The 60,948-nt window shown below is 35.2% G+C and overlaps 5 protein-coding genes and 1 long non-coding RNA gene across 8 annotated transcripts; 4 read left to right on the forward strand and 2 right to left on the reverse strand.

Moving 5' to 3' along the window:
- The first annotated feature begins 16,612 nt into the window (after positions 1 to 16,612).
- On the forward strand, positions 16,613 to 21,897 carry LOC140043517 (28S rRNA (cytosine-C(5))-methyltransferase-like). Its single transcript, XM_072088041.1, has 6 exons — positions 16,613 to 16,741; positions 18,047 to 18,341; positions 18,546 to 18,690; positions 19,184 to 19,331; positions 19,427 to 19,542; positions 20,189 to 21,897. Exons 1-6 carry the CDS (start codon positions 16,652 to 16,654, stop codon positions 20,898 to 20,900), a joined length of 1,506 nt encoding a protein of 501 aa, XP_071944142.1. The 5' UTR covers positions 16,613 to 16,651; the 3' UTR covers positions 20,901 to 21,897.
- Positions 21,898 to 23,474, reverse strand: LOC140043518 (uncharacterized). Its single transcript, XR_011844308.1, has 3 exons — positions 23,423 to 23,474; positions 23,067 to 23,096; positions 21,898 to 22,364 (listed from the first exon to the last, which is right to left on the reverse strand). It is a non-coding gene; the product is annotated as an uncharacterized lncRNA (long non-coding RNA).
- A 4,858-nt stretch (positions 23,475 to 28,332) lies between these two features.
- On the forward strand, positions 28,333 to 40,951 carry LOC140044760 (adaptin ear-binding coat-associated protein 2-like). Its single transcript, XM_072089407.1, has 8 exons — positions 28,333 to 28,452; positions 32,414 to 32,514; positions 33,829 to 33,933; positions 34,503 to 34,584; positions 35,971 to 36,094; positions 36,906 to 37,086; positions 37,655 to 37,781; positions 38,563 to 40,951. Exons 1-8 carry the CDS (start codon positions 28,367 to 28,369, stop codon positions 38,603 to 38,605), a joined length of 849 nt encoding a protein of 282 aa, XP_071945508.1. The 5' UTR covers positions 28,333 to 28,366; the 3' UTR covers positions 38,606 to 40,951.
- A 106-nt stretch (positions 40,952 to 41,057) lies between these two features.
- On the reverse strand, positions 41,058 to 44,770 carry LOC140044759 (uncharacterized). The gene is made up of 3 exons (XM_072089406.1): positions 44,419 to 44,770; positions 43,712 to 43,913; positions 41,058 to 42,724 (listed from the first exon to the last, which is right to left on the reverse strand). The coding sequence occupies exons 1-3, from the start codon at positions 44,682 to 44,684 to the stop codon at positions 42,203 to 42,205; spliced, it is 990 nt and encodes a 329-aa protein (XP_071945507.1). The 5' UTR covers positions 44,685 to 44,770; the 3' UTR covers positions 41,058 to 42,202.
- Positions 44,771 to 45,601: 831 nt separating this feature from the next.
- LOC140044761 (dolichyl-diphosphooligosaccharide--protein glycosyltransferase 48 kDa subunit-like) lies at positions 45,602 to 52,186 on the forward strand. Its single transcript, XM_072089408.1, has 10 exons — positions 45,602 to 45,752; positions 46,264 to 46,374; positions 46,790 to 46,876; positions 47,234 to 47,337; positions 47,862 to 47,956; positions 48,580 to 48,822; positions 49,224 to 49,371; positions 50,123 to 50,243; positions 50,756 to 50,862; positions 51,659 to 52,186. Exons 1-10 carry the CDS (start codon positions 45,614 to 45,616, stop codon positions 51,812 to 51,814), a joined length of 1,311 nt encoding a protein of 436 aa, XP_071945509.1. The 5' UTR covers positions 45,602 to 45,613; the 3' UTR covers positions 51,815 to 52,186.
- Positions 52,187 to 55,041: 2,855 nt separating this feature from the next.
- LOC140043519 (kelch-like protein 7) lies at positions 55,042 to 59,973 on the forward strand. Of its 3 annotated transcripts, none has more exons than XM_072088042.1 (4): positions 55,042 to 55,204; positions 55,723 to 55,842; positions 57,144 to 57,266; positions 57,971 to 59,973. In XM_072088042.1, exons 2-4 carry the CDS (start codon positions 55,744 to 55,746, stop codon positions 58,847 to 58,849), a joined length of 1,101 nt encoding a protein of 366 aa, XP_071944143.1. In that variant the 5' UTR covers positions 55,042 to 55,204; positions 55,723 to 55,743; the 3' UTR covers positions 58,850 to 59,973. The 3 variants fall into 3 exon arrangements, with proteins under 3 accessions (XP_071944143.1, XP_071944144.1, XP_071944145.1); XM_072088043.1 differs by lacking the exon at positions 55,042 to 55,204 and adding an exon at positions 55,396 to 55,464; XM_072088044.1 differs by lacking the exons at positions 55,042 to 55,204; positions 55,723 to 55,842 and adding an exon at positions 56,074 to 56,640.
- Positions 59,974 to 60,948: the final 975 nt, after the last annotated feature.

The raw sequence follows: 60,948 nt of genomic DNA on the forward strand, positions 1-60,948 counted from the left end.
GGTTGAGAGAGGAGAAGAGGGTACCCAGGCTTAAGAGGTTAAGAAAAAAAATCGCGAGCGGGAATGACATACGCCGCCAATAGTTTGACTTTTCAAATTCAATACAACATTTTTCATTCAAAACATTCGTTCAAAACATTTCATTCAAAACATTCAATTCAAAACATTCAATTCAAAACATTTCATTCAAAACATTTCATTTAAAACATTTCATTTAAAACATTTCATTCAAAACATTCATTTCAAAACATCTCATTCAAAACATTCTATTCAAGGCATTCAATTCAAAGAATTTCATTAAAAATATTTCAGTCAAAACATTTCATTCACAACTTTCATTTCAAACATTTCATTTCAAACATTTCATTCAAAACATTTCATTCAAAACATTTCATTCAAAACATTTCGTTGAAAAGAAAACATTCAATTCAAAGCATTTCATTCAAAAAATTGCATTCATATCGATGCAATCAAATGCGAAGCATCCTCGTATCATTGACTGCGGGTATTTTTTAAGATGGACATCCATTAGACAGTGTATACCAGGATCGGAAAACAATCCTATATGCATGGGAAAATCGTTGAACCTAAATTCGTTTTAATTGTAAATAAATAATTATCTAACTCAATTTAATTAGTAAACAGGGTTACAGCAGGTGGTTAAAATCAGTACCGAAGGTATAAACCAACTTTATAATACCATCGAGTAAACATTCTAGAAATAACGCGCGATTTGCCGAATTTTGCCCTTACGTAAATTTATATATAAAAGATGATGTGTTTATGTCTAACTTAAACATTTGTATACTTAGTAGTATTCCAATTCATATTCTACAGCAAAGAACTTCCTAATTTTACTTTAGATTTTTAAAAAGCCTACACTATTTATTTATTAACTGATTACATTATACGATTTTGAAATCAATCTCTCCCCACCCCCCCCCCCCCCCCACACCCACTCTTTCTATCCTCCGTTTGACAGGTTCATACAATTCTTAGTCTTCCCTATTATGAAAACATATATAGTTAACTGTGCTAATTTAGCAAATCATTTTAATTTTTTGCCATAGAAGTTTTAAAAAAATATATACAGTTATTACAAAATAGACTACACATTTTCAGTACATACGTCGATATAAGACCGGAGAATATTGTAAAATGTACCGCCCATCTAGTCCCCTCCTCACACACAATTTGATTTACAATACAATTGACACCAAAAGAAGCAGCTTGTTAATTTGATTACCAATCACAGTTGTCTAAAGCTGTAGTTGTCCTAAGGAGTAGTTGTAGGCCTACGTTGGGCAGTTGTCTCAGGGGATAGTTGTCCTAATGGGTAGCTAGAGGGTTTTTGTCCTATGGAGTAATGGTCCTAGGGGATAGTTGTCCTGAGAGGGGGGTTGTTGTCCTAGAAGGGTGATTGTTCAGGAGGTAATTGTCCGGGTGGTAGTTGTCCAGGGAGTAGTTGTCCTAGACCCGTCTTCAATATTTGTGTGTATAATGACTAAAAGAACCATAAAGTCATTTGAGGTGTCTAAAAAACTCAGATCTAGAAAATTCAGATCTCAGATATATCTGAGTTTTCTAGACCGTGATTCATTGCATTAATAATACTGTGGTAAATCTGCCTAAAAACCTTATATATTTCAGGTAATCATGATTGTGAGCACTATTTGTTTAATCATCCTAATTTTGCTCATAATTAAACAAGGCTTACTCACAAACGCTAGAGTGTATTTTGTTTTATTCATTAACTCTCCTTAGTTTTATATATTTTTTTATTATTTGTATTGTCTTAAAACTAACTAGACCACGATTAAATGTGTGATTGTGTAACATGTATTTCATGTTATTTATTTTTAAAATGCAAAGGAAAAACTAGCCTGAAACAGTTAAGAAAAATCTGCGATTTTTGATATTATTATTTAATAAAGTAATATATGTGGTATTTTGATTATGCAATACAATAATTGTTATTCGCTTTCATTCATCCAATTTTATTCCTAATCCCAGCTTGGTTGTTAACGATAACAAACAATTTTATCGCACAGATACACATTATTTTTAGATATCCATCGCAAATTCTATTTAAGATATCAATTTGTTGATACAGTAATATAATTTAAAAAGGCAGAGGAAAACTCTAAAATAAATTGTATTATTGAATTTGTATTCAAAGTTGTAGCTTGTAAATAAATAATTATTATATCATTACCATCATCTTGAATGCAAATATTATGAGTCTAAAAATTACTTTGATTGTTGAAACTGCATTCCTCTAAGTTGTAAAGTGAATACAATTATGTTTCATTATCTCGAGTATAAATGGCCCTTCCCATCAAATTCCCATATAAAACATTAACTAATTATGTTAATTTTGTTGTCAGGCTGATGACTCTCATCGTCGCCGCCGTCGGCGTTGTGATGGTATCGTAAAAACGAAACGGAAACAAGTTGACTATTTAAACATGAAGGCGTCTTTCTCAAGACATATTACATCAACTACAGATATTACAAGTGCGAGCAGTGAGTCAGTATGGGGTACAATTTTAAAAGAAATAAAATGGTTTAATACTCAAAACAACAGAAAGTACTTGAAAGTAATATGGCGATCAAACAGAGGCGGTGTACGCGAATACACGGAGCGAAATTGGGAAAATCCTGAAACCAATAGTGCACTATATCAACTAGATGTCCAAGAAGAAGAACAGGAATATCAGCAAAATGGAGAAATAGAAGTCCAAACACCTTTGCAGACAGAATTTCGTCGAAGCAAAAGAAATAGGAAGGTTAAACGATTTTCTGAATGTTGGGAGACCGACACGTTTTGCATATGCCGGCGGGCTTGGAGAGGAGATGCAATTCGTCCAGCTATACAATGTGACCAGTGCTTGAAATGGTATCATTTCGATTGCATAAACATGCCAGAATATGCTACTGTAGATTTGCTGCATTGCAGATTCTATTGTGGATTTACAGGGTGCAGTAGCAGACAAAAGATGATCATAAGTGATGTAATTTCTACCTCAAAAAAATCAGAAAGTGACGTAGATGAACACTTAAGTAGACCATCTCGCAACACCGATGTCGACAGGGATGAAGTCGAAAATGAATACATGACGTCATTCATGAATGTCCCATTAAAAAGTAAAGAAGAGAGCGATGCCGATGAACACTTAAGTAGAGCATCTCGCTATACCGATGGCGACAGGGATAAGGTAGAAAATGAAAGCAAGACGTCATTCATGAATGTCCCATTAAAAAGTGAAGAAGAGAGCGACGCAGATGAACATTTAAGTACAGCATCTCGCAATACGGATGTCGACAGGGATGAGGTAGAAAATGAGGGAAAGACGTCATTCATGAATGTCCCATTAAAAAGTGAAGAAGAGAGCGACGCAGATGAACATTTAAGTACAGCATCTCGAAATACGGATGTCGACAGGGATGAAGTCGAAAATGAAGGCAAGACGTCATTCATGAATTTCCCATTAAAAAGTAAAGAAGAGAGCGACGCAGATGAACACTTCAGTACAGCATCTCGCTATACCGATGTCGACAGGGATGAAATCGAAAATGAAGGCAAGACGTCATTCATGAATGTCCCATTAAAAAGTAAAGAAGAGAGCGACGCAGATGAACACTTAAGTAGAGCATCTCGCAATACGGATGTCGACAGGGATGAGGTAGAAAATGAAGGAAAGACGTCATTCATGAATTTCCCATTAAAAAGTGAAGAAGAGAGCGACGCAGATGAACATTTAAGTATAGCATATCGATATACCGATGGCGACAGGGATGAAATCGAAAATGAAGGCAAGACGTCATTCATGAATGTCCCATTAAAAAGTGAAGAAGAGAGCGACGCAGATGAACACGTCAGTACAGCATCTCGCTATACCGATGTCGACAGGGATGAAATCGAAAATGAAGGCAAGACGTCATTCATGAATGTCCCATTAAAAAGTAAAGAAGAGAGTGACGCAGATGAGCACTTCAGTACAGCATCTCGCTATACCGATGTCGACAGGGATGAAATCGAAAATGAAGACAAGACGTCATTCATGAATGTCCCATTAAAAAGTAAAGAAGAGAGCGACGCAGATGAACACTTCAGTACAGCATCTTGCAATACCGATGTCGACAGGGATGAAGTCGAAAATGAAGACATGACGTCATTCATGAGGAATGTACCAATAGAAAAGGCTACTATAGGCAAATGTCTTGGCGAAGAAATCGGAGAACAAGTAATCAAAGAATTCCAAATTCCAAGAACTGCACATTTTAAGATAACAAAAGAAAAATGGAGCGAAATATGTAAACACCTAAGAGGAAAGTACTTTGAAAAGGGGCAATGGCACGAACAATTTATTAAAGGTTTAAAAACATCCAACCCGTACTGCGTCCTTATGATAAGACGACATCGTGTAAGCATACGTAAACGAAGAGCAACTAGTAAACCACTTCTCACTGTAGATCTGTACTGCAAGTTTGACCACTGCCCCATCACTGCCAAACTGGAACTGGATACGAATTTTAAGGCAAATGTGAGGTACAGTCATGAAATAGTAATGCATCATTTAGGGGAGCAACATGCTAGACCTATCCGTGGTAGCGAAAGAGAAACATTAAAAGAAGCATTCAGACATGGCATAACTCCTTTAAACGAATACCTAAAAAGACTTGGTGAAAAAGACGCGACTCACGTAGTTTTGGCAGGCAATGCTGATGATCTTGGTACTAGTAAGCAAACACTTCGACAGGTATCTCATGAGGCAAATACTTCATGCATACTTCACAGTGACGAGCTTACAAGCCTACACCAAATGAAAAAAAAAATGGAGTCAGAGAGTCCAAACAAAAAAGTGAAAGGCTTTATACAGTTCATATCTTTATCCCCTACTGTTGTATTTTACTGGACCGAGGCCGGTATTCGCCTATGGCATGATTTGTCCCAGAAAGATGCGGCAGTAATAGATGCGACAGGCAATGTTGTCCGTTTGTCAGAAGAAAGAAAGAAGTTTTTGTACTATGAGGTATGCATGAGGAGCCCGATAGAAGGAGAATCTCCGATACCAATAATGGGTATGCTAAGTACAACTCATACAGCTACAATAATACGTTTCTGGATATCAGAATTCAGAAGATGCGAAAAGCTACTTTTTGGATATCAGGGTGTTTCTATTCCTCGTCAAATAAATATGGACAGAGCCATGGCCTTTATAATGGCAATCCTATCGGAGTTTAATAACGAGACTGTTAAGGAATTCCTGGATCGTTGTTGGCGGATTGTCACTGGAAATGCATTAGATAATGACATCGAGCGTAAAACTGTCCCTCACGCATGTACTTCACATGTAATGAAAGATGTTAAGAAATCATGCAAGAAGCATTATGCGGGAAATATGGACTATGGATTATACTGCTTTAGCACAATTCTTAATGCTGACAAATTGGTAGAGGCTGAACAAGCTCTGTTTGATATGGCTGTTGTGTTATATGGGAAAAAACTGACAGTGGAGGTAAAAGAGGCAAGTGAAAGGATATTTGACAGGATCAATTCTCTCTCGAAGCAAGTTTCTCAAGAGGTGAACAGAGATGTACGTGGGTCGGCTAATGTGACTGTGGAAGAAGATACAGTATCCGGAGTTAACAAGACAGAAGAAGAGTTTCTTCATTTTGCCACAGGTATTTGTTATTAATTGTAATATACATTCTTAATGTTCTACTGTGGATCCATTGTAAAAGATGGTAAACATCCGTTACAATAACCGATAGTTTTATTTTGTTTTTATTGTGTTCGTTTTCATTACTTATATAATTATTATTATAAACACCATCCCTTGTACTAATTGTACGTTGCGACATTCTTTGCCTTTAATGACATCTAACATCTTTAACAAATGATAAAAGGAAATTATATAAATCTTCCTAAAAATATTGTCTTGATGATGATTATTGCATGATTGCATGTTTTATTTTTATTTACGCAATAGCTATAAAAACAAAAACCTTTTTTTCTGTTGTTTAGGTACTTGCTTTGCAAGGTGGGCAAAGCAGACAATTAAAGGTGCAAGAGAAACTGTAACAGAGGGAGACGAAGCTATTGAAAACAATGCTCGATTTGGACCTAAATTTATGGAGGATATTCAAAAGCTGCTCCTACCAACGCTTCCACTTTGGTCCTGTTTAATGCTTGGAAATCTACAGCGGCATGGAAGTTCAACCCCGTACAAAAAATACAAATTTGTGGAAAAAAGATACCCCAGTAAAACAACAAGTGTACAAGAAGGAAGATTCAATCAATTGAAAACATACATTCTTCAGAACAAATCCCACAGCCGTGTCGATGTGTTCTCGGAAAAATTGAAAGACACAACAAAGGCGCTGCAGACTTTAGCACTAAAAAACGCTTTGAAAAAGAGGACCAGAAAGGTTAGAGGAAAGAAGACAGTCCTCGTGGAAGAGAAATGGAATAAGATGCGCAAACAGCCCGACACATTAAGAGACAAAAAATACGGAAAATATCAACAGCGGCCAACAAAACCTTTCAAAGTTACGAAATCGGACAAGAAAAGGGCAAGTGAAACGGTGATTGAGGGTAAGCAGAAGAAAAATAAACCCAATAAGGACAACACTTCTTACCTAATTCATGATGTGGATGTTGAAGTTGGACCAACAGGAACGAAAAAGAAAGAAGAATGTAGGCCTACATCACGTGTACATCATTCACTGAACCTTGAACCAAAATTCATTCCACTTCTAAACTTGCACAACAACTGCTGGTTCAATGCCAACGTGCAAGCACTGGTATCGACAGCATCTTTAGACATTCTGTTGAAAGTACCTGACAGTACTTGGAAAAAACCCCAAGAAATGAAATTGTTCGAGTTCCTTAAGATCTACAAGACCAACAAATCAATTAAATATAACAATCTTGAACCATTGTTGCGTGTACTTTCGGCTGACGGACTTCAGTATGGACAACAAAATGATGCTCATGAATTTATTTCACGCCACATAGGCGTAATGATGTCCACTATTCGGCTTAACAAAATTGAAATTGAAGAAAATGTAACATGCAACAACTGTGATGACACCAAATCAAATGTTCAAACAATCACGGAGATCTTTGTTCCTGTACTTAACGATTATGATGCAGTCAACATGCAAAACGAAGTTTTGAAACTGACAGATCCTACAGAACATGAAGCAATATGTGAAAATTGTGGATGTTTGGGCATGTTTTTAACATGCAAGAAAATGAAAACTGTTCCAAATGTGTTATTGATTGTAATGCAAAGAAACCAAAGCAGAGGGAAGATGCTGGCGGCTATAGAACCCACAAAAGAGTTATTAATTACACACACGGGTACTGACATTAAGTGTAGGTTCAAATTAAAGTCTGTTATCGTTCACAGAGGTGATACATGTAACACTGGTCACTATGTTACAATGGTACCGGATCACTCCAGTGATATGATTAGTTGGGTACTCTGCGATGACCACATCATTGAAAACGCCCGACCACATGATATAGCTGCAGTTTACGACCAAAGCTACATAATGTACTACGAGAAAGCAGAAGGAATTGATGAAACTGTCGGCTGTCAATCAGACCAAGAAAAGATGAATACTTCTAAAAGTAACACTGAAGTTATGGAAGCAATCAAACGTAACTGTGAAAGTAAACCAAATGAAATAATGCAGAAAATAAACAGAATTGAAATTAGATATGCTGACGTTACAACCCTACTTATCAACAACTGGCTAAACGACGTCATAGTCAATACATATCTCTGGCTTGTACATACAAATTCAAAACAGCCTGGAAGTATAAACAAGGTGTATCCCTTTCCTACACAATGGCACCAAAAAGTCACAGGGAGAGGAGAGACATCACTAAGTTCATGGACGAGAAACACGAATCTGCAAAATTTCGACTGGCTGTTATTTCCAATTAGCCAGAGTGCACATTGGTTTCTCATCGGAATTAACCTCAGGCATCGTACAGTATCGACATTCGATTCATTACAAGGGGTACGAACACGTGAAATGAACTTAGCTCTGAAAGTAGTAAATGAGGTTATGGAAAAAAGGAGTCCGTTTACAATAAAGGTTATATCTACACCACGACAGCACAACATGGACGACTGTGGGGTGTATTTGTGCTATTTTGCAAACTACTTAAGCACGGTAGAGGAAGTCGTAGAAATACCAGATATTGATGCGGAAGAATACAGATACAATATGATTCTTGAACTGTATAAAGGCTGTTAACAATGCCGTACCATCCCTTATAAGTAAGGTTGACAAAGTTTCACTTGATATTCTTGTTGTTTGGAAGAGAATTCAGATGTTCTTTAATATATTTTTATATAAAAGTGATGTGTTAGATGTGACAAATGTAAGCGTATTTCTTAACATACATTTTTCGTTATGCAAACATTCTAATTTTAATTACAAAGTGGTACATATTTAGTTGCAAAATCAAAGAACAATTACTTAATTTTAATCACTTAATGCACATTTACCAAAAATACAAGGCAACCATAATTATTATTTACAAAATGATTTTATAAAGTGTATTTTTGCGATACATTATTATTTTTTTTTTCTTTTAATTCATTACTCTCTTATTTTTGAGAGAGTATTATCGTGTTTCTTCTTATTTGTTTAATAGTTACGTTACCTTTATCTCTTAATTTTGTATTATGTACCGTATGTGATATACTTTTCAAAGTGAAACTAGTTTGTGTACACATTTTTACTCCCGTGTGTTGCATAATACATACAATAACTTAAAGTAGGCCTATTGTATGTGACATGATTTTCCCTTAGTATTAAGTGATAATGAATATAGGGTTTACCTTCTGTTAACTGAAGGTACATGATTTTCGGAAATTATGTAGGCCTAAACTGCTGGTACTAAAAACGATTTTTTTTTCAATATGTTACTTCAATAAAGACATTTACAAAACTTGAAGTAAATAAATGTGTTCAATCTCTTATTTTGTCTCTATCCATCTTAGACCAGTAGTTGGAGTCTATTTATACGGAACGACTAGGTAGTGGACGATAAATGATACATTTTGTTCTACCACTGAAATCGGAGGTTTTCTCACAAATAAAAACGCTCTAACCTATACTGAACGACTAAGTAAACACGCATAGTATAGTATAATCCCACCAAGTGAGTAAACGGGACCAGTGGTCGCACTCTAACTTATACTGGACGACTAAGGAGGTACCCTAGTATAATCCCACCAAGTGACTCTCAGGAACAATCCGCCATTTTCTCACAAATACAGTATCAAATTTCACTATATTTTAAAAATCGTAAATGAGTTACACTCAAATTTTAAAGATGAGGGCTGAGTAAACGGGACCAGTGGTCCCACTCTAACTTATACTGGACAACTAAGGAGGTACCCTTGTATAATCCCACCAAGTGACTCCCAGGAACAATCCGCCATTTTCTTACAAATACAGTATCAAATTTCACTATATTTTTTAAATCGTAAATGAGTTACACTCAAATTTAAAAGATGAGGGCTGAGTAAACGGTACCAGTGGTCTCACTCTAACTTATACTGTACGACTAAGGAGGTACCCTAGTATAATCCCACCAAGTGACTCTCAGGAACAATCCGCCGTTTTCTCACAAATACAGTTTCAAATTTCACTATATTTTAAAAATCGTAAATGAGTTACACTCAAATTTTAAAGATGAGGGCTGAGTAAACGGAACCAGTGGTCCCACTCTAACTTATACTGGACGACTAAGGGGGTACCCTAGTATAATCCCACCAAGTGACTGCCAGGAACAATCTGCCATTTTCTCACAAATACAGTATCAAATTTCACTATATTTTAAAATATTAATCGTAATTGAGTTACACTCAAATTTTAAAGATAAGGGCTGAGTAAACGGGACCAGTAGTCCCACTCTAACTTAAACTGGACAACTAAGGAGGTACCCTAGTATAATCCCACCAAGTGATTCCCGGGAACAATCCGCCATTTTCTCACAAATACAGTATCAAATTTCACTATATTTTAAAATATTAATCGTAATTGAGTTACACTCAAACGTTAAAGATGAGGGCTGAGTAAACGGGACCAGTGGTCTCACTCTAACTTCTACTGGACAACTAAAGAGGTACCCTAGTATAATCCCACCAAGTGACTCCCAGGAACAATCCGCCATTTTCTCACAAATACAGTATCAATTTTCACTATATTTTAAATTTTTTTATCGTAATTGAGTTACACTCAAATTTAAAAGATGAGGGCTGAGTAAACGGAACCAGTGGTCGCACTCTAACTTATACTGGACGACTAAGGACGTACCTTAGTATAATCCCACCATGTGACTCCCAGGAACAATCCGCCGTTTTCTCACAAATACAGTATCTAATTTCACTATATTTTTAAAATCGTAAATGAGTTACACTCAAATTTAAAAGATGAGGGCTGAGTAAACGGGACCAGTGGTCTCACTCTAACTTATACTGGACGACTAAGGAGGTACCCTAGTATAATCCCACCAAGTGACTCCCAGGAACAATCCGCCATTTTCTCACAAATACAGTATCAAATTTTACTATATTTTTTAAATCGTAATTGAGTTACACTCAAATTTAAAAGATGAGGGCTGAGTAAACGGGACAAGTGGTCCCACTCTAACTTATACTGGACGACTAAGGGGGTACCCTAGTATAATCCCACCAAGTGACTCCCAGGAACAATCCGCCATTTTCTCACAAATACAGTATCAAATTTCACTATATTTTAAAATATTAACCGTAATTGAGTTACACTCAAATTTAAAAGATGAGGCCTGAGTAAACGGAACCAGTGGTCGCACTCTAACTTATACTGGACGACTAAGGACGTACCTTAGTATAATCCCACCATGTAACTCCCAGGAACAATCCGCCGTTTTCTCACAAATACAGTATCTAATTTCACTATATTTTTAAAATCGTAAATGAGTTACACTCAAATTTTAAAGATGAGGGCTGAGTAAACGGGACCAGTGGTCCCACTCTAACTTATACTGGACGACTTAGGGTGTACCCTAGTATAATCCCACCAAGTGACTCTCAGGAACAATCCGCCGTTTTCTCACAAATACAGTTTCAAATTTCACTATATTTTAAAAATCGTAAATGAGTTACACTCAAATGTTAAAGATGAGGGCTGAGTAAACGGGACCAGTGGTCCCATTCTAACTTATACTGGACGACTAAGGGGGTACCCTAGTATAATCCCACCAAGTGACTCCCAGAAACAATCCGCCATTTTCTCACAAATACAGTATCAAATTTCACTATATTTTAAAATATTAATCGTAATTGAGTTACACTTAAATTTTAAAGATGAGGGCTGAGTAAACGGGACCAGTGGTCCCACTCTAACTTATACTGGACGACTAAGGGGGTACCCTAGTATAATCCTACCAAGTGACTCCCAGGAACAATCCGCCATTTTCTCACAAATACAGTATCAAATTTCACTATATTTTAAAATATTAATCGTAATTGAGTTACACTCAAACGTTAAAGATGAGGGCTGAGTAAACGGGACCAGTGGTCCCACTCTAACTTATACTGGACAACTAAGGAGGTACCTTAGTATAATCCCACCAAGTGACTCCCAGGAACAATCCGCCATTTTCTCACAAATACAGTATCAATTTTCACTATATTTTAAAAATGTTATCGTAATTGAGTTACACTAAAATTTAAAAGATGAGGGCTTAGTAAACGGGACCAGTGGTCCCACTCTAACTTATACTGGATGATTAAAAAGTTTCCCTAGTATAATCCCACCAAGTGACTCTCAGGAACAATCCGCCCTTTTCTCACAAATACAGTATCAAATTTCACTATATTTTAAAAATCGTAAATGAGATACACTCAAATTTTAAAGATGAGGGCTGAGTAAACGGGACCAGTGGTCCCATTCTAACTTATACTGGACGACTAAGGGGGTACCCTAGTATAATCCCACCAAGTGACTCCCAGGAACAATCCGCCATTTTCTCACAAATACAGTATCAAATTTCACTATATTTTAAATTATTAATCGTAATTGAGTTACACTCAAATTTTAAAGATGAGGGCTGAGTAAACGGGGCAAGTGGTCCCACTCTAACTTATACTGGACGACTAAGGAGGCACCCTAGTATAATCCCACCAAGTGACTCTCAGGAACAATCCGCCGTTTTCTCACAAATACAGTATCAAATTTCACTATATTTTAAAAATCGTAAATGAGTTACACTGAAATTTGAAAGATGATGGCTGAGTAAACGGGACCAGTGGACCCACTCTAACTTATACTGGACGACTAAGGGGGTACCCTAGTATAATCCCACCAAGTGACTCTCATGAACAATCCGCCGTTTTCTCACAAATACAGTATCAAATTTCACTATATTTTAAAAATCGTAAATGAGTTACACTCAAATCTTAAAGATGAGGGCTGAGTAAACGGGACCAGTGGTCCCACTCTAACTTATACTGGACAACTAAGGAGGTACCCTTGTATAATCCCACCAAGTGACTCCCAGGAACAATCCGCCATTTTCTCACAAATACAGTATCAAATTTCACTATATTTTTAAAATCGTAAATGAGTTACACTCAAATTTTAAAGATGAGGGCTGAGTAAACGGTACCAGTGGTCCCACTCTAACTTCTACTGTACGACTAAAGAGGTACCCTAGTATAATCCCACCAAGTGACTCTCAGGAACAATCCGCCGTTTTCTTACAATAACAGTATCAAATTTCACTATATTTTAAAAATCGTAAATGAGTTACACTCAAATTTAAAAGATGAGGGCTGAGTAAACGGGACCAGTGGTCCCACTCTAACTTATACTGGACGACTAAGGAGGTACCCTAGTATAATCCCACCAAGTGACTCCCAGGAACAATCCGCCATTTTTTCACAAATACAGTATCCAATTTCACTATACTTTAAAAATCGTAAATGAGTTACACTCAAATTTTAAAGATGAGGGCTGAGTAAACGGAACCAGTGGTCCCACTCTAACTTATACTGGACGACTAAGGGGGTACCCTAGTATAATCCCACCAAGTGACTGCCAGGAACAATCCGCCATTTTCTCACAAATACAGTATCAAATTTCACTATATTTTAAAATATTAATCGTAATTGAGTTACACTCAAATTTTAAAGATAAGGGCTGAGTAAACGGGACCAGTGGTCCCACTCTAACTTAAACTGGACAACTAAGGAGGTACCCTAGTATAATCCCACCAAGTGACTCCCGGGAACAATCCGCCATTTTCTCACAAATACAGTATCAAATTTCACTATATTTTAAAATATTAATCGTAATTGAGTTACACTCAAACGTTAAAGATGAGGGCTGAGTAAACGGGACCAGTGGTCCCACTCTAAATTTACCTGGACGACTAAGGGGGTACCCTAGTATAATCCCACCAAGTGACTCCCAGGAACAATCCGCCATTTTCTCACAAATACAGTATCAATTTTCACTATATTTTAAATTTTTTTATCGTAATTGAGTTACACTCAAATTTAAAAGATGAGGGCTGAGTAAACGGAACCAGTGATCCCACTCTAACTTATACTGGACAACTAAGGAGGTATCCTAGTATAATCCCACCAAGTGACACTCAGGAACAATCCGCCGTTTTCTCACAATTACAGTATCAATTTTCACTATATTTTAAAAATCGTAAATGAGTTACACTCAAATTTAAAAGATGAGGGCTGAGTAAACGGGACCAGTGGTCCCACTCTAACTTATACTGGACAACTAAGGGGGTACCCTAGTATAATCCCACCAAGTGACTCTAAGGAACAATCCGCCGTTTTCTCACAAATACAGTATCAAATTTCACTATATTTTAAAAATCGTAAATGAGTTACACTCAAATTTTAAAGATGAGGGCTGAGTAAACGGGACCAGTGGTCCCACTCTAACTTATACTGGACAACTAAGGAGGTACCCTAGTATAATCCCACCAAGTGACTCCTCCCAGGAACAATCCGCCATTTTCTCACAAATACAGTATCAAATTTCACTATATTTTTTAAATCGTAAATGAGTTACACTCAAATTTAAAGGATGAGGGCTGAGTAAACGGTACCAGTGGTCCCACTCTAACTTATACTGTACGACTAAGGAGGTACCCTAGTATAATACCACCAAGCGATTCCCAGGAACAATCCGCCATTTTCTCACCAATACAGTTTCAAATTTAACTATATTTTAAAAATTGTAATTGAGTTACACTCAAATTTTAAAGATGAGGGCTGAGTAAACGGGACCAGTGGTCGCACTCTAACTTATACTGGACAACTAAGGGGGTACCCTAGTATAATCCCACCAAGTGAATCCCAGGAACAATCCGCCATTTTCTCACAAATACAGTATCAATTTTCACTATATTTTAAATTTTTTTATCGTAATTGAGTTACACTCAAATTTAAAAGATGAGGGCTGAGTAAACGGAAACAGTGGTCCCACTCTAACTTATACTGGACAACTAAGGAGGTACCCTAGTATAATCCCACCAAGTGACACTCAGGAACAATCCGCCGTTTTCTTACAAATACAGTATCAAATTTCCCTATATTTTAAAAATCGTAAATGAGTTACACTCAAATTTAAAAGATGAGGGCTGAGTAAACGGGACCAGTGGTCCCACTCTAACTTATACTGGACGACTAAGGGGGTACCCTAGTATAATCCCACCAAGTGACTCTAAGGAACAATCCGCCGTTTTCTCACAAATACAGTATCAAATTTCACTATATTTTAAAAATCGTAAATGAGTTACACTCAAATTTTAAAGATGAGGGCTGAGTAAACGGGACCAGTGGTCCCACTCTAACTTATACTGGACAACTAAGGAGGTACCCTAGTATAATCCCACCAAGTGACTCCCAGGAACAATCCGCCATTTTCTCACAAATACAGTATCCAATTTCACTATACTTTAAAAATCGTAAATGAGTTACACTCAAATGTTAAAGATGAGGGCTGAGTAAACGGAACCAGTGGCCCCACTCTAACTTATACTGGACGACTAAGGGGGTACCCTAGTATAATCCCACCAAGTGACTGCCAGGAAAAATCCGCCATTTTCTCACAAATACAGTATCAAATTTCACTATATTTTAAAATATTAATCGTAATTGAGTTACACTCAAATTTTAAAGATAAGGGCTGAGTAAACGGGACCAGTGGTCCCACTCTAACTTAAACTGGACAACTAAGGAGGTACCCTAGTATAATCCCACCAAGTGACTCCCGGGAACAATCCGCCATTTTCTCACAAATACAGTATCAAATTTCACTATATTTTAAAATATTAATCGTAATTGAGTTACACTCAAACGTTAAAGATGAGGGCTGAGTAAACGGGACCAGTGGTCCCACTCTAAATTCTACTGGACAACTAAGGGGGTACCCTAGTATAATCCTACCAAGTGACTCCCAGGAACAATCCGCCATTTTCTCACAAATACAGTATCAATTTTCACTATATTTTAAATTTTTTTATCGTAATTGAGTTACACTCAAATTTAAAAGATGAGGGCTGAGTAAACGGAACCAGTGGTCCCACTCTAACTTATACTGGACAACTAAGGAGGTACCCTAGTATAATCCCACCAAGTGACACTCAGGAACAATCCGCCGTTTTCTCACAAATACAGTATCAAATTTCCCTATATTTTAAAAATCGTAAATGAGTTACACTCAAATTTAAAAGATAAGGGCTGAGTAAACGGGACCAGTGGTCCCACTCTAACTTATACTGGACGACTAAGGGGGTACCCTAGTATAATCCCACCAAGTGACTCTAAGGAACAATCCGCCGTTTTCTCACAAATACAGTATCAAATTTCACTATATTTTAAAAATCGTAAATGAGTTACACTCAAATTTTAAAGATGAGGGCTGAGTAAACGGGACCAGTGGTCCTACTCTAACTTATACTGGACAACTAAGGAGGTACCCTAGTATAATCCCACCAAGTGACTCCCAGGAACAATCCGCCATTTTCTCAAAAATACAGTATAAAATTTCACTATATTTTTTAAATCGTAAATGAGTTACACTCAAATTTAAAAGATGAGGGCTGAGTAAACGGTACCAGTGGTCCCACTCTAACTTATACTGTACGACTAAGGAGGTACCCTAGTATAATACCACCAAGCGATTCCCAGGAACAATCCGCCATTTTCTCACAAATACAGTTTCAAATTTTTAACTATATTTTAAAAATCGTAATTGAGTTACACTCAAATTTTAAAGATGAGGGCTGAGTAAACGGGACCAGTGGTCCCACTCTAACTTATACTGGACGACTAAGGGGGTACCCTAGTATATTCCCACCAAGTGAATCCCAGGAACAATCCGCCGTTTTTCTCACAAATATTTAATTCCTAATACCATAAAAGCCATAAGTAACAATGAAAATGTAAAGAATGCACAAACGGCGTTTCATAGTTATTGTTGGCTGGAAAAAATAAAAGTGGGCTGGCTTATTGTTGGCTGGCTTATTGTTGGCTAGCTTGACACAAGCATGTGCGAGTTCGTCAAATCTTACTGAGAAAACAAAAATTGAAGCATAAAAATGTTGTATAAACAAGCTGCTACCATAATAGAATCAGCGAAGAAGCAAAAGAGAAGTGTAAAATCATTACTGTACGCATGCCAGACAAAGGTACTTTGGAATTAATAGTGTATAAATTGATATTGGGTCAAGTTAGTTTAGTCCTCTCTAGCTAGGCCCTCTGGCTGGCCCAGGGATGGGCCGGGAGAGGAGGCTAGTAAGTAGTAGTGTTATGCGCGATTTGAACGATTTGCGCAATTTGAAATTGCGCAAAAAAAATCCTTGCGCAATTTGAATTGAAACATGTGTTTCAAATTGCGCAAGCAACGTATTAAATTGCGCAAGTAATCTGCAAATTGCGCAAGGTTTTTCGACAGATTGTGAAATCATGCACACCCATATTTTTATAGTAATTTCTAAGAATGATTCAAAATTAAAGATAAATATCGCATTTCCTTATTTTAGTAGTGCAAATATTGTTATAAGTTAGCATACCGTCGAAGAACCGACGAAGGAAAACGAAGCGGTGGTGTTCCACCAGGCGGGCGCGGCGCGGGCGGCCGGCTATACTACTCTAGCCTAGCTAGGGTCTGGACTACTGATACTGACTAGGTTACATGGCCTAGCCTAAACTAATATTAAAAACTTAAAAAGTGAGTATTAAACATTATCTTCATTGAAATGGTCTTATTTATATAATAAAATACTAAATTTTAAACTCCTCTGCCTAGGCCTAGCCTAGCCATGTATGGGAAAATTTACAGTTCGTTTGCGCAAAGGTGTCATATTGCGCAAGAACTATCTTGCGCAATTTACAAATTGTGCAGCGCAATTTAAAATTGCGCAAAGATTTTCTTGCGCAATTTGAAATTGCGCAAGTTGATTGCGCAATTTGAAATTGCGCAAGAAAATCCTTGCGCAATTTAAAATTGCGCAAGAATTCTTTGCGCAATTTCAAATTGCGCAAGGATTTTTTTGCGCAATTTCAAATTGCGCAAATCGTTCAAATCGCGCATAACAGTAGTACTAGTAGGCTAGGCCTAAAGAGTTACACAACGCGGGTGAGAAAAAAAAATCAGAAACAAAGTGGTAGAAAACAGGCTTAGCCCTTGTAGTAGGTCTAGGCTGGCCCTAGCCTAGTACCGTAATATTATTATTTTACTGGCAAAATTTACACAGACATTTTATTTTGGAGATTCAGATAGTTAAGTGCAAATAGGCCTACTACCTAACTAGCTAATACTGTACTTCTACTAGCTATCACCACTTTTGTTTTGTGCTCTATTAACTATTTAATGCTAAATGGTCTTTTATAGTGCACTACTTTGCGCACTATTTTCACTTAGTTTTGTATTGTATGCATTAGTACTGTAAATGAGACATTAAAATATTAATCTTTGGTTGTTTTTTTTTCAGAACTTTAGGCAGTTGTATGCATTAGTAAATGAGACGTTAAAATATTCACTAATTATTGATGACATTTTGAAATCTACAAAATTGCTTCAGCTTGAAAAGAGCTTATCTGAATCATTTGCCCAGGTCTGTCTATATGATTTACTATTTGGTAAAGGGCTGCGTGGCAATGGAAAAGATATAAAAGCAGTACTAAGATATAAGACTACGCTAAGGGCTGCCCTAGCAAGGTTAAAGGTCAAAGCAAAGGTATCTAAGAATGAGGATTTGTTGGTGAAAGAAGTGAAAAATATTGGAGGCAAGTTAAAATGCAAACTACTGTTTATCAAAAGCGCATTTAAAATGTGGTGTATTTTTAAAATATGGACATGATCATCTCATATCACTACCATATTTTGGCATATCACTACCATTTGGGGCAAATCGCACTTTTTTTTTGTCAAACTAGTTAGATAGTGTAGACAGAGTTTAAAAGACAAACAGTGTTTTCTTTACATTATAGTTATTCCAAGGTATGTACGAGTCAACACATTGAGATGCTCAGTTAAAGAAGCTGTTGATCACTTTACTGCGAATGGATACAAGTGTCTTTTAACAGCCAATCAAAGAAAGGAACAATGTAGTGGGATAAATCCAGAAGAACTTCAGTAAGTATAAAGCCATCAAACCTAAATTTTATAGAATAAAGTTAATAAGATCCTAAATGTTTCGGATTTGTTCCTATTTAATTACTAAAAGTCTTTCCATAAATGTCATCATTTTATGCCACCACAAATTACTAAAAGTCTTTCCATAAATGTCATCATTTTATGCCACCACAAAGATCTGGTTTTGGTATTAGACAAGTGTACCACCAAACAGTTTGATTAAATGAATCATGATCTAGTTCCATAATATTATAACTTTTTCTTTTTACTTGGAAAAAATAGAATCTTATATTATAAATAGATAATAAATAGCATCAAGCATGCCCTCTGTATTCTCCTCATAGACCAAAATATCAAGTAGTGAGCCCTCTCTCTCTCTGAATATTTTCCCATATATATTTTGCCAAGTACTTCACTCAGTTTCTGAGTGCTTTCATTAAAATTTTACTACTACAGTGTATGAGTACAGTATTAATTAGATTTTATATTTTAGTGCTTTTCAAAAAGAGCTTTTGTCAAGACTTGATGCTAAATCTTTCTTCATTGATGTTCATCTTCCGTTCCTTCTTGTGTTCTCACATGGATGTGACCTTCACGCTGACCCACTGTATCTCAATGGCTCTGTTATTCTCCAGGATAAGGTAAATTAAATTGAAAATTTGAAACTCTCCCAAATATCCCAAAGTAATTTCTGTGTAAATAGGCCTTATGTTGGAATTGTCTTTCTTTCCTACAGGCAAGTTGTATTCCTGCTTATGTTCTCAACCCACCAGATGATAGTCATGTGATCGATGCATGTGCTGCCCCCGGCAACAAAACAAGCCATCTTGCTTCTATCATGAACAACACAGGGTAAGTGGATATGCTCATTCCAATAAAATGTAAACCTCTCAACTATTGATCTAGTATTATGCCTCAATTCAGCCCATTCGTACATTTAAAGTTACAGTAAAACCTCTATAAAGCTCTGTCTACACTATCAAACTTTATGTGAAAACAAATGTGATGTTCCCATATATGGACATGATGATGTCATATCACTATCATATTTTAGCATATCACTACCATATTTGGGCTCATCACACTTGTTTGTCAAACTAGTTTGATAGTGTAGACAGAGCTTTAAAAGACACGTTCAGGACCCAACGAGTGTCCCTTTAATAGATGTTTCCTGTTTATAAGGGTTGTCCATAGTGTTAAAACATATTGTTCGTTTGTTTCATGAACAAGTGTCACCTTAATAGGTGGTCTTCTGAATAAAGTTGTCCATAGTGTTATAACATATAGCCCCTAAGTCTGGTTTGTTTCATGAAAAATTGTCCCCTTATATAGGGGTGTCCCCTCAATAGAATTGTCCAAGGGGAGGTTTCTACTATGTTGTGTGTATACAGTATTTATTTACAATTTCTGTTGGCTGGGATGGTAAAGTATCTGCTTCACACAATCCAAAATCATATACAGTACTCTGCTCTAATTATTTTATTTAAAATTTTTGCAGGAAAATATTTGCTTTTGATTTGGACTGGAAAAGATTAAAAATTTTGCAAAAGTTAACAAGCAAAGCTGGCGTGAAAAACGTTGAATCCAAAAATTGTAATTTCATCGAAGACGTAAACCCTGGTGAAGATAAATTCAAGACTGTAGAGTATATTCTAGTCGATCCATCATGCAGTGGTTCTGGTATGGTCGCTCGTCTAGATCATGTGACTAATGACGTCCAATCGGAGAGTCGGAAGCGATTAGAATCATTAGCATCTTTTCAGGTGTCAATTCTTAAACACGCACTGTCGTTCCCAGCTGTGAAACGCGTTGTTTATTCAACTTGTTCGCAGCATCGCGTTGAGAACGAAGAGGTTGTGGAGCTCATACTAAAAGCATGCCCGAGTTTTAGAGTTATTAAAAGTCTACCAGATTGGCATAAAAGAGGTATAAAAGATTCGGAAGTAGGAGAGGATTGTCTGCGTGCAGAGCCGTCTGAAACCCGCACAAATGGTTTCTTTGTGGCGTTATTTGAAAGAAGAGAGACAGACGGTTTATTAGAAGAGAATAATTCACAACAAAAGAAGTTAAAAAGAAAGAGGAAAAAGAAGAAGAAAATAGAAAATTCATCTGTTGAAATGATATCAAGTAAGCAGATAGAAGAAGTTAGCAAAAACAAACCAAAGAAAAAAAAAAGAAGGAAAAAGAATAAGCTAGATGAAAGTATGTAGAAGAAAATAATCTGCATTTGAAAACTGTTTTTGTTGTGTATCGTTTAATGGTAATCCGTACAATCCTATATTTTACAACCGACCTGTATAGGTATGTGTATATCGACATTTACATTGCATTGTGAGTAGATCATGAGATGACTCCAAGAAGATCAAAAGAAGAATGGCAGATTTAACATTGATGTAATAAAGCCAATGATAATGTTAGTTCAAGGCCGTAATGAGAGGTTAAAAACAGATGAGGCAAAGATGCTTTAAATATAATTATTAATATAAATTATGACGATTTGTGCTGGGAAATTAGGGTGGGTGGTGAATTATAGTATCAGACGAGGCAAGCGCCTCATGCTGGCTATGGCACTGTAGTTATGTCTATCACTGTTCTGTTACTCGTTGTGTTCATAAGTTACCTTTACACCAAATTTTGACCTTATTTGAGCAAGTAAAAACTCGGAAATAGTTAAATTATTCAAGTTAAATCCATCCAAATTTTATATAATATGATGTTAAAATTATTGATATTGTAATAATACAATTTTAGTGTCCAATTACCGGACCGGACTGGATCTGACTTGATGTGAATGTAGCTGTATGCTGTATTTCTCTTTGGAATGCGTTGCCTATTGACATCCGGCCGTCAGGCAACTTCCACCAGTGTCTTCAAATCTCCCCAAAACCCACCTTTTGAATTTTTAATTTTCTAAATGTAAAGCGCATTGAGCCTTTCAGCATAATGCGCTATATCAAGTACCAGTTATTAATATTATGCTGGCAACTGTATATTAATGATTGATGAGAAACAAATATTTATTGGGAGAACATAAAAATATTTTGTGTGCATTTTATTATTCAAATATGGACACTGTCATACAGTGCCAAGTCAATTAAAATAGATAAATTTAATACATCAAAGCTAGGCCATACTAGAATTTCCTCAAGTTTGTAGTTATTGTCTTTGTTATGTTAGTCCACCAGTCATTGTTTCAGGTTTTTTGTCTTAACCCAAGTTTGTAGTTATTGTTTTCTTATTTTAGTCAACCAGTCGGCGTTTCAATTTTTGTCTGAATGTGAGCTCAAGTATTATACATATGGAACGCCATATGTGCCAAAATATTTATCTTTTTACTAATTTCGGTCTGGAACCTAGACTATGCTAATACTTTTGTACAGTATAATATACTTTATAAAAACATTTGATAATAAGCAACATTAAAAGTCCAGCTTCTATTTAGTACTTATTATTTAAATATATTCAGAGAATAATGGTAACTGATATCAGTTCTGGTATCTCTTTTTCGGGATCTTTTTCATTTATTTTAATAACAAGAGATATTATCATTATGAAGTCAAATAAAAGTATAAACATCTCGATGCTCATCCTGATCAAAGGCAACACACAACTTGCAATCTCTAACAATGTCAAGAAGTACAGTGCAAATCTGAACCGTAGAAAAAATCCAGCAACTATGAAAAAAAAGAACAAACAAAAATCAATCATTTATTACAGCTACAGCTTACAACTGATAGACGCGTTTTTTTTCGTACATTAGTTGGGGAATTCTAATGTGAAAACCCAACTTATGTTCGAAAAAATATCGCCATCAAGCGTGGTTCCCACTAGCGATGCAACGTTACGCAACGTAAGGAAATGCCCTTCCAATCATTGTGTTTGCCCCCGCCTGCGTAAAGTCAAACCTGCTATGTTTCCAGCACTGCCTGTTGCGTCGTCGGTTCCCACTTGTGATTACGCAATACAGCACTTTGCGTCGATACGTCGTCTAGTGGGAACCACGCCTTAGGACGCAACGCAAGTACATAAGCAGCAGTGCAAGTAATTTGATCAATCACAACGTGATGGATCATCTTCCATGCCGTTGTAATTGCTCAAATTACTTGCGTTGCGCTTACGTCTTTGCGCCGCATTCTGAGAACCAAGCTAAATGGATTAAAGAAAGGAGGCTTCCGGCCGGTTGTTTTCAATCATGATTATTGAGTCAATATTTTGTTAGGTCCAATTTTTTTTATCTAACCTAAGTAAATAGCTGTTATGTGATGTTAAAATAGCCTATTCAACAAAATAGTTTTTGTTCAATTATTTCTTCGAGAGGACAATATATTTATATATATATATATCTTTTTGAAATAAATATAAATAATTCAACTTACGAATACCAAATACTCTGCTTAAATTAGCACCTGTAAAAAAAAATAAAAGTCTTGATTTTGGATACCGTGATCCTAAAACTATATACATAACAGTAGAACGTGATTAGTGCCTTCTACTTCAGTAATTGGACCAATCACGACGCTAGGTTGCGTCCAAACAGGCTATATCAATAATTAGATATTTGCAAAGACAATTTAACAACACTCAGCTCGCCTTGCCACTTAACAGTCCGTTGATCTTATGTCGTCTGGCTGCGACAAATACCAATAGTAGGACTATTACGTACATATTCTCCGCGGCGCGGCAAACAAGTACCTGTTTATTATTTTACACAGAAACTCAATGTTCTACCTACATTTGAAAAAATTTACTGGATCACTTTTTGGTGTCTTCTTTTTTGTGATCCTTTCAACTGGGAAAGAAAATAATAAAAAACAATCTGTAAGTGTTGATTGCGTGTTTGTTTACGTAAAGGCCAATGTACAAGGACAATCGGTAAGCGGAAACTCACGTAGGCCTATCTATCCCCAGCGGAAACCGCCCGTCCGCTCTCCGTATTGTGTGTAAATGGTAATAGGGAATAACATAGATATTCTATTGTATAACCGTTACCACTCGTCATGAGACAGTCATACGACGGGCGGCGGTGTCTTGTTTTTTTTTATAGTCCCTCTCTGTGTTTCCACTTGCATATAGATATGGAAATAATTTTACCGCGAAATCTAAATCGCGCCTGTCACCTAATTCTCCTGCCCCCCTTTTCCGGTTTTATGTCTAGACAAACCCGATACATAGTTATTTTTTTATCTGTGGTGGTGTGGGCGTCTATTTGCCTTCCCCTACGAAAGTCCCCAAAGTACAATTTGACAATACTTTTACATCTTACAGTGGTACTTCCCCATAGAGATAATTAAAAACCGGAAATTGTTTTTTTAATGTTGATTGTTTAAGTTAATGTAATTTCTTAATCATAGACACACATTAGAAACCGGATATACATTCGATCGGTGATTTGAAGAAGAAATGAAAAGACAAAAAGGTATAAAATGCGCGTACATCACCGGAGCAAACTTTCAACCAATCAGAGGAGACCATGAGTGACAACTCTATCCACAGAATAGAGAAACCGGTTAAGTGAACATAGGCCCATTTTCCTAGAGCCAAACTGTTTTAACCTTGCATCAAAAAGTTGCCTTGCTCCAAGTTTGTAGTTATTGTCTTTTTTATGTTAGTTCATCGAGCTCATGTATTATACGTATGAAACGCCATATGTGCCAAAACATTTACTACAAAACGTTCAAAATCATCGTTATTATTACTACTTATGCACCTACCTTCTTGTGGTTCTTCGATATTGCGTAAACAGCTGCAAGCTTAACAAAAATAATAACTTTTGTTAAAATTGTGATATTGTTGAACAAAGCAAAATATATCACAGATATAATTACTAATACTGATCTAGATAGAAAAATGACATAAACACTCTCCTTATCAAACTGATTTGGCTGGAGCCAAAGAAGAGACGAATTTCAACTACTTGCAATAATCAAATTTGACCAGTGTTGAAGTACCTATACGGACAGACATATAACTATATACATAACTTAGCCTAGTTGACTCCGACAAACGTTGTTTACAAAATTGAGCAAACTATGAGTTTGTCAAAGTTAAGAACATTTTTCCAAAGTTAGCTAGTGTAGACCAGTTGAAAAACGTCAGCAAAAACTTGTTTAGAAGTTTATACTGAAGTATGAATTTGCAAATTAAACACAAATCAAAAATATGATAACGTTTGCTAGTGTAGACAAGGCTTATTGTGCTTAACATACGCCTTGTATGATGACGTATTTAGCGGTATGTGAAAATTAGGTCATTATTATTTGTATAAGGCTATCTAGTTTGTATACAACAGATATCATCAGTCGACTCTTCTTTCAATTCATGATAAAGAATTGTGTCTTTCGATCTTGTCTGGTCTGAATTGGGTTATAAAAACAACATAGGTCTATGGAAAGTATGACCCCTACACAGGAGAACGTTTAAAAGGTGACATTTACATTTTTAATTGAAGAGGTATTGTCTCCTAAAAACATGACAATGAAGATTAATAAAATCAGACTTTGAATAGCCCACTTTGTAATTTTAATAAAGTGAATCACTAAAAAAACACGAACAGATAATGTTTCCACACTTATAAAATCACAAAATAAACGGTTAAATTCAGCCAAAAACACATTGACTATAATTGCAGCCAATTTGACTATTTTTTCCTTTAAATTACAGTTTTTTCAGGTAAATAACATTTTTTATCGATCCAATATTTGGTCAAGGTGAACATGTGACATTAAAATGGCATATTTAAAAAAATGTAATTTGGTTATAAAATCAGCAGCATTTTTCATATCTAATTTTACGCCCATAAGCGAACTAAATGCCCATTTCATGCCTCATCCGTGAGTATTAATTATTAGCCAGAAAAACTTTAGACATCACACGCCAATGCAGTAACTAGACAATCATCGGGAATTGAACATGTTTACTGTTGTTCTGAATGATTGTTAGAGTATATTGTCGGTGCGACACACGTCGACAGAGAAAAATGGAAATTAATAATAAGGCCGTCTCAGTGGAACGGTAAACAGGTTTCCATCAACCAAAAGAGAGAGAGTGTGTTACAGACAAGCACAGGAAAGTTTGATAATAAAAAAGAAGTTACGTGTAGGCTTACCCTTCTTTCCCAGGCCAGCAGAAAAAGAGCATTACAAATGATGCTATACCGGCGAGAAGCGTGATTGATGTACCTATTTTAGTTAAGTCATTTGCACATGTATCAGTGTGGTTTGATTCAAAGTGCCAATCCTCCCTTGGTTCAGAACATTCTGATAGACCAGCTATAGCAATAGACGACCCAATGCAACTGACACCCAATATAACAATGAATATTGAGAAGTAAGTCTTTTCTGCTTCTGATGCCATTGTTTTTCTTATAAGTTAGATTTCGAGAGTTTAGTGAAATGTGTGACACTTCTCTCAGAGCTGGTTGAAATGTTTCGCGTGTTGTATCAAACAAAGTCTCCGCAACACCTCTTATTCTCAGATCTTTAATTAGCGTTAAATTATATCGAATTTGCGAGACATACACTTCAGATTCAGTTGATGTGCAGTTGATTTACAGGGGTTTATAGCGAAATCTGTGGCACTTTAGAACTTCTCAGGTCTAGCTGAATGTGTAACGCATAACAGCACTGTCCGTGGAACTCTGCTCTTCAATTCTGTGATCAAGATGATTTTTGTTTAAGCGTTTCATAAAATGGATACAATAGGGCCTATCACTTTTCAGTTTTGAATTTGTAACGCGTTTTGTTGAAATGTGCTGAACTACCGTAGGCCTACCGTGACGTTTTTTCAAATCTGAATTTATTTTTGTAACGTTTGAAGGTTCTTCCCGTGTCACCATGCACCACTTTTTCAAATCCAGTTCAATGTGAAGTTTTCTATCGAAGCCTGCAGAACTATTTCTTAAATCTGGTAGAATGTGTAACGTTTTATAGGCCTGCAGAGTGTGACGTAATTGTTGAAGTTTCTTCCCGTCATAGTTACGATAAAGGAACGCAGGTGCCAGGCCCTTCTAGTCTAGAGATAGCAAATTGATAATCGTGTTTGGAAGATCGAACAAAATGCATTCTTGTGAAAACGGATGTCTACTTAAGAACAAACAAGAGTTTAAAAAGTACCTAAAACGTCATAAACTTTGACCCGCCCTTCCAAATGAATGAACTTTGGCCACAGAAACCCATCTATATGAATGTATTATAATCAAATCAATTAGAAGATAATGTTATTTTGATATTATTTATCCTTTATATCTTTTATAGTTCATTTAACTTTTCAAAATCAATTCAAAATGTGGTTTTAGTGTCTGATAGTCCTATATCCGGGGATATTTGTTTGGTCCCGAAGGTGAGCCCATGGTTTTCTTCATTTGATTTGATGAGTCGATATTATATATTCATTTCCTACCAAATAAACGACATACAGGAGGTGGGCACACAACTAAGGAACACGTTCTTATTATACCTAAAAGGTTTTGACTGCCCTTTAATATGGCATATGGATTACAACAAGAAAAAATAACAATTATTAAACCTATATAATTTTTTAATCTTTCTATGCAATTTTTATTTAGTGAAGTTCCAGAAAGAGATGTGTGGGTTGCTAAAATTGCACACTTATCGATGGAGAATTACGAATATGAATTGAGTGATTGTTAAATGGCGGGAAGGGCACTAACAATATAAGTGAGTTACAACGTGCTAATTGAATGGATAGAGTGGGGAAATCCTTTCTTTGATTGAAGAGAAAGATTTGAAGTAGGCCCTAAAGTCTGTCCCAAAACATCTAGGACAGTGGTGTTTTGTAGGAAGATGGGAAGTATTTCGGACGGCGCATTGGCGGCGTCTATACTGTTTGAGTTAAAATGTATAAAGCCGATTTTCCACTCATGTTTCCATCTTCCGAAACCCTCTCTCTACGCATTCGTATAAGCTGACGCTTTCGGAGTTATTTAGGATGTCCGCATTTTGTTTTTACTTCGGATGCGGTTCATTTAAAATTATTGTCATCATCGGAAAGGTCAGCCAAGAAGATTAGATACATAAATCGCTAGGCCTGTGTGTTTAAATGCATTATTTTCTATTCTGGTGCATTATAAAAAGCAATACAATCCAGCTTATCCATTTTAAAATGTTTATATTAACTATTGAATATCCCTTGACTAATTCCACAGGACAAAATTACTGAAAGGTCCCGTGAAATTCTCTCTCAAAGTAGGCACTATTACAATCAGGGAAGAGTGAAATTACTGATTAAAATGACAGGTTTCATAACTAATAGGCCTACTGTAATTAGTCAGTTAAAGTGCATTTGTTTTATTTTGTATCTAGTTCGATACATGTTTAATTTGATTTGATCAAAGCAATATTCTTCTTATTCCTGTCGTTATTGTAATGCTTTGATAGTTTATTCTAATCTGTGTGTTGTTTGTCTATTCTTTTTGTGAGATTTGGTTCGATGTGGACTTAGCTATGGAGATCAGTCTTCATCAAATATCATCAAATAATAAGATATTATTGATAATAGTCGGAAAGATCGAATTTTATCGTAGTTTTAACAATATTCATGATGATTTATTTTTTCGGTTGTGCGCCCTCTACATTTGATTGGAGGCAGAGAGAGAGAGAGCAGCAGACGATTCCGTGTTTTTTTTGTGAGTTGTATAAATTTTTTGGTTCTAAAAAAAATGGCTGATTATGAGAGTGTTCTGTGTGTAAAACCAGAAGCATTTGTCTACAAAATTCCACCAAGAGCCACAAATAGAGGTTACAGGTAATATGGCATATTTTTTAAAGAAATAGTATTGCATTTTTTGACATAATAAGTAAAGGCCGGTGCTAGGCTAGGTAGGCTGCGAGTGAAATGTTGACCGAATTACGTGGACCCGTAGTGCAGGTGGGAGGGTATTTATATGGAGGAATTAGTCGCCTAGGCTAGGCTGGATGTTTTTTTTGTTGACAAAGTGAATTAGGTAAGTCTAATTGGCCTATTAACCATACCTAGTTAATGTTTATATGGTTAAGCCTAGTAGGCTAGCTGTGTTTAAAACTAAAAATCAATTTAATTTATATTATTGTTTGTTTTAATACCATTTTCAAGAAATAAAATCTTGTTTACTTGTTTACTGAATTCAGGTCTCCTGCGTATAACCTATAGGTCTAGGCCTAGGGGCCAACCAAGCATAAATGCTTATAGGCCCATCGTGAAAAAAGACATTATCTATACATTACTAATCTTCCTGAAAGTTTGAAGAATATTCCCCTTCTGTCTACGGTACAGGTACTGTAGGTAAATTTAAAGCTATTAATCTGGTTTCATATGGCAAATGTTTAAACTCTAAAAACATGCAAGTAGCACGTTGCTGCACTTTTCTAGAATTCTTTTTTTAATTTGAAGGAGTAAACTATGTTACAGTATTCAAGAGGAGGCCTTATAATTGCCTTCAATATAACTTCACCATCCCTTTTGTCTTTAAAAAATATAACAATCTGTTGATCTAAGCTTTTGGTAACATCAGCAAGATGAGCAACAAAATTCAACTCTGGATCAAAGGTTATTAACAACTGCTCCCTGCTTTGAGTTCAATGTTGTTCATGTAAAATATTGGAAATCAGGATTACGCCTGCCATAATGGATAAATTTACATTTAACTTTGTTAAAAGGCATCCCTGCCATTTTTTCGACCATGCAGACAACGCGTCAATATCAACTTGAAAGTTTATCTTCATCCTAATTTACGATTCTAAAAAGCTTTCTATCATCGGCGCACAATTTAACATCGGAAGAAGTAACCATCAATAAATCATTGATAAAGGCTAAGAAAAGGATAGGCCTGAGAACACATCAGATTTAGAAGAAAGGTGACCATTGCAGTAACTTTTTTGAGATCTTCCAGAAAGATAGGCACTAATCTAGTTCAACAGACCTCCACTGATCCCAAAACTAGCAAATTTGACTAAAAGATGTTGATGGGGCACAGAGTCAAAATCATTAAAAACAAGCACGAATGTGCAATACTCGGGGTACAGCAAAAGAAGCTGTAATGACGTCATAAGACCGGATGTAACGTCACATACACATCAATAACCGCGCTAACAAATACTGCTATACGGTACCATCTTCGAGACGTCATATGGCTGCATCCGGTATGAAATTAAAAAATCCGGCTCTATAGCTTTGAGGACATGTCCCTGTAGTATATTCATGCTAAATTCGAGCTCAATAGGCCTACTACAACGAATAAGGGAGGAGTAGTACTTTATAAATCGCACTTTTTGCTCAATAGTGTCCGGATGGAAGAAGAAGAGGAAAAGATGTCCAAGACTCAGGTACCCCGAGTAATAAAACGAGATATACTCTACCGTATATCATTTTACGTATACAGTAATAGTATATTTCACCATAAAGTTAAAGAAAAATAGGTTTCGCTAGGGCTCGAACCGGGACCTTCTGCGTGATAAGCAGACTTGACAACCACTACACTACGAAACCTCTTACATTAAAAATGTGGGTTACAGAAAGTTTTTTAATCCATTTAAATTACAAATAAATGGTAATAAGCACAAAGCAAAATAAACATGTGTAAAAGTGATAATTACCGATTACACAAAATAAGTATTTAAAAAAATAATAAAAATAAGATATACTCTGTATAATTATCATATTGCGTATACAGTACTTTTCACCATAAAGTTAAAAAAAAAGGTTTCGTCCGGGCTCGAACCAGGTACCTTCTGCGTGTTAAGCAAACGTGATAACCACTACGCCAAGAATCCGCATATAACCATATAACTACATAACGCTGTGGTGTGTGTCACACATTGTGGCTTCTTAATTAAACAAATTAATTAACAAAAAATTAAAAATCCGGCTCTATAGCTTTGAGGACATGTCCCTGTAGTATGTTCATGCCAAATCCCAGCTCAATACTATAACGAATAAGGGAGGAGTAGTACTTTAAAAATCGCGCTTTTTACTCAATAGTGTCCAGATGGAGGAAGAGAAGGAGAAAATGAGTAAGTACTAGACTCGGGTACCCCGAGTAAAAATTGATATGTAGGCCTTCATGCTGTTAGAGAACAGACGTCAACTGCTTTGTGATTGGTCCTCACATGAACGTAAACATCAATAATTGAGGAGATCCGGCCTCCCTCTTGCCCTCGTAAACTTAAAAAAACATCCCTCTAAGAAAATGATACGTAAAGACGATGATGAGTAAAAAATTGTTAAAATCCCACAAAAAAGTATAAAAAACCCTTGGGGCCATAGGCTCATCACTATACCACCAAGCCATCCAGCTCGTCAATCGAATTGGGTTTTACTTTGTATATGGATGAATAAGCTTGGTTCCCACTAGGACAAAATTCAAGAACGTACAGTAAGTGCAATGCAACCGAATTGACCATTGACAAAAGACTTAAATAATCTTGAAAAATAAAGTTACTTTAGGCCTATGCTAGTAATAGTTTGGGCTAATTATCACTGACAATTCTTAGACCACACTACTTCAGCTACTACTACTAGCTAAGGCCTACCTAGTATGTGGTGTACAGTATACTTCGAAGAGGCCGATTTTATGTAAACGCATACTGTGTAAATAAATATTTTTTTTTTTCCATTTTTATTTTTCCACTGATAATTATGACATGACATGAACTAGGCCTACTGCATAGTAACTGCTTTCATAAAAATCCTAATCTTGTAGGTCGTACTGTAGTTGGTAGTACTTCTGGCAAAGCCATTATATAGTCTTAAAATAACATTTGGATTGGTAGCTTTACAGTGCAATTCTCACCCTGATTTTTGTTTATATATGCATAATACAAATACTTGCTGTCAATGTATTGTTACTAGTTAGTACAAACTAAAATTCATAGCTAATTATCCCAGTAGAGGATACAGTGGGCCTACTCTAAAGAAAGAAAGACTTGTGTTGTAAAATTCACATGGTTTAAGTTACAGAACAGGAATATTGTGTTAAAATTGTAAAGTCACTTCCTGAAGTTTGTGGTTGAAGTCTCTAATAAAAGTAATTTGAATTATTGTTCCATATGATGACCTCTAACCTAATGCAATGATCAATTTGTTACAATCACAATTTCTGCTTTCCAACAAACATGATGACAATTTTGCAACATCCATTAATGTATAAATTTTTTTGAAGAAAAACAACATTTTGTTACTAACATGTCTATAATTACAAAAATTGAATAAAATTAACAAATTGATTTAATTATATTACATCAAATAAATAATTCATTTATAAGTATAAATATTATATTAATAAATAAATAATTTCTTTTAAAAAAATCTCATAACATACGCCTTCTCACAAACAATTTCTTTAATATAATACAATCATCTTAACTGTTTTTGATTTTTAATGAATTCATTTATTTTCGGTATTCAGTATCTGTTTAAAATTTCTTCTGTGCCTGTAAATTTTATAAATTAAAAAGTTTTCTTATTTTAATACGTTTATTAGAATTCAATTTACTGTGAAAAAGATAACTGTACAATGATGATGAAGTATACCATGAAGTTCCTCCTTTTTTTGCTTAAATAGTGACAATGTTTTTTTTTTAAATTACATTAAATTAATTTGTTATTGTAGTTACCTTGATTGTTATTACTGTATGATTTTGCAATTGAAATGAATGGTTAAAGAATAATGTGTATTTTAAATATTCTCACCCAGTGTTTTTTCAATAACAAATTCAATGTTGATTTTTAGAGCTGCAGACTGGAAGCTTGATGCGCCTGACTGGACAGGGAGGTTAAAGGTCATTGCAAAAGGAAAATCATGTTTTGTAAGGTTAGAAGACAAAACATCAGGTAACATTGATTTATTTATAATTATTAAATACACATTATTTTGAGAAATCTAATATGCATCTAAAGCCTAAAGTATAGACTATATATCAATCTATTGACAAACAAAAGTGTGATGTGTCCATATATGGCAGTGATATGATGTCATCGTATCCATATATGGGTACATCAAATTTATAGTTTGATAGTGTAGCCAGAGCTTGAAGCCTAGTAGTATACTATCAAACAAGTTTGACATAAAAGTGTGATGTGCCCATATATGGCAGTGATATGATGTCATCGTATCCATATATGGGTACATCAAATTTATAGTTTGATAGTGTAGCCAGAGCTTGAAGCCTAGTAGTATACTATCAAACAAGTTTGACATAAAAGTGTGATGTGTCCATATATGGCAGTGATATGATGTCATCGTATCCATATATGGGTACATCAAATTTATAGTTTGATAGTGTAGCCAGAGCTTTAAGCCTAGTAGTATACTATCAAACAAGTTTGACATAAAAGTGGGATGTGTCCATATATGGCAGTGATATGATGTCATCGTATCCATATATGGGTACATCAAATTTATAGTTTGATAGTGTAGCCAGAGCTTTAAGCCTAGTAGTATACTATCAAACAAGTTTGACATAAAAGTGTGATGTGCCCATATATGGCAGTGATATGATGTCATCGTATCCATATATGGGTACATCAAATTTATAGTTTGATAGTGTAGCCAGAGCTTTAAGCCTAGTAGTATACTATCAAACAAGTTTGACATAAAAGTGTGATGTGTCCATATATGGCAGTGATATGATGTCATCGTATCCATATATGGGTACATCAAATTTATAGTTTGATGGTGTAGCCAGAGCTTTAAGCCTAGTAGTATACTATCAAACAAGTTTGACATAAAAGTGGGATGTGCCCATATATGGCAGTGATATGATGTCATCGTATCCATATATGGGTACATCAAATTTATAGTTTGATGGTGTAGCCAGAGCTTTAAGCCTAGTAGTATACTATCAAACAAGTTTGACATAAAAGTGTGATGTGCCCATATATGGCAGTGATATGATGTCATCGTATCCATATATGGGTACATCAAATTTATAGTTTGATAGTGTAGCCAGAGCTTTAAGCCTAGTAGTATACTATCAAACAAGTTTGACATAAAAGTGGGATGTGTCCAAATATGGTACAGTAGTTGGTATGACATCATCATGTCCTTATATGGGCACATCATATTTTTTGTCACATTAAGTTTGATAGTGTAGACAGAACTTGAAATGATTGAATATGAACATTAATACACTTTTGTTTATTAAGGCGAGCTGTTTGCTGAGTGCCCGGTAGATAGTCATCCTGGTGTGGCTGTTGAAGGCGTTATGGATTCTAGTCGATACTTTGTGCTTAGAATTGAGGATGGCAATGGTAGGTAGTGGTGAATGGTATAAAGCCAAAGATGGGGAGGGGCAAGAAAGAGGCGCGTGTTTGTAGGGACTTTCATGTTTGAGAAAATGTCATATTGGATCAATTTTGCAGCATGGCTTAAGTGTAACAATAGTGATTCTGTAGCAGCTAATATGTTGACAGTCCTTGTAGGTATACTGTCATGATATGAGTGCTTTTCCTTAATAAATGGCATGGTATTTCTAGGCCTAGGTCACCTTAACATGATGCTGAAGTCCTTGTAGGGAATAGGTATACTGTCATGATATAAGTGCTTTTCCTTAATAAATGACATGGTATTTCTAGGCCTAGCTCACCTTAACATGATGCTGAAGACAGCTCTGTTTCTTCTGAAAGGAAAATAGCATTGTAAAATAAACTGTTATTCCTATGTTAATTCTAGATTTAAATATTCTTTTTTGACATTGTAGATACTGTAGATTGATTTACAGATTCATAAATAATAGTTACAAGTAATTTACAAATTCTTATCAAGCGAGTCAATTATTATTTCTTAAGTTAACTTCCAAAATGCATTATTATTTTTGTAGGTAGGAAAGCATTTATTGGTGTTGGGTTTGCAGACAGAGGTGACTCTTTTGATTTTAATGTTGCACTCCAAGATCATTTCAAGTAAGGCATTAATATGCATATACATTTTAGGAATACTCTCTGAAGCTCTCTATCTAAACTTTATGTGACAAAAAAAATGTGAAATGCCCATATATGGACACCTTGACTATCACTACCATATTTGGGCACATCACACTTTTTTTGTCAAACTTGTTTGATAGTGTAGACAGAGCTGAGGCTCTTAATATCAGTCTATAAATTGGATTCTGTGCATTGCTGTATCTTAACACTTTGACTGCCAAACACGAAGATCTTCGTTTTTGGAAACACAACGCTTGACTGCCAAAAACGAAGATCTTCGTTTTTCGCGTTTTTTTACGAAATCCGGTAGATAGGTTAATTATTGGTATATACTATAAATATGAACACTATATTCGGTCCGGACCGTCAACTTTTTACAATTTGAAAGTAACTAATCTGGTTACGAACGACTGTCAAAATGGTACCTGTCGAAATAACAAACACCGCGCATCACAGTAGCGCGTAGAGCAATGGCTTGGCGCATTGTGTATCGGTCGCGCGCTAGCTATGCCGCCGAAGCATTACAAAGGTTTTTGTGGATTGACATGTTTGTTGGTTATCTGAATAAAAAATAATGGAGTCATTTTCAATATGAAGTCTTTAATTTTATTATTGTATGTATACCCTAATTGTTTTGGTGTTTTACTGAAAGTGACCGAGTTTCACGCCACAAACTTGTTTTGAAATGGTATGGTTATTATCATCAGTTTACTATCTCCTAGCTAGCTAGGCCTAAGCTAGTAGTACTAGGCTAGCCTAGCCCTAGTCGTAAAACGGTTCCGGACCAACTTTAGGCCTGGTTAACTAGGCCTGGTGTCTTTACTATGTGGATTTTGGCGAAACATTGATGTAAGATTTATGATTTATAAAATGTAATACATTTTTCGATAGTGATAACTTGTTTTTATAGGCCTATCGGTGCCGTGTAAATAACTTTTTCGTTGTTTGTTGATCTCACCGGGCGATATTTTCATATTGTGATGTCTTGCACAAAATCGCGAATATCTCGACTTTCTTGCGCGAAACTACGAAAAATTCAAAAAGTGGGTTACTTTCATTTTACTATTACGATTTACATATTGCGATTTAAAAATCGTTCTTGGTACCATTGTAAAGCTAAAATCTTTATGATTATTTTAGTCTAAATTATATATAAATCAGATCACATACATGGTTTCAATCAGCTTTAATAAAAACATCGAATTGGGCTAAAAACGCTGGCGGTGGCAGTTTCTAACTGGAAAAACCTCTGGCAGTCAAAGTGTTAATCAACATTATTTTGTTTATTAATTTCACCACAAAAAACTGGTATTCTATTAGATATTTGTGATAATAAAAGATACTATTGTTAATTTTGTTTGATAGATGGATTAAACAAGAGAAGAAGATTGAGGATGAACAAAAACAGGCAGCATTAGACCCAGCACCGAAATTGGATTTAGGGTTTAAAGAAGGACAAACGATCACCATCAATATAGGAGGTGGCGCAGTAAGTTAATCAGCACATTAGTAATAGGTTTTCCTTATAAGGGATGAGATGACATGATCTTTTTAAGCTCTGTCTACACTATAAACTTTATGTGACAAAAAAATGTGATGTGCCCATATATGGACATGATGATGTCACTATCATATTTGGGCACACCACTAGTTTTATAGTGTAGACAGAGCTTTACATTAAGGGTTTCTCCCGCCAGGCTAAAGACTGTTTTGATACGCTCTCCATTTAGCTTAATCTTATCTAGCAGCAACCTAAGAAACTTCTTCTTTTGGCCACTCAATAAATTACAATTATGTGTGCCAAAAAAAGTTGATAAAAAGATATTTACATTAGTGTTTAGGGTGGATAGTAAGTTAAAATTAAGGGCAGAAGACCATAAAATTAGCTTGTGGCTTTGGGTGGAATACCATAAAGGGCCAATTTACACAGAACGGTAATCAGTAAGTGGAAAACTGCATTGCTTGTCCCACATAGATTGTGTATCTATCCTAAGCGGAAACCACTCATCGCGTAGTGTGTAAATGGTCATAAGGAATAAAAACATAGATTATGTCATGTCCTTATATGGGCACATCATTTTTTGTCACATTAAGTTTGATAGTGTAGACAGAACTTGAAATGATTGAATATGAACAAGTTTATGACAAAGAAACCCTTTATGTCTGTGTAAATTGGCCTTTAGGCTTTCCCATCATGTACACTGCACAACTAAATACATTGCCGGGAGTCATTACAAAATGGAAAAGCAATCTCGCATGTTTACCCATAAATTTATATTTTGAATCTTAATATTTTTCAGAACAAAAAATCAGCAGCCAGGCCCAGATCGGGTCCTGGAGGAGCACCTGGTCTCTTGCCACCACCACCTGGGGCCAAGGCTGGTTTTATAGCACCACCACCATCTAGGCCTACAGAACAACCCAGTCAACCAGTACCACAGCAGCAGCAACAGCAACAGTTTAACCAACCAGATTTATTAGGTAGGATCTTCATTTCAAGAGTCTTCATTTTCCATATATATATATATCTATTTTCCATTTTCTATATGCTACTTATATACTGTATATGTACAGTATTTGATCCAAATCATGACATCATTAACATAATTATTTTATATGGAAAAAAATTGCAAGATAGCTTTAATGCATACTGTAGTAAGTATAAAGATAGAAAATTTTGCGCGCATTAATTTTGAAGTGATTAAAATTTGCAAAAGTTTGATGCCGCAAATAATTTTCAGGAAATTTTAACACGAGGGTTGCGCATACGATGATGGACGCTATTTTGTTACTACAATACATAACTATGAAAAAAACGTCCTGTAACATTAAGGTCACGGCCATGATGGATTGACGAGACAGTATTTACTTACTTATTTACTTTATTTACATACATAGCGCTGCGCTCCTGATCTTAATTTATGTAATTATTGTCATGCGTTATGCATGATTTCTGGCTTAACAATTAACATGTTGAGAAAAAAAATAAATACCTGCACTTAATGTGTTTTTTCTCATTGTACATTAAATATATTAAATTGTTTGTTAGGAGGATTTGCATCCGCTTTTTCACAACCAAGTAGACCAAACCCAAACATTGACCTTCTTGGGGGAGTAAGTTCAACGACCCAACAACAGAATTCAGATTGGGGCGACTTCACCAGTGCAAACACTCAGTAAGTATTGTTTAGTTTATTAGTTTATTCTGGTTTATTAAAAACAAAGACATGGCAGTACAAAACTGAATTGCGTCCAGTAACATAAACATAAAAAATATATCAAAAACGAGCAAGATTTACAAAAACATCCAATATAAAAATATATATATATATATATATAAAAAATGCATTAAAAAAAATAAAGAATATACAATTACAAATTTACAAAGATATATATCAAAAACGAGCAAAATTACACAACCATCTAATATAAAAATATATATATATACACATAAATTCATGTGTATTGCATCCATCAAATGATCAATGTTTGTCCAATTTAAAATCCTATTTAAATTGTTTATTGGCACTATATAATTCATTAATCCAAGTACAGTTTACAAATATTTTGTCTTCACCTTCCTATTTTAAATTTTATCAGACATGTATTATATTTGTGATATACTGGCCAATTTACACAGATGAGCAGTGATGGTAATAAAAATATAGAATCTATGTTATTTTTTTATGGACATTTACAAAAAGCTTGAACCGAACAGGCCATTTCTACTGATGCTATGGGATGGTTTTTTCGCTTATCGCTACCACTTGGCTGTGTAAATTTTCCTTATTCATTGGTTATTTGGAGTGACCAAGAAAATGTTTCTTCCATCACAATTTGACAGGCCAGTCATTATTATAATATTTATATTATTATCGATATTAATATGTGACAATAAATTACTTTCCATGTACAAAACCGATCTTATAACTATTTTACCACCATTTCTATAATCAGACCAGCTTCCAATACCAATCAAACAGGATGGGTCCAGTTCTGAACTTGTTTCCTAAGCAACGAAGCGGCAAATATTCCGATGGGGCTAAAACGACCGTAGCCTCAGTAAGTAGATCATTCCATTGTAGATTAAAACTGTAACAGGTCGAAGGTTGAATAAAATGAATATTCATGTCAAAGGTTAAAGGTTACAATCATGGTGATTTGCAAATTTCACTAATGACCTTTGATATTTTTGTATAATCTAATTGACATTGAATGTGGGGTTTCTTTGTAATCCTTTTACTTGATGCTAATGAGAAAGTAGTTCAATTATCTTATGAAGTGATATACAATAAAAATAAATGAAGAGGTTTTTTGCAATAAATGATCATGTTAATACTAGTGAAGTGAACCTCTGCTTAAATCCCCTTTATGTACTAGATATGTTCCTAATGCACATAAAATAATATTATATAAATACTGTATGTAGTTTAAGAAGTTTAAGAAAAAAATATTTTAGCTATCGAATATCCAAGTGCTGAGTGTTTCCAACTAAGTGGATAGAATTACAAATAAAGTACATTAGTAGGCACACTGTGACTTGCCTGGACTGACGGAAAAAGGATGATTTTTAAAATGTACTACAATATAGTATGGTTATAATTATATATCAGAAAATCGCACGACTTTCAGGCCTACTGTATCATGTCACATTCATTTTTAATAAGGCCGTTTACTGTAATAGTGTATTATTGACTGGCGTTGTTTATTTTATCAGGAATTGTATAACTATGGCCAGTTTACCAATATGAATTAAACGAATGTGATTATGATGTGAATGCGCATTGTCAATGGGAAAACTTGCTTTGAAAATAAATTACAAAATAGTCTTCTATGGGAGGGAGTTGGATATTTTTGCTTGTGCTTAATTTTTGCTATTGATTTATTTCCATGCTAATTAAGGACGTGCAAAAATATATGACATTATTCATTTTGTAATATTTTTTCATGCTTCAATGATTATTCATGTTTAGCTTTTCTTTCATTGGTTGAGTTATATACGGTACATTAATTTATATCTTTAAACATCCATGTGCATGTGGTTGAAAAGTGTAAAATCTACAGCGGCACAAGAAATGATCATTGAAATGTCGCTATAACAATTATTTTTTATGATCATTTTAAAAACTGAATTGAACAATGTATGTTTTTTGTTGCTTTAAAATATTTCAAATGTACAATAAGTTTCTGTTAAAACATGTTGGTAGTACTGTTCATTATTTTACAAACAGCAATTTCAATAACACTGTAAATACTTAGTAATTGACCTATCCTACATATTAAACTTCCAGGTTAAAAAAGTAACTACATAACATGCCATCAGATGTGTCTAGGTGGTCCACTTGCTTGTGTATTTTTATGTTTCTTTAAAATAAATAATTCATGTTTAAAGTTGAAACATAGTACAGTAGTAGTACAGTATTTAAAATGGCACTTCTTACCTCTATGTTAAAACTTACTAGTTCCCTATCCTAAGCCAAGAACTGACGCAGCTAAACCACTAGATATTCCAGACTGTTTAATATTTTTACATTTTTTGTGCTTGAATATCTAAATAGTATTATAAAAAAACAGCTTTTTTTCCATTTCCCTGTATTGATGAATAACGTTTGATTTGAATTTTTTTTAATTTATTAAAGAATTTGGATTATGAAATTATTTAAGAGAGTAAATTAGTAATTAAAACTAAAGTTTATGTTTTGATTGATATAATATAAACTATTTTATTAAATTATTACAATGTTATATTAATGAAATTCCTAAATACATTTTTTCCAATAGTCATTGACACATGTAAAAATGAATGAAAGTCAGTTTGATCATTGTATTCTACATTGTCATCATGAATGTTGTAAAGGATTTTGTCATGAGTTCAAAATTCATTATAATATAGATATATTTTATGATATACTGAAATGTAGGTCCTTGTAGGTTGTATATAAACTCATTCCACCTGATATACTGATTTGTGTTATTTATTTGTGTATGATAATCTACTAACCAACCGAAGGTAACCGTATCATGTTGGGAAAATGCTGTTTTCTCAATTGAGAACTCTACAGTTTAAGTCAGAGCAAGGCAATCAATCAACAGGACACTGAGCTCGCCTTGCCAAGATAGGAACTCGTAACAGTCCTTTGATCTTATGTCTGGCTGCAACAAATACAGCAGACACTATGTACATATATTTTTTGCGGCACGGTTAAGGGGCTAGAATGAACAGGTAAACCCTTTGATCTCCGGAGCTCAGTATTCTGTTGCCTTGGTCAGAGTAGCCCTCGACACACCTCAGTTTCACTATGCATAGTGTAGTAGTAATATTATCCGGTGGTGCCTGAAAATAATAACAAATACGGTAAACACAGAAAATAAATGACAACAAAACAACCTGTTGTTTATAGAATTCAAATATTTTATTTTGAAACATAAACACATGAATGCATCATAATCATATCCAGGTTTTATAGGCAAAATATTCTAAATACACTGTATACATACAACTATTTAAAGAATACTTTTAAAACATCACATTTGTATTGCTTGTAATACTGTAGTTTGACAAAAAAAAGTGTGATATGCCCAAATATGGCAGTGATATGACATCATCATGTCCATATATGGGCACATCACATAAAATTTGATAGTGTAAACAGAGCTTAATCCAGAGTGTAATGTAAATGTGTGACGGTGAATACAAATTTAACAGACACACCCCTTCTCGACCTCTTGACAAATATGGTATAAAACCATGTACCGTATAACCCCCATAGAACACAACATTGGGCTAACTTCTGGGGGTGAGACTATACCCGAGAAAAACCGGGTTCAGGAAAAAAAGTAAGCATTTCTTTCTGGCTAGAGAGGCCTACAGCCAGACCAAGTCAATACTGGGACTATACCCGGGGATATGCCAGTTTGTGAAATAAGACTGGGATTATATCCGAAGATATACAGTAATATACAGTTTTGCAATTGAATTCAATAAAGGTGCAGCTTCGTATTTGAATAAATGCTTTAGTGCTGGGAAAAAATCGTTAATTATTTAAAATAGAAATCTTTCAATTTGTGACATTCTAGGACGTTAAATTACGCATTTGTAGGATCGTGTTTCCGCAGCCAAAACTAAATTATTATCGGTTAATTTTTTAAGGAATCAGGTAATTAATTAAACAATAAAGTGCGGATGATCAGTAATTACCAAACAACCAGGTGCCCAATCACAACGAAACAATTTTTCCTTTAGGTAATATGTTAAAAAATATCGCATTCATCCAATAATTCATTAATTATAAATTTTTCTCAAATGGAATTGCTTAAACCCTGTTTATCGGTTAATTATCGGTTAATTTTTAGCTGCGGAAACACGGCCTAAGAAAAGGTTCCAATATGTCCATGATAAATCTAGAGTCAACCAAATTGTGTTGGACAACTTTACAAACATTGCTAAAAAAATTGACAGCTGCCTGGCCAGAAAAAAATACTTTTTCAAACACGATTCTGGTGCAAAATATAACTTATGTGATAAAAACAAATGGTATCTGATGCATCTTATTCAAGTATTAGTACACTGGTTACTGTAGATTCGTAAACTACAAATCTATGTCATGTTGCCTTTTGCTGTTTGCATTGAAACACGATGACTTATATACCGCCCTCGATTTGCAGTAATATACAGCCCAATACAAACGCCTACCATCATAATCATTATAATAAAAAATGTGTACACTGTAACATTAACAAGAATCGGTTCGTCCATTTGCCTTAGGTGGAGCTCTGCTTGGTGGAGGCCTGGATTCAGTTCTAGCGCGTGACGAAAATGACTGGATGCTTCGCTGACGTTACCCATTGCCATATGTATTTCACCGAGTGTGTAGTGTTGCAACCAAACGTTACGATCTGATCCTTTGCACGATTTCAGTTCTAACGACTGTTGCGCTATTGTATACGATGAATTCAGATAGTTAAGGTTGTAAAAGACACGTGCCAAGTTTAAAAGAATATCAGGATTCTGTGGGGAAACATATAGTGCTTTCCTAAAACATTCTATGGCAAATCTCGTATTTCCTTTTATTCTCCAAAAATTACCTACTTGGTTTAAAACTGAAAGAGAATCTGGATTCTGCAAAAAATAAAAACATTAACAAAAAGTGAGACTTTAATTGATAGAGAATGAGAAAAATAAAAAAATAAGCTACATCAAATTGGTGGTCAAAAGTGGGAAATATATAACAATTTTACCATGGTTATGTGCTGTACTATGTTTGTCAAAAGTAAATGATTTAGTGTTTTTCTTTGTTCTTACACGTACAGTAATTTATAATTCATACAGCCAGCAATATCTTCTTATATCATGGAAGAGTGTGTAATAAATATATATATTCCCTACTTAATGTCATAAATAATTTATTGTTGTTAATCGGACCATCATATGTTAAAAGGCTGACTGTTTGTTGTTTTGCCGTTTTACCTACAATATAAACAAAATTTGATGCCAGGGTGGTTCCAAGTTTTCTTAAACAATGCGGGGCTAACATATACGGTAATATTTTTGTTCTTGTAATCTTTTTCTTTCATTTATCATATATATCATTGTTATTTTGCCAATATTGAAATTAATAATAAATGTTCTTGAAATGAAATATAAAAATAGATATTAAGGGCCCAGTTATTGTTATAACTGAATAAATGTGCATGAAGGAATGAATGAATGAAGTAGTTTGTAATTTCACCTGTGGATACTACAGTACATAGATTTTAGTTGACGCAGGCATCCAATCTGAAGCCGATTTTCCTCTAGGCGAATTTGTTCACACGAATCAAAAGCGCCAGCTTATACGCATGCGTATTCATGTTTCTATCTTCCAAATCCATCTCTGCGCATGCGTATAACCTGACACTTTCGATTCATGCGAACAAATTCGCCTAGTTGAAAATAAGCTTTAGAAATGAAGCCTGTTTATAACTTTGTTTGCAGTAACTAATGTATTGGAATCTCATTACAGTACTCTTAACTTGCTGACACCCTAAGCTTCTTAAAAACCTATCCTTGAACTATTATTACTAAAGTAGTTCCATAAAATAAACTAAATTCCAGAAAATAACTAACATTTGTGATTAATTCCCTCAAATTTTTTTCTAAAGTGTTAACATCAATTTCTTCTCCTTCGGTTTTTTTGAAAATCATAGCAACATCTGGCTCGGGACTCGCTACATGGCTATTACGTTTTACTATTCCATCCAGGTGATCAACTTCTGTCGTGTTAGTGTGCGGTGTGCAAAATAAAGGGTCATCAGGTTCCTGAAAAATTCTGAAAAATAGATCAATTTAACAACATTAAATTAAATAAAGGTAAAGGAAATGTGAAATGCTTGAGTAGAAGTAGAACGTTTTTTTTGTTATCATGTTTTACTTCAAAACAGGAAATATACTCTGAATTATATAAAACAATTATCTTTTCCTGTTGCAATAAGACACATATGGACGGGTTGAATATACATTACACTGTAAAACGGTACTAACTACTATATTACCTACTTATACTACAGTACTAGTAAGTAAGTAATTTATATACACTTTAATTCTTATGGCAATCTGTTGGATTTAAAACTTATTTAATATAATTATTATTAAAGTTGGAGATACAAACAAAGTAGTTAAAACTAATTTAATTAATAAATAAATAGTTAATTTATACACTATTATATTTTAGATAATATAATATTTAATAAAAAATTACACAAACAGGAATTTAATTTAGAACATCTGAAATAAAAATAGAAAAGAAACGGCCAAAACAAAAGACACATTATTACTTATTGCGCTCGTGTGTCTCTTCACATGATACACATTCAGCCCGTTCAGTCGCCTCACCAAACCCATATTTCTGGGCCAAGATACTCAAAACGGGGTCCTCACTGTTTACGCTCATCGGGGCTTCGTCAGTCACAGGCTCGACAAGTGCCACACCATCTCGATTTACTAATCTCCAGTGAGTCGCAGATCTTGTATTTGTTGATATTATTGAGGAAGAAAGAATATAAAGAGCTAAGTAAGTAACGCAAGGGAGATCACATCCCATGGTTGATGTTTTTCACAACCTATTTTACACCATAAAACACTGTTTACAAAAAACAACAACTATACTCCAACGAATCAATACTTGAACTATGACCACTGACCTGGAGATAATTACATACCAGGTCATTTTCTATTTCCTTTTATGGATAGACTAGATTGTGAATAGATCTGAATTTATGACAGAAGAACAAATAAGGGAAACAATAGAAATGACCAGGCATTTTCCAAAATAATGTGGATTAATCGTTGGGGGACAATGAATGCAACGTTTAAATTAAAATTGGGGGAAATTACTTAGTCTAGTATTAGAATTTTATAAATTTAATTTTATACCTCCCGTGGTAATAATATTATACTGACTGTATGTAAGCTATCATTTCAATTAAAAAAACAACAAAAAACAAAAAATATGAAGAAAAAAAAGATTAGAATAAATAATCAAAAGAAAAAAAAATGCTTTATAAAAGAATTATATGGATAATAATAAACGTTGGACATCGGAACTTGTATTTAATAAACAAATTTGTTTATTTTAATTTATTTTTGGCAGACATTTGGATTTACAGAAGGATTATACTTGTAAGGTATAAAGAAAAAAATAATAATTTAAAAGTTATTGTTTTGGTGTAAATGCGGGAGGTAAGTGAACACAAAAGTTGATACTGGTCCACGTTGGCTGTATCTGATTGGCTTATGGAGATAAAGCGCCATTATACTCATGCGAAATATAGTTCATTTTATTTGTAAATGTACACTCATGAGTCATATTGTAATATTTTATTATAATACAAAAAAAAATTCGAGTTGCAAAACAACTTTTTAAATTCTGTATTTTAAAAGAAAAACTCAATTAATATTCAGACCCAAATTACGGCCTCATTACATTTGACATCATTAACAATATCCTTCCTCTGAAACTCTGGGTCAAGCATGGCGGTGGGAGTATTTTTGGTGTTAGTCTCTGCTCTTGGGCTACTTTCCACTGTTCAAGGCAGTGGAAAAACTCTAATTTTGTTAGATTCTATGGCAATAAAGGAGTCTCATTCCATCTTCTTTAAATCGTTACAAGGTGGGTAATATTTACAATCATTTTACCGTGTTTACGCTGAGGGCCGGTAGCCCTCTAACGAATCAACAACAATGCAACGTCACCAAACTTCAACCAGGGCCGGCGCGGCCCAGAATGTGGTCCTTCCCCTTTTGAAGGATAACCTACACAGGCCGGCCTAGCCTAGCTAGTTCTATGAATTTAAATAGTGACTTAAGCTACAGTAAATACTATATAATAAGCTTATACTAATACTTACGAGCTAGAATTTTTAACCTGTATTTTTCTTAATTTTTTCCAGCATTCTTTTTTATTGTTAAAATAAATCATATTCATGTGACTCTTCATGCTTCACCAGGCCCAGTCCTCATCCTGGCATATGGATATGGCCCAAGCCTGCTAATCTGAATAAAAACTAAAAATGAGGCTTCACCTATGTATGAAAGATAACAATTTAAGAGAAAAAAATCAAATGCTGTTCTAAATTATAATTTAAATATGTGGTTAAATATTTTTCTTTCTATAATTTCAGATAGAGGTTATGAGCTGACTTTTAAAACTGCTGATGATTCTAATTTAAAACTCACCAGCTATGGAGAGTATCTTTATGAGCATCTTGTTCTATTTTGCCCTTCAGTTGAAGGTACAGTACACAGCATACAGACGAATTACTGCACCAAACTACACCGAACCCAATGAACCACACAGTGAACTATAGTAAACACATGGCTTTACTCACCATCATCTTGTTCTAGAAGGGTGGTTGTTTAGATTTTGAGGTTCAAGGCCCGAACTCTTAATATAGGGTGATTGTCGTAAGCATGACTCCTTGTATGATGCGGTTCATTGGGGTACGGTGTGTTTCATCATTGGGGTTTGATGTAGTTCATATAGCGTTTGACGTGATTGTGGACTGCTGTACATGAGAATTGAGATAGGCTATTTTAATTGTATTTGTTTTATTATAATAAATTTAGAATGATACTACCATTAACTTATTCTATTATAATATATCAATGGTATTCTGACATTTAATGCTGTTGACTTTTTTCTTATAGAATTTGGAGGCAGCATTGGAGAAGAATCAGTTTTAGATTTTATTGATGGCGGTGGAAATGTGTTAATCGCTGCTGGCTCAAGTATAGGTATAGGTTTTGTTACTATAACATGGAACTACTCTTAGATAGTGGGCCATTGCATTTTCATTAACATACCCATATATGGACACAATGACATATCACTACCATGTTTGGGCACATCACACTTTTTTTTTGTAAAACTAGTTTGATACTGTAGACAGAGCTTTAGTATAAGGCTTTGTTTCCCACAATTTGTGCACCATTTACAGTACCTTCCCTGCTTCAAAAATTCTGAAAACAGAAAACAATCACATTTGAAAACCATTACCACTATAAACATAATCAAAACTGTAGATCAATTTTATTCACAATCACAATATTTGTTTTTAATATATTTATTATTTCTTAATCATCTCTGTACAGGTGAACCCATAAGGGAAATTGGAAGTAATTGTGGTGTTGAATTTGATGAAGAAAATACCGCTGTAATAGATCATCTAAACTTTGATGTGAAAGATGAGGGAATGGTAAGTGTCTTTGGTATCCTTTTTTGTGACTTAAATTATTAGGCAAGATTTGGACCCAAGACCCTGGGATTATGAGACAGTCATCAAGAACCACAAAGAGGTTGACTATATTCTACATACATTGACATTAAGTACCTGCGAGTGGCCGAGTAGTTAAGACAGTGGAACCATAATTCTGTAGCTATACCATTGGAAAGGGTTCAAGGCTCACTTGCTCCAAGGTTCTGGTGGTAGAACGAGTCTTCTTGGATAATGACTATAAACTGTAGGTCCTGTGTACACATCTAGCTCATGTGCACTTTAAAGAACTTAGTACATCTTTCAAAACAAGTAGGGAGTTACCCCAGTGTACTAGTACATCACAGCCACTGATCGTGACTGGGCCCTCTGGGAGACCAGTCTTTTACTAAAGAGGTCACCCGGTATAAATAAAATATTTAAATGTAAGTAAGCAATTGCAAAAAAAATATATATATGTAAAGCATTTCAATTCTAATCGTATATGTTTTTCTTTATATTTCTAGCACACATTGATTGTAGCAGATCCAGCTAATATTATTGATTCTAAAATCATTGTAGGAGATAGGAAGTTAAATCCAATTTTATTTAAGGGTGTTGGGTAAGTAAACCAGTCACCAACAAATACTGTAGTTGTTGATTAAATTCCTTTCACGACTAATCTAGTGTTGAAGACAATATGCACAATTATAAACAAGGGTATATGGCTCTGTCTACACTATCAAACTTTATGTAACCATTGTACCCATATATGGACATGATGTTGTCATATCACTACTATATTTGAGTAAATCACACTAGTTTAATAGTGTAGGCATAGCTTTTTTTCTGTCACATAAAAGAGCTTTAGGATAAATAAGATTTCATGGCCATGGGAAATAGGTTACATTGCTGCCCATTTGTAATGTCTCGCATTTATTTTTGGTGTTCTCGAGAAAAAAATATGAGATATGACCATGTGTAGTCCCATACCCATCAAGTATAAACCACTAATTTTTTTAGATGGTCTTTGGATACTGTAAAACCTTGAAAAGAAGCCTACTGGGCTTCTGTTTAATGTTTTATTGTATCCAAGTATATTCCCATCACTTACTCCAAATGTTGTATCTTTTCTATCTCAGTTCGTACAATGCTTTGTTTATCTAAATTATTTCCCCTTTTTTATACCATGTTCAAGTACCCTTCATTGATATATATTCAAATGTAAAATTGTTTAATTTCTAGAATGACTGCTGACCCAGAGAATCCACTTGTTATGGATATTTTACACGGAACATCATCATCATACTCCCATAACCCCAACGATGATGTTACCGAATATCCACATGCTGTCGGTAAGAACACTCAGTTCATCACAGCGCTGCAGGCACGTAACAATGCCCGTGTCATGTTTTCTGGTTCCTTGGATTTCTTCAGTGATGCCTACTTCCAGTCGGCTGTGCAAAAAGCACTTCAAGGCTCTCAGAAGTAAGTACATTGCACGTTAAAGAAGGCAGTACACTCTTAAGCTCTGTCCACACTATCAAACTTATGTGACAAAAGAAATGTGATGTTCCCATATATAGACATGATGACATATCACTACCATATTTGGGCACATCACAATTGCTTGTCAAACTAGTTTTATTGTATTGCTCAAGCTTTAGAAAAGAGTAGGAGATTGTCTTGTAGTGTACTGCAATTAAATTCACCACCAGGAGGACCCTACTGGAGACAAGTCGAAGCTCTGTCTACACTATCAAACTAGTTTGACAAAACAATGTATGATGTGCCTAAAAATGGTAGTGATATGACAAATATTCTGCTTTAAAGTGTACTTCTACTTTCTTGAACTGTACTGTTTACTCTGATTCTGTTTTGTATTTTAGGTTTGCTAAATCTGGCAACCAAGATCTAGCATTTGCCCTATCTCAGTGGGTATTTAAAGAGAAGGGTGTTCTGCGTGTCACCGGTGTTACTCATCACATTGTGGGAGAAAAGACACCCCCAGCAGCCTACACAATTGAAGATCAAGTGGTAAGGATTATATTTGTATGCTTCTGTGTTTATTAGTGTAAATTATTTTATTTAAAATAGAAATAAGCTTTTGGGCTATCCTGGAAAATCTTTTATAATGTATTTATTTGTAATGTAATGTCAGTAAATTATGTTATCACTTTGTATGTATTTTTATGATGAATTTCCTTATAAATTCATCATCCTATTAACATGATGGTACTCATTTTGATGTACCTTGTTTAATAGTTATGCATGGTTTACTTTTAACTATCTAGCTCAGAGAGATCGGTAAATGATTTTCAAATTTTTTGAGAAGCTTTCTTATTTAGTAAATTAAAATAAAACATGGAACTCGCCTAACAAGTGAGCTCCACTGTTAAATTTGCCTTCACTGAATAAGAAACCTTTTCAACAAATATTTTGCAAATGAGATACTAATATTCAAATATTGATTATCATATCATTTATTTTGGCAAATTTCAAATACAGTAAAACAGTAAATGAGGCAGAATCATCTAAAATGTATAAATAACAAGGCCATATACATGGATGGCCCAGTTGCGTGTTCAAATTTGAGTTGTTTACCGACCGACCGACATAGTAAGCTAAAAATAACCGTCGATGGCAACACAATTTTGTAATTTTACAGTCTTTATAATTAACTCACTAACCATCCTTAAAATAAACTGCTATATCATGAATCGCTAGTAATGGTCTTGTACAGGAGCTTGCAATAAGTGTAATGTGAATGATCTTGTTTTTATTTTAGGAATATGGTATCTCAATTGAGCAGCTTGTTTCTGGAAAGTGGAAAGCTTTTGATGCTAACGATGTACAACTTGAATTTGTCCGTATTGATCCATTCGTTCGCTCCAAGCTCAAAGGCAAAAGTATGTAATCAATGTTATATTCGTTTTTAGATTAAAATAAGTCACTGTAATAACAATTATTATGAAGGTATATCATGGTCATATCTCCTAGTTTCTTAGTCTATTGACACAATTCACAATTAAAATAACAATAGGCACCAAAAGCGGGTGCTTGTAAAATTTACACACAGACCAGAGAACATTTAGGAACAAAGACACAAACAAATCTAAATAAAATATTTACATAATCAAACACAACCCGTCCGCACCTCCGAAAGAGTGTCACCTTGTTGACACTCTCTTTCCAACACGATAAAATTTGGCCATCGAAAACTACCAGTGGTTGGTTGAACCTTTTATTTCTCTGAGTTTATTCACCCAGATTGCATTTTTTCAAGCCCAAACTAACACTACACAACTGAAGCTGTTTCAACAGCCCACCTGTAAAAGGAAGACTCTTGGATGTGCGATTGTTTGTTAGTATACACACATTTAGCCTGTTTATTGATTGTTAAATTGATTGTTATCCGTAGATGGACGATTTTCTTCAAAATTTAAACTTCCTGACGTTTATGGCGTGTTCCAGTTTAAAGTTGATTACAATAGAATTGGCTATACACATTTGTACAGTACTACACAGGTGAGAGTTTGTGAATAATTTATTCCTCATGTGTTTGAAAATGATTTGAATTTGAAAGGAGTCCATGTTGCCTTTTTGGTAAACAGGCTCATAACCAGAATTAATAATAATATATCTTTATAGAAATTATTGCACATTCACATTATTACCCCGGTCATGTCAAACACGTTGGAAACATACTCCCATAATGCAGCTAGTAATCAGCACAAACTTTTGTCTTGATTAAACCGGATACCCATTTATACACCTGGGTGGAGAGAGGCAACATAAGTGTCTTGCCTGATACAAGCAATGCAGGGGGTGTTGGATTCGAACTCACAATCAGTTATCCCACGTCCAACACACTGCACCACATGCCCTTAGAGTGTATATGTGACATTGTTGAATGCATGGGAGAGTCCTAAGAGTCAATACAATATGACTATGTCTGTAATGTTACTGTATATGAATTTAAAGGCAATCTAACAACAGGACACTCGAGCTCGCCTTGCCAAGATAGGAACTCATAACAGTCCTTTGATCTTATGTCTGGCTGCGACATATACCAACAATACTATGTACATGTTTTCCACGTTGTTTGTTAAGGGGCATGGAACTGATCGTGTTGCAACCACAGATAAACCCTTTAGTCTCTCGAGCAAAGCATCCTGTTGTTAGATTTCTTCGGTTTCACTGAAAAGGATTTTTTTCACATGCTTTTAATTGGTATAAGACCTTTATAAATTTTCCACACACCTTCATAAATCCATGTTGTTGAAATATTTTTAGTACAATAACTTTTGTTTTGTTTTACTAGGTGTCTGTTCGACCATTTGAGCATACTCAGTTTGAGCGTTTTATCCCGTCAGCATACCCATACTATACTAGTGCATTTTCTATGATGGTTGGTCTATTCCTATTCAGCCTTGTATTTCTACACCACAAGGAAGAAACAAAAGACAAAAAGGAGTAGATAGTTTTTTTTCTTTTACAAATGCATATTTTTTTTCTCAACTTTATTCTTCGTTTCTTTTTTTTTTTTGGAAGACAATTTCCTTTTTAATTTTATTCCTGTCTTTCTAACCACTTGAAATTTAAAATAAATTGCTTCGTAAATGTATTTAGTTCTGGACATTCTGTATTTAATCATGGAAGGAATCCATTAAAATGTTATACCAATCCCGTCAATGTTATTAATTCAGCCAGAAAAAAAAGTCCTACTTAAATATTTAAACTGGTGAAATTTTTATTAAAAAGTTCAATTTGTAAAACATGCTGTAATAAATTGTATAGTGTGAAAACACTAAATAAAAGAGATAGGGAACAATTTGTTTCTTACAAGTAATTGTGTTTTATTGTGTCATGGTTATATTGTTTATGATGTAAGTAAGTGGAAGTGGGCTGGACAGTAGGAAAACAGACAATAGATGGACTTTGCTAATGACATCATGGAGACCTATAGATGGGAGCAGAAATAGAGGAATACAAAGAGTGAGATGGCGAGATGAAATAGGGGGTATTGGGGAACAGTGCAGTGGCAAGGAGCAGCTAGAGATCGTTCACTATGGCAGGAACATGCTGAGGCTTTCGTCCAACAGTGGACTGACGACGGCTAATGATATATTGTTTATGTCATCCAAGCCTGGTGTCCGCGGGAGTTCGAAGATTCAAATAAACCCACTTTAAGCGCCCTTATGTGCTTATCACGATTTTTGTCCCTTTAATGGAAAAAGATATAAGATAAACAAATAAGAGTGTATTGTACCTTATATTAAATCACCAATGTCTACTATCTGATGTGCGCGCTCTTTCCTGGCTCTTTCTCCAAGTCATGCAGATAATCATTCACTCGATACAAAATAAGCCTTACCAAATTTCCCTAGAAAGAATATTATTATCTATATAAACAGGACTGGATTAAAGATCTGTCTATACGTATCCGGATATTCACCCCCTGGACATTTACCCCCCGGACAACTACCCCCCGGACAACCACCACCTGGACCACTACCCCCTTAGGACAACTACCCCTTTAGGACAACTACCCCCCGGACAAATACCCCCCGGACAACTACCTCCTGGACAACTACCCCCCGGACAATTACCCCCTAGGAACAATTACCCCCCGGACAATTACCCCCCGGACAATTACCACCCAGAAAACTATCCCTTTAGAACACCCTAACCACCCAGACCATTCAACAACCTGACTCTGCAACAGTGTATAATAGGAATTAATAACTATATTTTAATGACGAATTACTATTCATTATTGTAAACAAAAGTAAAAGATTGAACATAAATATAGCCTGGTATAAACTGAAGATTGTCACACATGATCATAGGATAGTCGAACGTATTATATAGTACTCCCTGTATTTACTGTAAAGACTGGGTTCGCTAATAATAATAATAATTTTTGCGTCAGGACAATGCTTCGATAACCACTGGTCTTAAAAGAATTAATTTTTGTCTCAAATTTGTCATATATGTATTTTTGTACACTTGAAGAATAATATCACTTTTGATATTTGACCTCAATGTTCACTCACCGAATAAACGTCGATCTTTAAATAAATTCCCCTCAAATAAACGGTGACCATGTCACTCCCATGAAACATCATATGGAATAATCGGCGTCTATTTCCATTAGATTATACCCCTCCCATTGAATAAACAACTTTCTTCCAATAAATGTCCACCTAAAAACCACCTAAACAATAAACAGCCCAGGCCGTTTTTTCAATAAATACGGTACTTTAAATCTAGCACATCTAGGGTCTAGCGTGCTGTTAAACAGAATAATCGGTTAAAAAGGGGTGTTTCGAAACTAGAGACCCGAGACCAGAGACCAGAGACCCGAGACCCAATACGAAAAGGGAGACCTAAATATACGAAAAGGGAGACCCACGTACGAAAAGGGAGACCCCACTATACGAAAAGGGAGACCCCACTATACGAAAAGGGAGACCCCACTATACGAAAAGGGAGACCCTAATATACGAAAAGGGAGACCTAAATATACGAAAAGGGAGACCCAATTATACGAAAGGGAGACCCAAATATACAAAATGGGAAACCCAAATATACGAAAAGGGAGACCCACTATAAGAAAAGGGAGACCCACTATAAGAAAAGGGAGACCCCACTATACGAAAAGAGAGACCACACTATACGAAAAGGGAGACCCTAATATACGAAAAGGGAGACCCAAATATAGGTCTCCCTTTTCGTATTGGGTCTCGTGTCAGGTCTCTGGTCTCGGGTCTCTAGTTTCGAAACACCCGTTAAAAACAGATGATTTCATTTTTACAGAAACCGGTCCTATATATTTGTCTACTTTTGGATGGGGGGGGGGGTAGTTGACCGGGGGGTAGTTGACCGGGGGGTAGTTGACCGGGGGGTAGTTGACCGAGGGGTAGTTGACCGGGGGGTAGTTATCCTAAGGGGGTAGTTGTCCTAAGGGGGTGGTTGTCCGGGGGGTAGTTGTCCGGGGGGTTGTTATCCTAAGGGGGTAGTTGTCCTAAGGGGGTAGTTGTCCGGGGGGTAGTTGTCCGGGGGGTAGTTGTCCTAAGGGGGTAGTTGTCCGGGTGGTAAACATCCGGGGGGTAACTGTCTAGGGGGTAGGTGTCCTAGAACCCTGTCTATACTATCAAACTAGTTTGACAACAAAAGTGTGATGTGCCCAAATATGGTAGTGATATGACATCATCATGTCCATATATGGGCACATTAACATTTTTTGTCACACAAAGTTTGATAGTGTAAACAGAGCTTTATAAATGAAATAAAAGATCTGCTCTAATCAGTCTTTGTTATAAACCCTCTGTCAATAAGAAAAATAAGCCATTGATTTTTAATGTGTACTTATTCATCATGTCAGTGTCAACATTCTGATGCCATTGCTGTTGATAGAAAACAATTAAATGCACAGGGTATGCTATATATCTTTTTTATTCCATATTGAAAAAAATGGTATGAGTAGAAAAAATACTTATATTTCGTCATGAAATTAGAATTCCAATTTTGCATACATTATTAATTTTATTATTCATTTTTAATATTCATTATTTATGAAAAAAATGAAATGATATGTATTCTGTCGTAATATTAGTATTCATGAATGTTGTGTTACCCAACACCACCACCTGTAGTTCGGATTTCCCAATTTCCGGTATTTTACACGACCATGAAAATGGAATTTCCACAGCAAGCACCGAATAGAGTACACTGTACGTGACGTGTGTAATAAAGTTGACGTTTATATTTCACAAAAGAGTCAATTTCTAAACACTATATAGAAACACACTTTCGTTGAAATACTGAAACGGTTATATGTACGACACTGCTCAATTTCTTTAAGGTAATATATACATATGTCAATACTTTATTTGAAAATACTGTACTTCTTTAGACTAATTATAGCTAGGCCTAGGCCAAGTTGCTCTAGCAAGGAGGTGTCGGGCGTGATGTGAAAAGCACGTGGTGAATACCATCACAAAAGTGGTCCCAGAATGCCCATTCGTTGATAAACATGGGCCTACAGGCTATCTATAGACTTATTAACTATACCTTATTAGGCCTAGCCTCTAGACAGACTTGTTTGTTTATAATAATGTGTTTGTGTGTTTAATTAGTTTGTGCAGGGAGTTTACAACTCCCTGGTTTGTGTGATGTAATCTGCAAATTTGTTTTTGTCAGACATGTATTTTTTTATAAAAGAGGGTTGGCGGGGCCGGGGGCGGCCGGGGAGGAGGTTGAGGTCCTTATTTTTGCTTGATGAAAAAATGACGCACATGTAGTCGACCCCTCCATTTTGTCTTCAAATTCACCCTACTCTCATCTTGTACAGTAATACATTGATTCTATTTTGTCCATCAGTTGTCACGCGTGCATTTGAAGATGTTTTATGATGACGACGATGATACAATTCTGCCATTTCTGTCTCTCGGACCGTATTTGATGAGACGAAAAATACAAGAAGAAATGAACAAGAAAGAAGTAGGCCGAGTTTATATTCTAGTTTTAATTAGTTTACTTTTAGCTTAAATCATAATGTAGCAGTTCCGCAACCAAGATAATTAAAGTGGTGCAGTATTCCCCCTGTGTGGGTCACAGGGTTGTCAAAAGTCTCTGTTAAAAAGTGGTCATGGTGAAACCTTACCTGTACGAATTTTACTGGTGGCTGTGTCCGGTGTAGTATTTTGAATACATGTTTGTTATTAAGGGCCTGTTTCTATAGAGCAGAGAATACGGTTTTGAATACCGTTCTTTTCAAGAACCGTTTTTTCTTGCCAGCAGAAATGGGTCCCCACAAAAAACCACAAAAAAGAACCGATCTTAAAAACGGTTTCAAAAACCCCAATTGATTGCGGTCTCGATCGCAAAGAACCGTTCTGAAACCGGTTTCCGCGGAGCAATTTTTAGCTGCAACACAATCGCGGTCTCAATTTGACCCCAAAAACTGAACTCTGCAGTCTGCTGCACTGGGATGATTGCGGTCATCTCGCAGTCAAACTCGCGCGATAGGACCTAGGCCTAAGTCATTTTTATTTCTCTAGATAGTGAGTATTTTATTTAACTAAAAAATGTTGACCGATGCCATTACGAGGTTCGTAAAAAATATGTGAAGGAAAGAAGATGAGGGGACTTGTCGGGAGTCGGAAGAAAGACTCACGTATAGGCCTACATGTTTTTAAGAATATTGTAAAGCGTGTGAAAAATAGACGAGTTCAACTTGACAATATCAGAGGGTGCGACGTACCTATACTTTAACCAAGGACCACAATAACGTTTCAGGTAATAATTCCCCTTCTATGATGAAATGGATGCTATTTCTTGGGGATCGCGCTATGCGAAAAAAAGTAAACATGACCTCGATCAAATCGCGCTTCCGCCTAACGAACTGCATTGTGGTGTATATAATGACGTCATTCATAACGAACGCACATGGACGGAACCGGTTTTATTGGAGTAAAAATTGAGCTGCAACGCGATCTTTATTTATTAAACAACAGCCGAAACCGGTTTCCAAAAAACCGTTCTTTTTTTATTTTTCAATAGAAACAGGCCCTAAGTGTTTTATAATAATAGTCCTCAAATGAAATACAATATCCCACAAACGACTGAAAAAATGTAAACGCTATAGTGCTGCCATGAGTCTTTATGATCAGAGTTCATCTATCAGTATTATTTTATTTCTTGGTCCCTTTTAGTTAGATAAACCATGGAGGAAAAAATAATAATAATAAATTAATAATAATAAACAAAACAATCTCAAATAATTATCATTATACACTCAGGAAGAAGAAGCATCAACGAGCAGGAAGATGAAGAATAAGCCGACTGATTCTATTGTAATTAAAGTTGGTGTGTCAATGGGGAGATTCTTTAATAAAAAGGAGCTGAGTGATGTCAAGTTAAAGGTAAGTATATGCATTAGTTCTCCAGTAAGTTAAACAATAACAATGTATTTAAGAACACTCACTTCGTTGCTTAACAAAACGTTAATAAATTCCATTTTATGCCAGACTAAAAATGATTGTGGTCACAGTAGCGAGCTTCCGTGTCGATACTGTAGATGAAAGAGAAGGAATGAATGGAACAACGGTTGAATTATTGTCCATTAAGGTACCCTTATATCGACATGTAACTCAACTGTGTCGACGTAAGCGCTCCAAGCAACTGAACGCAACTGACAGGCACACAAAAAATGTCAACATAAGCTTAGTTGCTTTCTGTCGCCCATGTTCTACTTTTCCGGAACTGAAAACTTTGAATCGAGTCACGTGCAGTGTAGGTAACCGCGACCAGTTTGATTTTACCAAAAAAAACGTTCACGCATACTGATTCCTCTATACAACTACATTGCGCTGTAAGTTAACCACAATTAGTTACAATCAGTTCCAGTGTCGGCATAAGCACTTGCACACTGGTTCCTTTCAGTTGAGTTCCATGTGGACATAAAGGGCCCCTTAAGTCAAAGTGATTTATTATGATTATTTAATATGTATTGCATACCACTTAAAAGAATGATTCTATTGTATCTGGATAAGTAGTAGCAAGAGCGATATTCAGTAGACCTTAACTCCCAATGTTTCTCATAATGTATTGTATGTATTTTTTAAAGGTTGGTGATAAAGTCTTTGATGCACACAAGATAGTTGTAGTGTCTGCAAGCGACGTCTTTGAAGCAATGCTGATGAATGAAAAATGGCAGGAGGCAAGCAAGCAAGAGATTGAACTGCAAGATGACAACGCTGAAGACTTTGCAATGGTTCTTAAGTTCCTTTACACTGGAAGGATATGTCTTCACATCAAAAAGATCATGTCTGTGTATCACATAGCTGATAAATACAATCTAAAAGTACTAAAGCTGGCTCTATGCAAATTCCTTCATAAATTTGTGACTCAACGTAAGCAGCAGGGAAAACTCACCTGCCCAGAAGCCATTGCAATTTGCAACGCATTTGAATCCGACACGCTGATGCATCCTGGGTTGAAATCTGTCATACAGTGGATTGGAACAAATTTCAACAATTTCATAAAGAGTAGTGAATGGGAAAGCCTTCCGAGAAGAACCATTCTGATGATTCTGCAAAAAGATGAAATTGGTGACAATGAGCAGAAGATCTTCGCAGCAGCAAAGAGGTGGTTGCAGTACGATGACTCGCGTACTGAAACACCAGAACTCATCTTCGAAGTACTGCAGCACGTTCGACTGACGATTCTCTCTGCGAGGGACTTGTATACTATAGAAAACGACCCTATCGTAATAAGATGCCCTCAGATGGTGAAACTTGTTTCCGACACTATACGGCGAAAGTTTTATGAAGGTGTGCCCAACTTTATAGGTGAAAGTGTAAAACCAAAATGGCTGAAGCGTCGTGAAAGAAATTACTCCAACCCCCCCTCATGCGAAGTGTCATTCTCTTATGGCTGTTACTATGGTGATGATGATGACTACTTTGATGATGAAGACGAAGACTACTCCGATAACGAATGGTAATAGGCCTAGTTAGTAGACTGCTACCAAATTATCCTACCATAGTGATTGCACTATAACGACTCCCAATAATGTCCATGCAGTATCATACCCAAATTCTGTAATACAGTGTTAAATGTGACATCTGTATCATAGGCCCTAACCTTAACATGCTGTAATACAGGTATCATATGTGATACCGTATGTCACTGTATTACAGAATTTGCATATGATACAGGATGTATTATCCCGAATACAGAGAATCGATGAAATATTGCCTTTTGTTGTTACGTTATACTCTTTGTACATAGCCTACTTAAAATGCTATGTAAGTATCTTTTAGTTATCTATTATTGGTTATCTTTTTATTATCTATTTTTACGCAAATTCATGATTTTTACTGTCTGTTTAAAGAGAGATGTGATTTCAGACATGTTTTAAAGTAACTTTCTTACATTAAATATATAATCCAAATTCTACCAAGTATCACATTATTGTCCATAAGAAATTAATGTATTTGAATTGAGCCAACTGTTGTTATTCTGCCTACCTTGGTATCACAAAAAAACTATTATCACAATAATTATAATAAACTATAACACATTGTTTTACAAGATGTGCATATTTGATCAGGTTTGTATTTTAAACCTGAGTAACACTTGGCCTAAGCGTGTAAGGCTTGGTTCCCACTAGAACGTAATGCAAGGACGTAAACGCAACGCAAGCGTTTTAACCAATGACAAGCGAAGTTATAGACAGTTAGCAATCACAAGCGAATAAGCCATCGCTTGTGATTAGTCAATTCACTTGCGTTGCGTTACGTCCTTGTATTACGTCGCTAGTGGGAACCAAGCATTACTGTCATAGTATAATGTGCATGACAATATTCTGTAATATATTTTAAGTAAACTATAATTTTCATATAATCTACTTCAAATTTAAAAACAATAATTTTCGTAGCTGTGAAAAATAAAATACTATTTATAATAGTATGGAGTTGACTAGATTTCACATTTTATTGTAGCTTTAATTTTGTTTCTGTAGTACTAAAAAAAAATTTGTTTATGTATTAAACCTACAAATCCTTTTTGTTTGTAATTTAAAGTTGTATTTAGAAGTGTTAATAAAAGAAAAGTTGTTTGTTTTAATCTTGGTGTATTTGTTTTTTGTTTTCAAGCCCATCCAAATATATTTCGTGATTGATTCAAGTTCAAATCAAATGTTGACCAAAAGTTGATTGTTCATCTTTTACGATATTATAATTCTGAAGAAAAAGGAACTCCAATGATATTATGTACCATCTCAGTGGCTGTAAACCCAAGTCTTGATTATTTTAAATGTGAATTCATTGTAGATACAGATTTTTGTTTTTATTTATTCAGGTATAACAATTTTACAAAAAGTAGACAAAGGTCTGAAGATATGTTATTACAAAGATTAAAACATTAAATTGACGGATCAAAAGTAGACAAATTCACATCAAAACTACAAAATAAAATTGAAAAAAAAAACATTAAAATGTAACAATATTGCAAGGTTATTAAATTACTTATACCTTTCCCACATATTGATCTTAATTTTTTAATTAAATTATATATTTTTAATAGATTTTTAAGATGAATGATTATGATGAATTTCATCGCAGTAGATCAAGCAGTTACAAGACGTTTATTAATGGTTTAAACTACGATATGCTATACACAAAATAATGACACAAAGTTTGAAAATTTAATTTATAGATAACATGAAAATTGAACTGAAAATTAATTGATAGGCCTACCAAAAATACGGAAGTGCATTTCATTTAAGTATTAATTACCAGTTATTAATTTCAAGTTGGTTCTCAAATTACTGTTCCACTTTTATATAATGTTGAAAGAAAAGTGTGTGTTCATTTACTAACTTTGGATCGTTTTGGTATCATCTCTCATTATGTCGTATGTTAATGTCTTCTGTTATGTCTTACTTTTATCAAGGATGTGCTCGAGTACAGGTAGTGCAGGGTTTAATATTATGTATCCTGCCCCAATTAATGATATCTCCAGTAGGCCTACCAAAACGTTAAACGGTGATGAACTCTTGACTCCAGAGAAATTGGACAAGCGAATGTTTCCAGAGGCATT

The sequence above is a fragment of the Antedon mediterranea genome, chromosome 3 (assembly GCF_964355755.1).
Source record: "Antedon mediterranea chromosome 3, ecAntMedi1.1, whole genome shotgun sequence".
Lineage (NCBI taxonomy): Eukaryota > Metazoa > Echinodermata > Crinoidea > Comatulida > Antedonidae > Antedon > Antedon mediterranea.

What these genes read in the sequence shown, in the direction of transcription:
- LOC140043517 (XM_072088041.1), top strand. Translation starts at nt 16,652, where the DNA reads ATGTTGTATAAACAAGCTGCTACCATAATAGAATCAGCGAAGAAGCAA. An exon ending in AGAAGTGAAAAATATTGGAG is followed by an intron (nt 18,342 to 18,545) that starts GCAAGTTAAAAT and finishes TTTACATTATAG; the next exon opens with TTATTCCAAGGTATGTACGA. An exon ending in TCTATCATGAACAACACAGG is followed by an intron (nt 19,543 to 20,188) that starts GTAAGTGGATAT and finishes AAATTTTTGCAG; the next exon opens with GAAAATATTTGCTTTTGATT.
- LOC140043519 (XM_072088042.1), top strand. Translation starts at nt 55,744, where the DNA reads ATGTTTTATGATGACGACGATGATACAATTCTGCCATTTCTGTCTCTC. An exon ending in AAGAAATGAACAAGAAAGAA is followed by an intron (nt 55,843 to 57,143) that starts GTAGGCCGAGTT and finishes TTATACACTCAG; the next exon opens with GAAGAAGAAGCATCAACGAG. An exon ending in TGAGTGATGTCAAGTTAAAG is followed by an intron (nt 57,267 to 57,970) that starts GTAAGTATATGC and finishes TATTTTTTAAAG; the next exon opens with GTTGGTGATAAAGTCTTTGA.
- LOC140044761 (XM_072089408.1), top strand. Translation starts at nt 45,614, where the DNA reads ATGGCGGTGGGAGTATTTTTGGTGTTAGTCTCTGCTCTTGGGCTACTT. An exon ending in CGCTGCTGGCTCAAGTATAG is followed by an intron (nt 46,877 to 47,233) that starts GTATAGGTTTTG and finishes ATCTCTGTACAG; the next exon opens with GTGAACCCATAAGGGAAATT. An exon ending in ATTTGTACAGTACTACACAG is followed by an intron (nt 50,863 to 51,658) that starts GTGAGAGTTTGT and finishes TTGTTTTACTAG; the next exon opens with GTGTCTGTTCGACCATTTGA.
- LOC140044759 (XM_072089406.1), bottom strand. Translation starts at nt 44,684, where the DNA reads ATGGGATGTGATCTCCCTTGCGTTACTTACTTAGCTCTTTATATTCTT. An exon ending in GAGACACACGAGCGCAATAA is followed by an intron (nt 43,914 to 44,418) that starts GTAATAATGTGT and finishes TCTATTTTTCAG; the next exon opens with AATTTTTCAGGAACCTGATG. An exon ending in TGAGGGAATTAATCACAAAT is followed by an intron (nt 42,725 to 43,711) that starts GTTAGTTATTTT and finishes TATTTTTTGCAG; the next exon opens with AATCCAGATTCTCTTTCAGT.
- LOC140044760 (XM_072089407.1), top strand. Translation starts at nt 28,367, where the DNA reads ATGGCTGATTATGAGAGTGTTCTGTGTGTAAAACCAGAAGCATTTGTC. An exon ending in GCCACAAATAGAGGTTACAG is followed by an intron (nt 28,453 to 32,413) that starts GTAATATGGCAT and finishes GTTGATTTTTAG; the next exon opens with AGCTGCAGACTGGAAGCTTG. An exon ending in TAGAATTGAGGATGGCAATG is followed by an intron (nt 33,934 to 34,502) that starts GTAGGTAGTGGT and finishes TTATTTTTGTAG; the next exon opens with GTAGGAAAGCATTTATTGGT.